The sequence below is a fragment of the Bombus vancouverensis genome, chromosome 16 (genome assembly GCF_051014615.1).
Source record: "Bombus vancouverensis nearcticus chromosome 16, iyBomVanc1_principal, whole genome shotgun sequence".
NCBI classification, from domain to species: domain Eukaryota; kingdom Metazoa; phylum Arthropoda; class Insecta; order Hymenoptera; family Apidae; genus Bombus; species Bombus vancouverensis.
In genome coordinates, this window is record NC_134926.1 from 2,872,415 (window position 1) to 2,944,503 (window position 72,089).

The window sequence follows — 72,089 nt, forward strand, 5'->3', positions numbered from 1 at the left end:
GAAACAAGCAAGATATCTCTCAAATCGCGAAAATTTCGATTTTTTGGACGATAAATGGCCGTAACTTCCTTCCCGTTGGAGATATTTCGACGTTTAAGCGCTCGTTGAACTCCATTTCACAGTGCTAATGCAATGCACAACCATTTAAGCTTCGAAACAAGCAAAATATCTCGCAAATCGCGAAAATTTCGATTTTTTGGACGATAAATGGTCGTAACTTCCTTCCCGTTGCAGATATTTCGACGTTTAAGCGCTCGTTGAACTCCATTTCACAGTGCTAATGCAATGCAAAACCACTTAAGCGTTGAAACAAGCAAAATATCTCGCAAATCGCGAAAATTTCGATTTTTTGAACGATTAATGGCCGTAACTTCCTTCCCGTTGGAGATATTTCGACGTTTAAGCGCTCGTTGAACTCCATTTCACAGTGCTAATGCAATGCACAACCATTTAAGCGTCGAAACAAGCAAAATATCTCGCAAATCGCGAAAATTTCGATTTTTTGGACGATAAATGGCCGTAACTTCCTTCCCGTTGGAGATATTTCGACGTTTAAGCGCTCGTTGAACTCCATTTCACAGTGCTAATGCAATGCACAACCATTTAAGCGTCGAAACAAGCAAAATATCTCGCAAATCGCGAAAACTTCGATTTTTTGGACGATAAATGGCCGTAACTTCCTTCCCGTTGGAGATATTCCGACGTTTAAGCGCTCGTTGAACTCCATTTCACAGTGCTAATGCAATGCAAAACCATTTAAACGTCGAAACAAGCAAGATATCTCTCAAATCGCGAAAATTTCGATTTTTTGGACGATAAATGGCCGTAACTTCCTTCCCGTTGGAGATATTTCGACGTTTAAGCGCTCGTTGAACTCCATTTCACAGTGCTAATGCAATGCAAAACCATTTAAGCGTCGAAACAAGCAAGATATCTCTCAAATCGCGAAAATTTCGATTTTTTGGACGATAAATGGCCGTAACTTCCTTCCCGTTGGAGATATTTCGACGTTTAAGCGCTCCTTGAACTCCATTTCACAGTGCTAATGCAATGCACAACCATTTAAGCGTCGAAACAAGCAAGATATCTCGCAAATCGCGAAAACTTCGATTTTTTGGACGATAAATGGCCGTAACTTCCTTCCCGTTGGAGATATTTCGACGTTTAAGCGCTCGTTGAACTCCATTTCACAGTGCTAATGCAATGCACCGCCATTTAAGCGTCGAAACAAGCAAAATATCTCGCAAATCGCGAAAACTTCGATTTTTTGGACGATAAATGGCCGTAACTTCCTTCCCGTTGGAGATATTTCGACGTTTAAGCGCTCCTTGAACTAAATTTCACAGTGCTAATGCAATGCACAACCATTTAAGCGTCGAAACAAGCAAGATATCTCGCAAATCGCGAAAACTTCGATTTTTTGGACGATAAATGGCCGTAACTTCCTTCCCGTTGCAGATATTTCGACGTTTAAGCGCTCGTTGAACTCCATTTCACAGTGCTAATGCAATGCAAAACCACTTAAGCGTTGAAACAAGCAAAATATCTCGCAAATCGCGAAAATTTCGATTTTTTGAACGATTAATGGCCGTAACTTCCTTCCCGTTGGAGATATTCCGACGTTTAAGCGCTCGTTGAACTCCATTTCACAGTGCTAATGCAATGCAAAACCATTTAAGCGTCGAAACAAGCAAGATATCTCTCAAATCGCGAAAATTTCGATTTTTTGGACGATAAATGGCCGTAACTTCCTTCCCGTTGGAGATATTTCGACGTTTAAGCGCTCGTTGAACTCCATTTCACAGTGCTAATGCAATGCACAACCATTTAAGCTTCGAAACAAGCAAAATATCTCGCAAATCGCGAAAATTTCGATTTTTTGGCGATAAATGGCCGTAACTTCCTTCCCGTTGGAGATATTTCGACGTTTAAGCGCTCGTTGAACTCCATTTCACAGTGCTAATGCAATGCAAAACCATTTAAGCGTCGAAACAAGCAAGATATCTCTCAAATCGCGAAAATTTCGATTTTTTGGACGATAAATGGCCGTAACTTCCTTCCCGTTGGAGATATTTCGACGTTTAAGCGCTCCTTGAACTCCATTTCACAGTGCTAATGCAATGCACAACCATTTAAGCGTCGAAACAAGCAAGATATCTCGCAAATCGCGAAAACTTCGATTTTTTGGACGATAAATGGCCGTAACTTCCTTCCCGTTGGAGATATTTCGACGTTTAAGCGCTCCTTGAACTAAATTTCACAGTGCTAATGCAATGCACAACCATTTAAGCGTCGAAACAAGCAAGATATCTCGCAAATCGCGAAAACTTCGATTTTTTGGACGATAAATGGCCGTAACTTCCTTCCCGTTGCAGATATTTCGACGTTTAAGCGCTCGTTGAACTCCATTTCACAGTGCTAATGCAATGCAAAACCATTTAAGCGTCGAAACAAGCAAAATATCTCGCAAATCGCGAAAATTTCGATTTTTTGGACGATAAATGGCCGTAACTTCCTTCCCGTTGGAGATATTTCGACGTTTAAGCGCTCGTTGAACTCCATTTCACAGTGCTAATCCAATGCACAACCATTTGAGCGTCGAAACAAGCAAAATATCTCGCAAATCGCGAAAATTTCGATTTTTTGGAAGATAAATGGCCGTAACTTCCTTCCTGTTGGAGATATTTCGACGTTTAAGCGCTCGTTGAACTCCATTTCACAGTGCTAATGCAATGCACAACGATTTAAGCGTCGAAACAAGCAAAATATCTCGCAAATCGCGAAAATTTCGATTTTTTGGACGATAAATGGCCGTAACTTCCTTCCCGTTGGAGATATTTCGACGTTTAAGCGCTCGTTGAACTCCATTTCACAGTGCCAATCCAATGCACAACCATTTAAGCGTCGAAACAAGCAAAATATCTCGCAAATCGCGAAAATTTCGATTTTTTGGACGATAAATGGCCGTAACTTCCTTCCCGTTGGAGATATTTCGACGTTTAAGCGCTCGTTGAACTCCATTTCACAGTGCTAATGCAATGCACAACCATTTAAGCGTCGAAACAAGCAAAATATCTCGCAAATCGCGAAAATTTCGATTTTTCGGACGATAAATGGCCGTAACTTCCTTCCCGTTGGAGATATTTCGACGTTTAAGCGCTCGTTGAAATCCATTTCACAGTGCTAATGCAATGCACAACCACTTAAGCTTCGAAACAAGCAAAATATCTAGCAAATCGCGAAAATTTCGATTTTTTGGACGATAAATGGCCGTAACTTCCTTCCCGTTGGAGATATTTCGACGTTTAAGCGCTCGTTGAACTCCATTTAACAGTGCTAATGCAATGCACAACCATTTAAGCGTTGAAACAAGCTAAATATCTCGCAAATCGCGAAAATTTCGATTTTTTGGACGATAAATGGTCGTAACTTCCTTCCCGTTGGAGATATTTCGACGTTTAAGCGCTCGTTGAACTCCATTTCACAGTGCTAATCCAATGCACAACCATTTGAGCGTCGAAACAAGCAAAATATCTCGCAAATCGCGAAAATTTCGATTTTTTGGACGATAAATGGCCGTAACTTCCTTCCCGTTGGAGATATTTCGACGTTTAAGCGCTCGTTGAACTCCATTTCACAGTGCTAATCCAATGCACAACCATTTGAGCGTCGAAACAAGCAAAATATCTCGCAAATCGCGAAAATTTCGATTTTTTGGACGATAAATGGCCGTAACTTCCTTCCTGTTGGAGATATTTCGACGTTTAAGCGCTCGTTGAACTCCATTTCACAGTGCTAATGCAATGCACAACCATTTAAGCGTCGAAACAAGCAAAATATCTCGCAAATCGCGAAAATTTCGATTTTTTGGACGATAAATGGCCGTAACTTCCTTCCCGTTGGAGATATTTCGACGTTTAAGCGCTCGTTGAACTCCATTTAACAGTGCTAATGCAATGCACAACCATTTAAGCGTTGAAACAAGCTAAATATCTCGCAAATCGCGAAAATTTCGATTTTTTGGACGATAAATGGTCGTAACTTCCTTCCCGTTGGAGATATTTCGACGTTTAAGCGCTCGTTGAATTCCATTTCACAGTGCTAATCCAATGCACAACCATTTGAGCGTCGAAAAAAGCAAAATATCCCGCAAATCGCGAAAATTTCGATTTTTTGAACGATAAATGGCCGTAACTTCCTTCCCGTTGGAGATATTTCGACGCTTAAGCGCTCGTTGAACTCCATTTCACAGTGCTAATGCAATGCACAACCAATTAAGCGTCGAAACAAGCAAAATATCTCGCAAATCGCGAAAATTTCGATTTTTTGGACGATAAATGGCCGTAACTTCCTTCCCGTTGGAGATATTCCGACGTTTAAGCGCTCGTTGAACTCCATTTCACAGTGCTAATGCAATGCAAAACCATTTAAGCGTCGAAACAAGCAAGATATCTCTCAAATCGCGAAAATTTCGATTTTTTGGACGATAAATGGCCGTAACTTCCTTCCCGTTGGAGATATTTCGACGTTTAAGCGCTCGTTGAACTCCATTTCACAGTGCTAATGCAATGCACAACCATTTAAGCTTCGAAACAAGCAAAATATCTCGCAAATCGCGAAAATTTCGATTTTTTGGCGATAAATGGCCGTAACTTCCTTCCCGTTGGAGATATTTCGACGTTTAAGCGCTCGTTGAACTCCATTTAACAGTGCTAATGCAATGCACAACCATTTAAGCGTTGAAACAAGCTAAATATCTCGCAAATCGCGAAAATTTCGATTTTTTGGACGATAAATGGCCGTAACTTCCTTCCCGTTGGAGATATTTCGACGTTTAAGCGCTCGTTGAACTCCATTTCACAGTGCTAATCCAATGCACAACCATTTGAGCGTCGAAACAAGCAAAATATCTCGCAAATCGCGAAAATTTCGATTTTTTGGACGATAAATGGCCGTAACTTCCTTCCCGTTGGAGATATTTCGACGTTTAAGCGCTCCTTGAACTCCATTTCACAGTGCTAATGCAATGCACAACCATTTAAGCGTCGAAACAAGCAAGATATCTCGCAAATCGCGAAAACTTCGATTTTTTGGACGATAAATGGCCGTAACTTCCTTCCCGTTGGAGATATTTCGACGTTTAAGCGCTCGTTGAACTCCATTTCACAGTGCTAATGCAATGCACAACCATTTAAGCGTCGAAACAAGCAAAATATCTCGCAAATCGCGAAAATTTCGATTTTTTGGACGATAAATGGCCGTAACTTCCTTCCCGTTGGAGATATTTCGACGTTTAAGCGCTCGTTGAACTCCATTTCACAGTGCTAATGCAATGCACAACCATTTGAGCGTCGAAACAAGCAAAATATCTCGCAAATCGCGAAAATTTCGATTTTTTGGACGATAAATGGCCGTAACTTCCTTCCCGTTGGAGATATTTCGACGTTTAAGCGCCCGCTGAACTCCATTTCACAGTGCTAATCCAATGCACAACCATTTGAGCGTCGAAACAAGCAAAATATCTCGCAAATCGCGAAAATTTCGATTTTTTGGACGATAAATGGCCGTAACTTCCTTCCCGTTGGAGATATTTCGACGTTTAAGCGCTCGTTGAACTCCATTTCACAGTGCTAATGCAATGCACAACCATTTAAGCTTCGAAACAAGCAAAATATCTCGCAAATCGCGAAAATTTCGATTTTTTGGACGATAAATGGTCGTAACTTCCTTCCCGTTGGAGATATTTCGACGTTTAAGCGCTCGTTGAACTCCATTTCACAGTGCTAATGCAATGCACCGCCATTTAAGCGTCGAAACAAGCAAAATATCTCGCAAATCGCGAAAACTTCGATTTTTTGGACGATAAATGGCCGTAACTTCCTTCCCGTTGGAGATATTTCGACGTTTAAGCGCTCCTTGAACTAAATTTCACAGTGCTAATGCAATGCACAACCATTTAAGCGTCGAAACAAGCAAGATATCTCGCAAATCGCGAAAACTTCGATTTTTTGGACGATAAATGGCCGTAACTTCCTTCCAGTTGCAGATATTTCGACGTTTAAGCGCTCGTTGAACTCCATTTCACAGTGCTAATGCAATGCAAAACCATTTAAGCGTCGAAACAAGCAAAATATCTCTCAAATCGCGAAAATTTCGATTTTTTGGACGATAAATGGCCGTAACTTCCTTCCCGTTGGAGATATTCCGACGTTTAAGCGCTCGTTGAACTCCATTTAACAGTGCTAATGCAATGCACAACCATTTGAGCGTCGAAACAAGCAAAATATCTCGCAAATCGCGAAAATTTCGATTTTTTGGACGATAAATGGCCGTAACTTCCTTCCCGTTGGAGATATTTCGACGTTTAAGCGCTCGTTGAACTCCATTTCACAGTGCCAATCCAATGCACAACCATTTAAGCGTCGAAACAAGCAAAATATCTCGCAAATCGCGAAAATTTCGATTTTTTGGACGATAAATGGCCGTAACTTCCTTCCCGTTGGAGATATTTCGACGTTTAAGCGCTCGTTGAACTCCATTTCACAGTGCTAATGCAATGCACAACCATTTAAGCGTCGAAACAAGCAAAATATCTCGCAAATCGCGAAAATTTCGATTTTTCGGACGATAAATGGCCGTAACTTCCTTCCCGTTGGAGATATTTCGACGTTTAAGCGCTCGTTGAACTCCATTTCACAGTGCTAATGCAATGCACAACCACTTAAGCTTCGAAACAAGCAAAATATTTAGCAAATCGCGAAAATTTCGATTTTTTGGACGATAAATGGCCGTAACTTCCTTCCCGTTGGAGATATTTCGACGTTTAAGCGCTCGTTGAACTCCATTTAACAGTGCTAATGCAATGCACAACCATTTAAGCGTTGAAACAAGCTAAATATCTCGCAAATCGCGAAAATTTCGATTTTTTGGACGATAAATGGTCGTAACTTCCTTCCCGTTGGAGATATTTCGACGTTTAAGCGCTCGTTGAACTCCATTTCACAGTGCTAATCCAATGCACAACCATTTGAGCGTCGAAACAAGCAAAATATCTCGCAAATCGCGAAAATTTCGATTTTTTGGACGATAAATGGCCGTAACTTCCTTCCCGTTGGAGATATTTCGACGTTTAAGCGCTCGTTGAACTCCATTTCACAATGCTAATGCAATTTACAACCATTTAAGCGTCGAAAAAAGCAAAATATCTCGCAAATCGCGAAAATTTCGATTTTTTGGACGATAAATGGCCGTAACTTCCTTCCCGTTGGAGATATTTCGACGTTTAAGCGCTCGTTGAACTCCATTTCACAGTGCTAATGCAATGCACAACCATTTAAGCGTCGAAACAAGCAAAATATCTCGCAAATCGCGAAAATTTCGATTTTTTGGACGATAAATGGCCGTAACTTCCTTCCCGTTGGAGATATTTCGACGTTTAAGCGCTCGTTGAACTCCATTTCACAGTGCTAATGCAATGCAAAACCATTTAAGCGTCGAAACAAGCAAGATATCTCTCAAATCGCGAAAATTTCGATTTTTTGGACGATAAATGGCCGTAACTTCCTTCCCGTTGGAGATATTTCGACGTTTAAGCGCTCGTTGAACTCCATTTCACAGTGCTAATGCAATGCACAACCATTTAAGCTTCGAAACAAGCAAAATATCTCGCAAATCGCGAAAATTTCGATTTTTTGGACGATAAATGGTCGTAACTTCCTTCCCGTTGCAGATATTTCGACGTTTAAGCGCTCGTTGAACTCCATTTCACAGTGCTAATGCAATGCAAAACCACTTAAGCGTTGAAACAAGCAAAATATCTCGCAAATCGCGAAAATTTCGATTTTTTGAACGATTAATGGCCGTAACTTCCTTCCCGTTGGAGATATTTCGACGTTTAAGCGCTCGTTGAACTCCATTTCACAGTGCTAATGCAATGCACAACCATTTAAGCGTCGAAACAAGCAAAATATCTCGCAAATCGCGAAAATTTCGATTTTTTGGACGATAAATGGCCGTAACTTCCTTCCCGTTGGAGATATTTCGACGTTTAAGCGCTCGTTGAACTCCATTTCACAGTGCTAATGCAATGCACAACCATTTAAGCGTCGAAACAAGCAAAATATCTCGCAAATCGCGAAAACTTCGATTTTTTGGACGATAAATGGCCGTAACTTCCTTCCCGTTGGAGATATTTCGACGTTTAAGCGCTCCTTGAACTCCATTTCACAGTGCTAATGCAATGCACAACCATTTAAGCGTCGAAACAAGCAAGATATCTCGCAAATCGCGAAAACTTCGATTTTTTGGACGATAAATGGCCGTAACTTCCTTCCCGTTGGAGATATTTCGACGTTTAAGCGCTCGTTGAACTCCATTTCACAGTGCTAATGCAATGCACCGCCATTTAAGCGTCGAAACAAGCAAAATATCTCGCAAATCGCGAAAACTTCGATTTTTTGGACGATAAATGGCCGTAACTTCCTTCCCGTTGGAGATATTTCGACGTTTAAGCGCTCCTTGAACTAAATTTCACAGTGCTAATGCAATGCACAACCATTTAAGCGTCGAAACAAGCAAGATATCTCGCAAATCGCGAAAACTTCGATTTTTTGGACGATAAATGGCCGTAACTTCCTTCCCGTTGCAGATATTTCGACGTTTAAGCGCTCGTTGAACTCCATTTCACAGTGCTAATGCAATGCAAAACCACTTAAGCGTTGAAACAAGCAAAATATCTCGCAAATCGCGAAAATTTCGATTTTTTGAACGATTAATGGCCGTAACTTCCTTCCCGTTGGAGATATTCCGACGTTTAAGCGCTCGTTGAACTCCATTTCACAGTGCTAATGCAATGCAAAACCATTTAAGCGTCGAAACAAGCAAGATATCTCTCAAATCGCGAAAATTTCGATTTTTTGGACGATAAATGGCCGTAACTTCCTTCCCGTTGGAGATATTTCGACGTTTAAGCGCTCGTTGAACTCCATTTCACAGTGCTAATGCAATGCAAAACCATTTAAGCGTCGAAACAAGCAAGATATCTCTCAAATCGCGAAAATTTCGATTTTTTGGACGATAAATGGCCGTAACTTCCTTCCCGTTGGAGATATTTCGACGTTTAAGCGCTCCTTGAACTCCATTTCACAGTGCTAATGCAATGCACAACCATTTAAGCGTCGAAACAAGCAAGATATCTCGCAAATCGCGAAAACTTCGATTTTTTGGACGATAAATGGCCGTAACTTCCTTCCCGTTGCAGATATTTCGACGTTTAAGCGCTCGTTGAACTCCATTTCACAGTGCTAATGCAATGCAAAACCACTTAAGCGTTGAAACAAGCAAAATATCTCTCAAATCGCGAAAATTTCGATTTTTTGGACGATAAATGGCCGTAACTTCCTTCCCGTTGGAGATATTTCGACGCTTAAGCGCTCGTTGAACTCCATTTCACAGTGCTAATGCAATGCACAACCATTTAAGCTTCGAAACAAGCAAAATATCTCGCAAATCGCGAAAATTTCGATTTTTTGGCGATAAATGGCCGTAACTTCCTTCCCGTTGGAGATATTTCGACGTTTAAGCGCTCCTTGAACTAAATTTCACAGTGCTAATGCAATGCACAACCATTTAAGCTCCGAAACAAGCAAGATATCTCGCAAATCGCGAAAACTTCGATTTTTTGGACGATAAATGGCCGTAACTTCCTTCCCGTTGGAGATATTTCGACGTTTAAGCGCTCGTTGAACTCCATTTCACAGTGCTAATCCAATGCACAACCATTTGAGCGTCGAAACAAGCAAAATATCTCGCAAATCGCGAAAATTTCGATTTTTTGGACGATAAATGGCCGTAACTTCCTTCCCGTTGGAGATATTTCGACGTTTAAGCGCTCGTTGAACTCCATTTCACAGTGCTAATGCAATGCACAACCATTTAAGCGTCGAAACAAGCAAAATATCTCGCAAATCGCGAAAACTTCGATTTTTTGGACGATAAATGGCCGTAACTTCCTTCCCGTTGGAGATATTCCGACGTTTAAGCGCTCGTTGAACTCCATTTCACAGTGCTAATGCAATGCACAACCATTTAAGCGTCGAAACAAGCAAAATATCTCGCAAATCGCGAAAACTTCGATTTTTTGGACGATAAATGGCCGTAACTTCCTTCCCGTTGGAGATATTTCGACGTTTAAGCGCTCGTTGAACTCCATTTCACAGTGCTAATCCAATGCACAACCATTTGAGCGTCGAAACAAGCAAAATATCTCGCAAATCGCGAAAATTTCGATTTTTTGGACGATAAATGGCCGTAACTTCCTTCCTGTTGGAGATATTTCGACGTTTAAGCGCTCGTTGAACTCCATTTCACAGTGCTAATGCAATGCACAACCATTTAAGCGTCGAAACAAGCAAAATATCTCGCAAATCGCGAAAATTTCGATTTTTTGGACGATAAATGGCCGTAACTTCCTTCCCGTTGGAGATATTCCGACGTTTAAGCGCTCGTTGAACTCCATTTCACAGTGCTAATGCAATGCACAACCATTTAAGCGTCGAAACAAGCAAGATATCTCGCAAATCGCGATAATTTCGATTTTTTGGACGATAAATGGCCGTAACTTCCTTCCCGTTGGAGATATTTCGACGTTTAAGCGCTCGTTGAACTCCATTTCACAGTGCTAATGCAATGCAAAACCATTTAAGCGTCGAAACAAGCAAAATATCTCGCAAATCGCAAAAATTTCGATTTTTTGGACGATAAATGGCCGTAACTTCCTTCCCGTTGGAGATATTTCGACGTTTAAGCGCTCCTTGAACTCCATTTCACAGTGCTAATGCAATGCACAACCATTTAAGCGTCGAAACAAGCAAGATATCTCTCAAATCGCGAAAATTTCGATTTTTTGGACGATAAATGGCCGTAACTTCCTTCCCGTTGGAGATATTTCGACGTTTAAGCGCTCGTTGAACTCCATTTCACAGTGCTAATGCAATGCACAACCATTTAAGCTTCGAAACAAGCAAAATATCTCGCAAATCGCGAAAATTTCGATTTTTTGGACGATAAATGGCCGTAACTTCCTTCCCGTTGGAGATATTTCGACGTTTAAGCGCTCGTTGAACTCCATTTCACAGTGCTAATGCAATGCACAACCACTTAAGCTTCGAAACAAGCAAAATATCTAGCAAATCGCGAAAATTTCGATTTTTTGGACGATAAATGGCCGTAACTTCCTTCCCGTTGGAGATATTTCGACGTTTAAGCGCTCGTTGAACTCCATTTAACAGTGCTAATGCAATGCACAACAATTTAAGCGTTGAAACAAGCTAAATATCTCGCAAATCGCGAAAATTTCGATTTTTTGGACGATAAATGGTCGTAACTTCCTTCCCGTTGGAGATATTTCGACGTTTAAGCGCTCGTTGAACTCCATTTCACAGTGCTAATCCAATGCACAACCATTTGAGCGTCGAAACAAGCAAAATATCTCGCAAATCGCGAAAATTTCGATTTTTTGGACGATAAATGGCCGTAACTTCCTTCCCGTTGGAGATATTTCGACGTTTAAGCGCTCGTTGAACTCCATTTCACAGTGCTAATCCAATGCACAACCATTTGAGCGTCGAAACAAGCAAAATATCTCGCAAATCGCGAAAATTTCGATTTTTTGGACGATAAATGGCCGTAACTTCCTTCCTGTTGGAGATATTTCGACGTTTAAGCGCTCGTTGAACTCCATTTCACAGTGCTAATGCAATGCACAACCATTTAAGCGTCGAAACAAGCAAAATATCTCGCAAATCGCGAAAATTTCGATTTTTTGGACGATAAATGGCCGTAACTTCCTTCCCGTTGGAGATATTCCGACGTTTAAGCGCTCGTTGAACTCCATTTCACAGTGCTAATGCAATGCACAACCATTTAAGCGTCGAAACAAGCAAGATATCTCGCAAATCGCGATAATTTCGATTTTTTGGACGATAAATGGCCGTAACTTCCTTCCCGTTGGAGATATTTCGACGTTTAAGCGCTCGTTGAACTCCATTTCACAGTGCTAATGCAATGCACAACCATTTAAGCTTCGAAACAAGCAAAATATCTCGCAAATCGCGAAAATTTCGATTTTTTGGACGATAAATGGCCGTAACTTCCTTCCCGTTGGAGATATTCCGACGTTTAAGCGCTCGTTGAACTCCATTTAACAGTGCTAATGCAATGCACAACCATTTGAGCGTCGAAACAAGCAAAATATCTCGCAAATCGCGAAAACTTCGATTTTTTGGACGATAAATGGCCGTAACTTCCTTCCCGTTGGAGATATTTCGACGTTTAAGCGCTCGTTGAACTCCATTTCACAGTGCTAATGCAATGCACCGCCATTTAAGCGTCGAAACAAGCAAAATATCTCGCAAATCGCGAAAACTTCGATTTTTTGTACGATAAATGGCCGTAACTTCCTTCCCGTTGGAGATATTTCGACGTTTAAGCGCTCGTTGAACTCCATTTCACAGTGCTAATGCAATGCGCAACCATTTAAGCGTCGAAACAAGCAAAATATCTCGCAAATCGCGAAAACTTCGATTTTTTGGACGATAAATGGCCGTAACTTCCTTCCCGTTGGAGATATTTCGACGTTTAAGCGCTCCTTGAACTAAATTTCACAGTGCTAATGCAATGCACAACCATTTAAGCTCCGAAACAAGCAAGATATCTCGCAAATCGCGAAAACTTCGATTTTTTGGACGATAAATGGCCGTAACTTCCTTCCCGTTGGAGATATTTCGACGTTTAAGCGCTCGTTGAACTCCATTTCACAGTGCTAATGCAATGCACAACCATTTAAGCTTCGAAACAAGCAAAATATCTCGCAAATCGCGAAAATTTCGATTTTTTGGACGATAAATGGCCGTAACTTCCTTCCCGTTGGAGATATTTCGACGTTTAAGCGCTCGTTGAACTCCATTTCACAGTGCTAATGCAATGCACAACCATTTAAGCTTCGAAACAAGCAAAATATCTCGCAAATCGCGAAAATTTCGATTTTTTGAACGATAAATGGCCGTAACTTCCTTCCCGTTGGAGATATTTCGACGTTTAAGCGCTCGTTGAACTCCATTTCACAGTGCTAATGCAATGCACAACCACTTAAGCTTCGAAACAAGCAAAATATCTAGCAAATCGCGAAAATTTCGATTTTTTGGACGATAAATGGCCGTAACTTCCTTCCCGTTGGAGATATTTCGACGTTTAAGCGCTCGTTGAACTCCATTTCACAGTGCTAATGCAATGCACAACAATTTAAGCTTCGAAACAAGCAAAATATCTCGCAAATCGCGAAAATTTCGATTTTTTGGACGATAAGTGGCCGTAACTTCCTTCCCGTTGGAGATATTTCGACGTTTAAGCGCTCGTTGAACTCCATTTCACAGTGTTAATGCAATGCACAACCATTTAAGCGTCGAAACAAGCAAAATATCTCGCAAATCGCGTAAATTTCGATTTTTTGGACGATAAATGGCCGTAACTTCCTTCCCGTTGGAGATATTTCGACGTTTAAGCGCTCGTTGAACTCCATTTCACAGTGCTAATGCAATGCACAACAATTTAAGCTTCGAAACAAGCAAAATATCTCGCAAATCGCGAAAATTTCGATTTTTTGGACGATAAATGGCCGTAACTTCCTTCCTGTTGGAGATATTTCGACGTTTAAGCGCTCGTTGAACTCCATTTCACAGTGCTAATGCAATGCACAACCATTTAAGCGTCGAAACAAGCAAAATATCTCGCAAATCGCGAAAATTTCGATTTTTTGGACGATAAATGGCCGTAACTTCCTTCCCGTTGGAGATATTCCGACGTTTAAGCGCTCGTTGAACTCCATTTCACAGTGCTAATGCAATGCACAACCATTTAAGCGTCGAAACAAGCAAGATATCTCGCAAATCGCGATAATTTCGATTTTTTGGACGATAAATGGCCGTAACTTCCTTCCCGTTGGAGATATTTCGACGTTTAAGCGCTCGTTGAACTCCATTTCACAGTGCTAATGCAATGCAAAACCATTTAAGCGTCGAAACAAGCAAAATATCTCGCAAATCGCAAAAATTTCGATTTTTTGGACGATAAATGGCCGTAACTTCCTTCCCGTTGGAGATATTTCGACGTTTAAGCGCTCCTTGAACTCCATTTCACAGTGCTAATGCAATGCACAACCATTTAAGCGTCGAAACAAGCAAGATATCTCTCAAATCGCGAAAATTTCGATTTTTTGGACGATAAATGGCCGTAACTTCCTTCCCGTTGGAGATATTTCGACGTTTAAGCGCTCGTTGAACTCCATTTCACAGTGCTAATGCAATGCACCGCCATTTAAGCGTCGAAACAAGCAAAATATCTCGCAAATCGCGAAAACTTCGATTTTTTGGACGATAAATGGCCGTAACTTCCTTCCCGTTGGAGATATTTCGACGTTTAAGCGCTCGTTGAACTCCATTTCACAGTGCTAATGCAATGCACAACCATTTAAGCTTCGAAACAAGCAAAATATCTCGCAAATCGCGAAAATTTCGATTTTTTGGACGATAAATGGCCGTAACTTCCTTCCCGTTGGAGATATTTCGACGTTTAAGCGCTCGTTGAACTCCATTTCACAGTGCTAATGCAATGCACAACCATTTAAGCGTCGAAACAAGCAAAATATCTCGCAAATCGCGAAAATTTCGATTTTTTGGACGATAAATGGCCGTAACTTCCTTCCCGTTGGAGATATTTCGACGTTTAAGCGCTCGTTGAACTCCATTTCACAATGCTAATGCAATTTACAACCATTTAAGCGTCGAAAAAAGCAAAATATCTCGCAAATCGCGAAAATTTCGATTTTTTGGACGATAAATGGCCGTAACTTCCTTCCCGTTGGAGATATTTCGACGTTTAAGCGCTCCTTGAACTCCATTTCACAGTGCTAATGCAATGCACAACCATTTAAGCGTCGAAACAAGCAAGATATCTCGCAAATCGCGAAAACTTCGATTTTTTGGACGATAAATGGCCGTAACTTCCTTCCCGTTGGAGATATTTCGACGTTTAAGCGCTCGTTGAACTCCATTTCACAGTGCTAATGCAATGCAAAACCATTTAAGCGTCGAAACAAGCAAGATATCTCTCAAATCGCGAAAATTTCGATTTTTTGGACGATAAATGGCCGTAACTTCCTTCCCGTTGGAGATATTTCGACGTTTAAGCGCTCGTTGAACTCCATTTCACAGTGCTAATGCAATGCACTACCATTTAAGCATCGAAACAAGCAAAATATCTCGCAAATCGCGAAAATTTCGATTTTTTGGACGATAAATGGCCGTAACTTCCTTCCCGTTGGAGATATTTCGACGTTTAAGCGCTCGTTGAACTCCATTTCACAGTGCTAATGCAATGCACAACCATTTAAGCGTCGAAACAAGCAAAATATCTCGCAAATCGCGAAAATTTCGATTTTTTGGACGATAAGTGGCCGTAACTTCCTTCCCGTTGGAGATATTTCGACGTTTAAGCGCTCGTTGAACTCCATTTCACAGTGCTAATGCAATGCACAACCATTTAAGCGTCGAAACAAGCAAAATATCTCGCAAATCGCGAAAACTTCGATTTTTTGGACGATAAATGGCCGTAACTTCCTTCCCGTTGGAGATATTTCGACAGGTTGCCGTTAGAACCGAAACTCAATTCATTTCCTACGATGGATTTTGTTACCACGATCTTCTTGCCTTTAGAGTTTAATAATCGAGGATGATTCTAACGATCCTCTCTGTGTGGGACTCGTGTGATTTCGCAAGTCTTGCCCAAAGACGGGTAGTATTTTACCAACAGTGGGAGGAGGAATGCGAAGATCGACGGGTGTTTTGATAATCGAAAACACCGTTTGCACAAGCCAACACAGCGAACGATCCTTTGGTTAAATTTCCGAAGGGAAATTGTTCTCCTATTTCTCTCTTACGATCGCATGCGACGGTGGCAAGAATATCGGTTATTAGCAATGCCGGTATCTCTCTTAATTTTCGATTGACCCCGACGATGTATTTAATAGTCCTCTCTGTGCGGGATTTGTGTGATTTCGCAAGCCTTGTCCAAAGACGGGCAATATTCTGCCAACAATGGGAGGAGGAATGCGAAGATCAGTGGGTGGTTCAGTAGCTGAAAACACCGTTCGCACAAGCCGACACAGCGGACAACTCCTTTTTATTTAAAGGTTAAACGATGATTCTATCTTCGAAACCGTTCGCGAAAATAAAACGGGATCGATGATAGGAAGTTCTAATTCGATTCTCGAGGGCAACGAAATTATCAGAGAAGAAGGAAATTCTCAGAATTAATTCTCTTACCTTGAGGAGTCTGGCGCCATTTACCTCAGCTGTTCCGTTGGTCGTCGAAGTTTTTACTGGGTTTATTACTTGAACTCGAATACAATTTACTATCAACGTTTACTTTATTTTTCTATTTCGATACGGACAGAACAATTTACTGACTGGATTAATACCGTAATTACAATGCGCGTTCAAAGATAAAATTTTCTTTTTACTTAGTCGCGGCTCTCCTTTCTTGACGGAAAACTATAGACTCCGAAGCGCAAAATACTATACAAAATTTCTAAAGTTGAGCGCAATAACGAACGTAATAACGAAATAATTAACAAAAGTGAACAAAATAATTATAAACCGTAATAACGAAGATCGCAATAACAATGAACAAAGAATAATGTAATAAGAATATTCACCAGGGTGTTAATGATGATCGATAGTTGGTGAGTATAATAACGATAATGTTAAATGAGTGAGCAACGTAATAAGAATATTCACCGGAATAATAAATGATAATTGAGCGTAACAATGTTCACCAGAATAATAATGTTAATCGCTAAATGATAGTTATCGAGTCTTTTCTGCTCTACGTTGCTTGCTTATTTATAATGCCATCCCCCACGGGGTGGTGGTTCGCTGGGGGTACTTTAATGATTGTTTTTGCGATTTTGATGTTTCCCCTTTCTTGTTGTTTCCCTAGGTTTCGGTGATCGACGTTCGAACAATGTTTGCGGAGGCATTTCCATCGGAAGTTCCTTATTATTATTTTTCTTTTAAACGGCTTTTGTTTTTATGTATGATAAATATATATATATATATATTTTAAATATGATATCTATTTTATGTTTGTTAAATATATGTATTTTAATTCTATATTTCCTCCTTTTTAATTGATTATATATGTCGGAGATGAAAGGAAAGCCGAAGCCCTTCTTTGGAAATTTTGGGAACATCCTCTAGTACCTTAGCCTAGATTTTATTATAGTTGTAATTGCTTAAGATTTGTAATAAGCGAGATTGGGTTCGAGGTGACAATCGGTCGCTGAACGTAGCCACGGTCACGGGATGGATGTTTTATCTAACGGAGGTCTGGAGTGGTTGTATGTGTTTTCCGAGAAATGTGGTTGTGGCGGCATGCGGCCTCGAGAGCGGGCCGAGCCACGTGTGATGTTGCCTCGGAGGTGCCGATGCAATGGGACATACATTGTATTAGTAATCAAAACTCCAGGCAGAAACTGCCTAGCAACGGCGTTTGGAACTTTCTCGATGCTTCCAACGAGTGTGCCTAGCAACGGCGTTTGGAACCTTCTCGATGCTTCCAAACGGGTATAGAAAACAAAATGCAATCGTACAGGGAGAAAAATCTCCACGAGGCTGGCATTCTTGCGATTGCCTTGGAGAGTGATACATCGAGCATTTTCGACGATCGCATTTGCGTCTAAGTTAGTTTCGCTTAGTAAGGAGTTATCCCGGTGACCGTGGATTCGTTTGAACTCAAACATTGCTAATATTTAATTTAATTATTAAATTTATTATTTAATTTAATTATTCGTAGATCGTATTATTCATTAGGCTTAGTGTTTGTTAGACTTATTATTAGTTGTACTTATTATTTGTTAAGCTTAGTGATAGACCTGTATATACGTGTAAATAAAATCTCGGCTTTGTGAAACGATGGCTAGTCCACATGAAGAGTCGTCGCGCGCCCAAAATTCGAATCGTGATCCGACATATATATATATATATATATTTTTACATTTGTAGCTGCGCACATATTTTATTAAAGAAAAGTGTTAACAATATGTTTTCATGATTTATTTCTCGCGCCTGACTTCCATTAATCCTTAATATTCCTGTCGCCGTGACGCGTGTAAATCTAACATGGCTGCTCATAAATGTCATCAGCAAAGTTATAGTAACGGGTCTTTAAATTTTGTTTAATATCGAAGTAATTGTCTGCCGCTCGTTTTCCTTATTCTACCGCAATTAAACATTTACTTATTAATACTGCTTTAAAGTATTGTTCGTGTGAATATACGCATATATATATATTTTATGTTGTGTGTTTGTAATTCTTCGATTGCGTTATTTATTGTTTTGAGTAGTTTATTTTATAGAGTATTCGATAATATAAAACATACGCGCACACATGCATATATATATATATATATATACGTATTCATATGCATATTTTCTTGGCGGTGTAGTATTCATACGAAATGAAGTGTCGATTATTTATTTATCCTTTACCGGAATGTAGGCTAGTTTTAAGTATGTATCTTAGATTATCGGTTTGATAGAATTCGCACACATATATATATATTTCTGACAACGTAACCTTCATTTCTCTAATAATACGATATTGTATGTTTTATGTATTCGTTAAACTATTAGTTTTCGACATCATGTATACTTATATTTTATAATTTGATAATTTTGTATTTATTGCATAGTGTTGGATGCACTGCCTCTAATATTCACTAGGTTATTACACGTTCGGCATATATGTTTTATACTTATATGTAACTCTCCAAATTGATTGATTGAAATATATTTATATATATATATATATTCCTGGCGTTTCAATTATTTCACCCTTTTGTAGTTATTCTTATTTTCTGTTTTATTTAGAATTGTTTGTATTATGTATTTTATTTATTGGTTGGATCTGTTAATCGCCCTCGTTTGTTAATCCTTCCTTTCGTTTCGTGATGCCGCGTGTTCGTTTGTGCATTCAAATCCTTACTCGCGTGTTTTGTATAGAATGGTTTCTTGTTCTTGTTACGTCGCGTGCGGAGCGCGGGACGTGACACCCCCGCCCTTGGAGTTCAAATTTCCATAGGAAATTTGACTGATGGTATCTCTGAGTTTGCTAAAGGCGAACGCAGGTGTCGTTGGTACTTGAATGACTACCGGTGCTATCGATATCCCTTGAGGTTGTACTGTTTGATCATCGATATTTCGTCTTCTTTTGAGGTATAGCAGCGGGTGGGTGACTGGGCCGTATATTGCTCCACATCCGTAAGTTTCACGTAGCTGGTATCCGTGTACGGCTATATCTATTATTGTCTTGATTAATTTAAATATTGTGAGTATTCCAGATATTGCTGCACTGACAGTTCCAAATTCCATAAAACCTGTCCATAAACCTGATACGGCATTTTTCGCTATTGTCGTTAATGTGTTTTTGTCCATCATTCCCAGGATGTTTACTGTTCCAGGGACGATTGTTTTTCCCGTTGCTCTTCTGGCCAATGTGTTCAAGATTGCAGATTTTTCTGCCGGGAACATGACGTGGTCCAGTAGTGCATCGAAGTCTTTTGGGTATATATTCTGCTCGTGGCCAATGACGATGGTGCTGAGTATCGCCACGTTTGGCGCACGTCCGGGTGGAGTTCCTTTACTTGTACTGGAATGCATTTGACTATATGGACCGCTTCTCCTACGATCAAAGCCATGTGTTTTTGGTTGTGGTGTATGCAAATTCATCGGGCGGTAAGTTTGCCAAGCTTAAAGTGTTCTCTATTAGTTTCTTCTGTGTGGTGTATCATGGTATAATGTTGTCGTTTGTCGTTTCGCTTTCGAGTTTATCAGAAATAAGAATAACCTTTTATCATCATTAATATATGTATATGTCGGAGATGAAAGAACACCGGAGCCTTTGGAATTTTGGATAATCCGGCAACATTGTAACCTAGAGTCTACTATAGCTGTAATTGAACAATTGTAGTTATTCAACCCGATTGTAATTGTTCGAGAGTCGTGATAATAAGCTTGGGCTCGAGGCGACAGTCAGTCGCCGAACGTAGCCGCGGTCACGGGATGAACGCTTTGTCTAACAAAGGTATGGAGTAATTCTATAGCTCTCCTTAAAAGAAATATTCGTGGCGACACGCGACAGTAAACATTCCAACGGTTTCTGTCCCGTGGCTCGCCACACGCAGACCCTATTCTTCGAGTAAGATGATTGCCAGATGTCGATGCGTCTCCGCAGTACATGTTCGGCTAGCTCGAGGGCCCGTTATAAATCTTAAGGTTTAGTTAACTAAAGTCCTTCAAACAGACAAACAGTCTTTGTCCCAACTACGGGACGATAGGGGAGACATATTTTTCAACGAGCGGCGTCTCCCACTAGCAACTTTCCCTCGAGGGCGGCTAGCATCTTTTTCTAACCACCGATATGGAGATTGACCAATTAGCAGCAACGTCAATTTCCCTTACTTTCTGAACGAAGGCTTTTCTCGACGAATCCGATGATCTCGTATCCTTAGACACACCCCATTATAGTTTTCCTCTGTGGCATCATCGGGACGGGAAAGGCATTCTCGCTCGCGATCTCATTGATGAAAGGAGTAACTCTTTACGACCAGTGAATATTACGCGTCCGACTTAGATTTTGTGAGTACGTTCATCTATCATCCCGTCGACCGCGGATTCGTTATTGAACCTAGGATCATTGTCATTAGTTTCTCGAGTACCTAACTACCACGGTTACTTGTCCGGTTCTATAATAATCGTATTTGCACTAGTCAATGTCTTCTCTATTGCATAACGACAACGTGTAACCCAAAGGAAGATTTGTTTCACGCCCCTAACCCTAATTCTAATGTAAACCCGACATATATATATATAGAAAGAAAATTTTTATATTTATATGTATTATTATTATTTTTTTTTTATTGTTAAAACCTTGTTTTATTTTAGGTTTTATGTACGTGTTATCGGTAAAAATAAATATCATGAATGCTACTTGAGTTATAATTATATAGATATATGCATACGTACTGGTAAGTAGTATGAATGAGATTTGTTTTATTGTTATAAATATATAAATATATATTATCGATAGGAATAAGTATTACAAGTGTACCTTGTCTTCGAGTATATATATATGTGCGTGCAATGGTAAATACGACGACTCAATTTTATGAGTCACTTGCATTATCAATGAAAGTGAATGTCATAAATATCGCCTATTTTACAACATACGTGTATATATATATTGGTGAACATAAGTGAAAATTATATGCATAGTTATGAATGTTGTTTGTTTACAGGTGGATAGCATCAGTACTTGGTTTCGTGGGTGGCGTACCAATACTTTACAGTTCCTCTGTGCGGATTGCTATTCGTGTTCTTCCGTCCGTCGTTCAGAGAATGGTTGATGAGTTCGCCATCAGTTCTGTACACACATATAAAAATAGTATATATATATATATATATATATATATATATATATATATATATATATATATATATATATATACATTTATATAATTTTCTTTTGGATCTGTTCCCTTGTATGAATACCGTATCTTTGTATATAGTATAATATATATAATATGTTATAATTATGTTAGTTGTTATTTATTCCTTAACTCTCTCCCTTTTTCTTGTGTTTTTTTTTCTTTTTTTTTTATTAGTACCTAACATTGCTATTATGATGCCGTATTATATTGCATTAGCTGTTATTTGTATCTGCGCGCGACAAATTTTTCAACATGGTCGCTCGCGTGTCTCTTTGGTATGGCGTTGGTTTAATGTCAACAGTGACGTGTTGTTGAAATAACTAATTAATTGTTAATCACTATAATTTTATTTGGTAGTGTTCTGTAATATTGTTTTGTGTATTGCGTTACCAGTTATTTCGTGTGGCATAACTTTATTCCTTTGCACTGAGTTCAATCATGTCTTGTCGCCAATATTCAGTTAGTCCATCTTGGTTAATTTCTAACCCATTTATGTGTTTATTGACCTTTCCTTATTTTCCCTATTAATTTATTATTGCATGTACTTGCTATTTGTTATTATTTTATGTAATGGAACAGTTCCTTATTAGTGATTAAAATTTATTTGTTAGATTAACATTGTCTGTAATTCTTTAGATTCTACTTATTTGATGCTGCGTCACTTACCTGAATCATTCCCACAACGTCGTCCAATTCTTCGATATGCCTTGGATACTTACTACGGTTGCCTTCAATCGTCTTATATCTGTGGCTATAAAGGTACTGTTTAATTCATTTAATTTAATATGTGTATAGTGCATTGTGTGTGCGACCGCTATTGTGCATTACAAAATCCACTTCTACATGTTAGATATAATAATATAACAATACTACGTAGATTAATACATAATAAAATATCCTTTTACTCCGGTTATATTTATTACTAACTCTCAATTAATCTATGTTAATTATTTTCTAACCACTTTCTATATTTATCAGCTATTTTATTTCTTCTTGTTAATCTGCGAAATCCATGCATGTACACTTCCTTGTATGGTGATTGATTGTTCACGAGGTAAGTTGCATTTTCACTGTTTTCGTTATTCGTTGAACTAACACGTTTTACATTCAAACAGTAATTGGAGCACTCGTAATAAACTTCTTTTCTTTTTCCAAGTTTCCGCTATCTGTGTCATTCGACGAACAGTGCCACGCCTCCACAGCACCGTTATAACATTTAGCGATGCTGGTCTTTGCATTACGGCAATTGGAGTTAATTCGTTCGTTTATTTTCAGCTGGTGCATGGTGTTCCGCAAGCTGGGAGCCATAACCTATTTTGCACGTAGACCTTCTTGTATAATGATTACTTGTTTACAAGGTAACTTTCTCTTTCCCTCTTTTAATTATTTACTGAATCGACACGTTGTATATTCAAACAATAATTGGAGTACACATAATAATTTTCCTTTTTTCTTTTTAGGTTTTCGCTATCTGTATTGTTCGACGAACGGTGTCACACCTCCTTTTGATTTATCCATAATATAGTTATAACATTTAGTAACCTTGTATTTTGCACTGAGACAATTGAAACTAATTTATTCACTTATTTCAGGTAGCTGTCATACATTGCGTTCCACGAACAACAATCCATAACTTATACCTGCACGTACACTTTCTTGTGTGCTGATCACTTGTTCACAAGGTAACTTTCACTTTCGCTAGTTAATTGTTCATTGAGTTAACACGTTTTATATTTAAGCAATAATTGAAACACGTATAATAATTTTCCTTTTTCCTTTTAGGTGTTCGATATCTGCATTATTCGACGAACAGCACTATAACATATACTACCGCACTACGTTGTCCAATGAAATCGCTTTATTCATTGCTTATTTCGATTATGCGCCAGTTTCAACTTGTTTAAATGCACCGTTCGCGGAATCCCTTTTACTTCAATCTTGACGTTTTGGTTCTGCAAGATTTCTAGCACTTTGTGTGGTCCAGTATATTGATCGGAGAATTTTCCTTTACTGGGTTCTTTTAGTAGATATATCGAATCTCCTATTTTAAAATCTTGAGGGTTGATTCGTCGATCGTAATATTCTTTTGGTCTTAGTTTGAATTTTATCAAATTTTCTCTTGCCATTCGTTGTACAGTGTTAATTTTATTGAACAGATCTTCGAGATATTCTGCGCATGTTGGTTCCATGTTCTCTTCGATTGTTACTTCACCGACAGGTTCTCTGGCTAGATGTCCAAAACTAATTTGTGCGGGGAGAATTTCGTTCCTTTCCTTCATTTTAGTTTTTATTTTGCGCCAAGACGCAAGTTTACTGACATCGATCCAATTATCCAATTGCTTGCTAATAGCATTCAAAATACAAATTTTTGAAAGTGCCGCAGCCATATTAACCCAAAAATATTTTGTATATAGTATAGTTTGATACCATTTATATTTTCTTGGGGCAATTATAAGATCGACACTACCTACTATGTTACCTACGTCAAATATTAGATGTAGTAACCAATAAAGTATTTTTAATCCAATTATAATCCAATGGCTAGCGTATTTATTCAAGTTTTTATATATATCTTCGACTGGTGATTCCTTATTTTCTCCCTTTTGATTTCTTTGAGCTCGTTGAACTTGCGTTTCTTCAGCTCGAAAATGTTTAGAATCCTTTTCCTTAGTTACCCTTTTTTCTTCTTCATTTACTTTATTCACAACACCTTTATTTTTCTCTACCTTTCCAGGATGAATAGTTTCACTGGAAGTGCTTATTTTAATTAAATTATTATTTATTTGTATGGAACGTTTAAGAATATTTTCGGTAGATTTAGAATTATTCTTTGAATTTTTATTACAAACCTTTTTGCTTATAGATTCTGTTTTGGATTTAGGGATAGCTATATTTTTATTTTCTATAGTGTGATCTACCTTGCAATTTAATGATTTGGCTTTGAGTTCGATAAAGTTTCCTTCTGATGGTTTTATAGAAGTTTTTGAGTGAGATACACTCGCTATCTCTTTTCCTATAATGGTTGAAACATTCACGAATTTCGTGGAGTCTTGCTTTTGTATCTTTGCCAAGTCGAACGTGGAGAGGCAATTCGCACTTCCCGGCGGGTCCAATATCTCTGTGATATTAGGCAGTGGATAAGCGTTGCCTGTCGTCTAGTCGTTCAATTTCCTAGTTTCTGCTTCGTCTGAAGGTTCTTTGGCACTAATATTATTTATCTTGTTTGCTAATTCAGAAAATTTCTCACCCATGATCCTATCTATGGCACCGTGCGTCCTCTTATTATTTAACGTGACATTATCCCTCATCACAGCAACGGAGTGGTGTTTGCTTTGAAAAGTTGGTTGGTTGAAATGATCAACATCTCTCTTTTGATTTAGATCTCTATCGAGGTATTTATTTGTGCGTTTTTCTTCCCAAGTTATTGCTCTTGTTTCTCTCCTGACATTTTCTTTTATTCCCGGGTTGTTTAGGTGTTTCCGCGACGACGGTACAAATCTCCAGTCCTGGCGGTTGTTTCGGTTATAATTATTCGAAGGTGTCGGATGTTGATATCGAAATCTATCGTTCGCTTGTTTTAATTCTCGCGTTGCTTTCACGGCTTGGCGGTACGCATCGTCCAAGGATTGGTATCCTGCTATTTTTACTCGTAAATACACCTCGTTTGGGAGTCCCTTAACGAAAGCTTCCCTCGTGTCTCGATCTATCCTATCTTGAAATACGGTGCCGTACTCGTACCTTTCCCCGTTCATTATTGCCAGTCTGAGATCTTTGACGCGCTCTATGTAGTCCAAAATATCTTCTCCCGGTCGTTGAAATATTGTAGCTAATTGCCCTTTATATTCGTTAACCGTTTTTCCCGGATCGAACATATCTTTTAATTTATTCCCGAAATCGTTTAAACTTATTATTTCTGTGTCTTCTATGGCGAGAAACGCGTGCCCGCGAAGCTTATTTGTTAATAATTTTACTAACTGAGATTCTTGATGCCTAGGAACCATGTTTCGCGCGCGCTCGCATGCTCTTAAAAATCGAAGTACCGAGGGTCGATGTCCGTCGAACACTGGTACTGTCTCTATTGCATCTTTTAACTTAATTGATTGGGGATTAACTTCTATCGGTATTGTCGCTTGTGAAATTATCGGCGATGATACGGGTGTCTTGATTTCCTTTTTTATTTTCAGTGAACGCACATCGTCTTGTAATTTATTCATTGTTGTACTCATGTCGCGAAAATTCGCATCCCATGCTTTAAGTTTTTCCGATAACATCAAGATCATGTCTTTGTCCAACGATTTTAATTTAGTCGCCATTGTTTCTCAAGTATATATTTTATTGACAAACGTGACAACCTTAGTCCTCTGTGGAGCGTATCGAACCGTTTAAACCAACTTTAATCCTCCGTGAAGCGTATCCCACCGCTCTTACCAAAATATTTACTATATATATATATTAAATGTTACGTATTAGTTTATCGACATCGATCAAATTTTAAATTTAGAGTTTACTGAAAATTTTTTTTTGTTGTTGAGTTTGAATTTAGTCTGAAGGAAATTAATTTGAAATGATATTATTATGTATGTAATACTAGTTTAGATTTCTAATTAATTACGGTAGTTGCTGCCACCAGAAATAGTCTAAGGACTATTTCAAAATATTTTATTTCTATTAATTTCCGTTTAATAGGTAGCGTTAACTGATGCTTAATGCAACTGGTAAACGAATTTCACTTTTCGGCTAACCTGCGATGTGCAGGAATACTGGCACGGGAGAGGATTTAAGCTGGGATTAATAATTATTTGTCCTCGTTGAACGGATTTTATTTGAATGTGGAATCGCCTAGATTATTACCTTTATATATATATTTTATTAACCGGATATATGTATTTTTAGCGTTACTGGATCGGATAGGAATGTGAGATTTTTCGTCGTTTATATATATATATATATATATATATATAAATTTATTTTTACGTTCGACTTCTTCTTCTCTTTTAGTTTCACTGTAACAGGTTGCCGTTAGAACCGAAACTCAATTCATTTCCTACGATGGATTTTGTTACCACGATCTTCTTGCCTTTAGAGTTTAATAATCGAGGATGATTCTAACGATCCTCTCTGTGTGGGACTCGTGTGATTTCGCAAGTCTTGCCCAAAGACGGGTAGTATTTTACCAACAGTGGGAGGAGGAATGCGAAGATCGACGGGTGTTTTGATAATCGAAAACACCGTTTGCACAAGCCAACACAGCGAACGATCCTTTGGTTAAATTTCCGAAGGGAAATTGTTCTCCTATTTCTCTCTTACGATCGCATGCGACGGTGGCAAGAATATCGGTTATTAGCAATGCCGGTATCTCTCTTAATTTTCGATTGACCCCGACGATGTATTTAATAGTCCTCTCTGTGCGGGATTTGTGTGATTTCGCAAGCCTTGTCCAAAGACGGGCAATATTCTGCCAACAATGGGAGGAGGAATGCGAAGATCAGTGGGTGGTTCAGTAGCTGAAAACACCGTTCGCACAAGCCGACACAGCGGACAACTCCTTTTTATTTAAAGGTTAAACGATGATTCTATCTTCGAAACCGTTCGCGAAAATAAAACGGGATCGATGATAGGAAGTTCTAATTCGATTCTCGAGGGCAACGAAATTATCAGAGAAGAAGGAAATTCTCAGAATTAATTCTCTTACCTTGAGGAGTCTGGCGCCATTTACCTCAGCTGTTCCGTTGGTCGTCGAAGTTTTTACTGGGTTTATTACTTGAACTCGAATACAATTTACTATCAACGTTTACTTTATTTTTCTATTTCGATACGGACAGAACAATTTACTGACTGGATTAATACCGTAATTACAATGCGCGTTCAAAGATAAAATTTTCTTTTTACTTAGTCGCGGCTCTCCTTTCTTGACGGAAAACTATAGACTCCGAAGCGCAAAATACTATACAAAATTTCTAAAGTTGAGCGCAATAACGAACGTAATAACGAAATAATTAACAAAAGTGAACAAAATAATTATAAACCGTAATAACGAAGATCGCAATAACAATGAACAAAGAATAATGTAATAAGAATATTCACCAGGGTGTTAATGATGATCGATAGTTGGTGAGTATAATAACGATAATGTTAAATGAGTGAGCAACGTAATAAGAATATTCACCGGAATAATAAATGATAATTGAGCGTAACAATGTTCACCAGAATAATAATGTTAATCGCTAAATGATAGTTATCGAGTCTTTTCTGCTCTACGTTGCTTGCTTATTTATAATGCCATCCCCCACGGGGTGGTGGTTCGCTGGGGGTACTTTAATGATTGTTTTTGCGATTTTGATGTTTCCCCTTTCTTGTTGTTTCCCTAGGTTTCGGTGATCGACGTTCGAACAATGTTTGCGGAGGCATTTCCATCGGAAGTTCCTTATTATTATTTTTCTTTTAAACGGCTTTTGTTTTTATGTATGATAAATATATATATATATATATTTTAAATATGATATCTATTTTATGTTTGTTAAATATATGTATTTTAATTCTATATTTCCTCCTTTTTAATTGATTATATATGTCGGAGATGAAAGGAAAGCCGAAGCCCTTCTTTGGAAATTTTGGGAACATCCTCTAGTACCTTAGCCTAGATTTTATTATAGTTGTAATTGCTTAAGATTTGTAATAAGCGAGATTGGGTTCGAGGTGACAATCGGTCGCTGAACGTAGCCACGGTCACGGGATGGATGTTTTATCTAACGGAGGTCTGGAGTGGTTGTATGTGTTTTCCGAGAAATGTGGTTGTGGCGGCATGCGGCCTCGAGAGCGGGCCGAGCCACGTGTGATGTTGCCTCGGAGGTGCCGATGCAATGGGACATACATTGTATTAGTAATCAAAACTCCAGGCAGAAACTGCCTAGCAACGGCGTTTGGAACTTTCTCGATGCTTCCAACGAGTGTGCCTAGCAACGGCGTTTGGAACCTTCTCGATGCTTCCAAACGGGTATAGAAAACAAAATGCAATCGTACAGGGAGAAAAATCTCCACGAGGCTGGCATTCTTGCGATTGCCTTGGAGAGTGATACATCGAGCATTTTCGACGATCGCATTTGCGTCTAAGTTAGTTTCGCTTAGTAAGGAGTTATCCCGGTGACCGTGGATTCGTTTGAACTCAAATATTGCTAATAGTATTATTTAATTTAATTATTCGTAGATCGTATTATTCATTAGGCTTAGTGTTTGTTAGACTTATTATTAGTTGTACTTATTATTTGTTAAGCTTAGTGATAGACCTGTATATACGTGTAAATAAAATCTCGGCTTTGTGAAACGATGGCTAGTCCACATGAAGAGTCGTCGCGCGCCCAAAATTCGAATCGTGATCCGACATATATATATATATATATATTTTTACATTTGTAGCTGCGCACATATTTTATTAAAGAAAAGTGTTAACAATATGTTTTCATGATTTATTTCTCGCGCCTGACTTCCATTAATCCTTAATATTCCTGTCGCCGTGACGCGTGTAAATCTAACATGGCTGCTCATAAATGTCATCAGCAAAGTTATAGTAACGGGTCTTTAAATTTTGTTTAATATCGAAGTAATTGTCTGCCGCTCGTTTTCCTTATTCTACCGCAATTAAACATTTACTTATTAATACTGCTTTAAAGTATTGTTCGTGTGAATATACGCATATATATATATTTTATGTTGTGTGTTTGTAATTCTTCGATTGCGTTATTTATTGTTTTGAGTAGTTTATTTTATAGAGTATTCGATAATATAAAACATACGCGCACACATGCATATATATATATATATACGTATTCATATGCATATTTTCTTGGCGGTGTAGTATTCATACGAAATGAAGTGTCGATTATTTATTTATCCTTTACCGGAATGTAGGCTAGTTTTAAGTATGTATCTTAGATTATCGGTTTGATAGAATTCGCACACATATATATATATTTCTGACAACGTAACCTTCATTTCTCTAATAATACGATATTGTATGTTTTATGTATTCGTTAAACTATTAGTTTTCGACATCATGTATACTTATATTTTATAATTTGATAATTTTGTATTTATTGCATAGTGTTGGACGCACTGCCTCTAATATTCACTAGGTTATTACACGTTCGGCATATATGTTTTATACTTATATGTAACTCTCCAAATTGATTGATTGAAATATATTTATATATATATATATATTCCTGGCGTTTCAATTATTTCACCCTTTTGTAGTTATTCTTATTTTCTGTTTTATTTAGAATTGTTTGTATTATGTATTTTATTTATTGGTTGGATCTGTTAATCGCCTTCGTTTGTTAATCCTTCCTTTCGTTTCGTGATGCCGCGTGTTCGTTTGTGCATTCAAATCCTTACTCGCGTGTTTTGTATAGAATGGTTTCTTGTTCTTGTTACGTCGCGTGCGGAGCGCGGGACGTGACACCCCCGCCCTTGGAGTTCAAATTTCCATAGGAAATTTGACTGATGGTATCTCTGAGTTTGCTAAAGGCGAACGCAGGTGTCGTTGGTACTTGAATGACTACCGGTGCTATCGATATCCCTTGAGGTTGTGCTGTTTGATCATCGATATTTCGTCTTCTTTTGAGGTATAGCAGCGGGTGGGTGACTGGGCCGTATATTGCTCCACATCCGTAAGTTTCACGTAGCTGGTATCCGTGTACGGCTATATCTATTATTGTCTTGATTAATTTAAATATTGTGAGTATTCCAGATATTGCTGCACTGACAGTTCCAAATTCCATAAAACCTGTCCATAAACCTGATACGGCATTTTTCGCTATTGTCGTTAATGTGTTTTTGTCCATCATTCCCAGGATGTTTACTGTTCCAGGGACGATTGTTTTTCCCGTTGCTCTTCTGGCCAATGTGTTCAAGATTGCAGATTTTTCTGCCGGGAACATGACGTGGTCCAGTAGTGCATCGAAGTCTTTTGGGTATATATTCTGCTCGTGGCCAATGACGATGGTGCTGAGTATCGCCACGTTTGGCGCACGTCCGGGTGGAGTTCCTTTACTTGTACTGGAATGCATTTGACTATATGGACCGCTTCTCCTACGATCAAAGCCATGTGTTTTTGGTTGTGGTGTATGCAAATTCATCGGGCGGTAAGTTTGCCAAGCTTAAAGTGTTCTCTATTAGTTTCTTCTGTGTGGTGTATCATGGTATAATGTTGTCGTTTGTCGTTTCGCTTTCGAGTTTATCAGAAATAAGAATAACCTTTTATCATCATTAATATATGTATATGTCGGAGATGAAAGAACACCGGAGCCTTTGGAATTTTGGATAATCCGGCAACATTGTAACCTAGAGTCTACTATAGCTGTAATTGAACAATTGTAGTTATTCAACCCGATTGTAATTGTTCGAGAGTCGTGATAATAAGCTTGGGCTCGAGGCGACAGTCAGTCGCCGAACGTAGCCGCGGTCACGGGATGAACGCTTTGTCTAACAAAGGTATGGAGTAATTCTATAGCTCTCCTTAAAAGAAATATTCGTGGCGACACGCGACAGTAAACATTCCAACGGTTTCTGTCCCGTGGCTCGCCACACGCAGACCCTATTCTTCGAGTAAGATGATTGCCAGATGTCGATGCGTCTCCGCAGTACATGTTCGGCTAGCTCGAGGGCCCGTTATAAATCTTAAGGTTTAGTTAACTAAAGTCCTTCAAACAGACAAACAGTCTTTGTCCCAACTACGGGACGATAGGGGAGACATATTTTTCAACGAGCGGCGTCTCCCACTAGCAACTTTCCCTCGAGGGCGGCTAGCATCTTTTTCTAACCACCGATATGGAGATTGACCAATTAGCAGCAACGTCAATTTCCCTTACTTTCTGAACGAAGGCTTTTCTCGACGAATCCGATGATCTCGTATCCTTAGACACACCCCATTATAGTTTTCCTCTGTGGCATCATCGGGACGGGAAAGGCATTCTCGCTCGCGATCTCATTGATGAAAGGAGTAACTCTTTACGACCAGTGAATATTACGCGTCCGACTTAGATTTTGTGAGTACGTTCATCTATCATCCCGTCGACCGCGGATTCGTTATTGAACCTAGGATCATTGTCATTAGTTTCTCGAGTACCTAACTACCACGGTTACTTGTCCGGTTCTATAATAATCGTATTTGCACTAGTCAATGTCTTCTCTATTGCATAACGACAACGTGTAACCCAAAGGAAGATTTGTTTCACGCCCCTAACCCTAATTCTAATGTAAACCCGACATATATATATATAGAAAGAAAATTTTTATATTTATATGTATTATTATTATTTTTTTTTTATTGTTAAAACCTTGTTTTATTTTAGGTTTTATGTACGTGTTATCGGTAAAAATAAATATCATGAATGCTACTTGAGTTATAATTATATAGATATATGCATACGTACTGGTAAGTAGTATGAATGAGATTTGTTTTATTGTTATAAATATATAAATATATATTATCGATAGGAATAAGTATTACAAGTGTACCTTGTCTTCGAGTATATATATATGTGCGTGCAATGGTAAATACGACGACTCAATTTTATGAGTCACTTGCATTATCAATGAAAGTGAATGTCATAAATATCGCCTATTTTACAACATACGTGTATATATATATTGGTGAACATAAGTGAAAATTATATGCATAGTTATGAATGTTGTTTGTTTACAGGTGGATAGCATCAGTACTTGGTTTCGTGGGTGGCGTACCAATACTTTACAGTTCCTCTGTGCGGATTGCTATTCGTGTTCTTCCGTCCGTCGTTCAGAGAATGGTTGATGAGTTCGCCATCAGTTCTGTACACACATATAAAAATAGTTAATATATATATATATATATATATATATATATATATATATCATTTATATAATTTTCTTTTGGATCTGTTCCCTTGTATGAATACCGTATCTTTGTATATAGTATAATATATATAATATGTTATAATTATGTTAGTTGTTATTTATTCCTTAACTCTCTCCCTTTTTCTTGTGTTTTTTTTTCTTTTTTTTTATTAGTACCTAACATTGCTATTATGATGCCGTATTATATTGCATTAGCTGTTATTTGTATCTGCGCGCGACAAATTTTTCAACATGGTCGCTCGCGTGTCTCTTTGGTATGGCGTTGGTTTAATGTCAACAGTGACGTGTTGTTGAAATAACTAATTAATTGTTAATCACTATAATTTTATTTGGTAGTGTTCTGTAATATTGTTTTGTGTATTGCGTTACCAGTTATTTCGTGTGGCATAACTTTATTCCTTTGCACTGAGTTCAATCATGTCTTGTCGCCAATATTCAGTTAGTCCATCTTGGTTAATTTCTAACCCATTTATGTGTTTATTGACCTTTCCTTATTTTCCCTATTAATTTATTATTGCATGTACTTGCTATTTGTTATTATTTTATGTAATGGAACAGTTCCTTATTAGTGATTAAAATTTATTTGTTAGATTAACATTGTCTGTAATTCTTTAGATTCTACTTATTTGATGCTGCGTCACTTACCTGGATCATTCCCACAACGTCGTCCAATTCTTCGATATGCCTTGGATACTTACTACGGTTGCCTTCAATCGTCTTATATCTGTGGCTATAAAGGTACTGTTTAATTCATTTAATTTAATATGTGTATAGTGCATTGTGTGTGCGACCGCTATTGTGCATTACAAAATCCACTTCTACATGTTAGATATAATAATATAACAATACTACGTAGATTAATACATAATAAAATATCCTTTTACTCCGGTTATATTTATTACTAACTCTCAATTAATCTATGTTAATTATTTTCTAACCACTTTCTATATTTATCAGCTATTTTATTTCTTCTTGTTAATCTGCGAAATCCATGTATGTACACTTCCTTGTATGGTGATTGATTGTTCACGAGGTAAGTTGCATTTTCACTGTTTTCGTTATTCGTTGAACTAACACGTTTTACATTCAAACAGTAATTGGAGCACTCGTAATAAACTTCTTTTCTTTTTCCAAGTTTCCGCTATCTATGTCATTCGACGAACAGTGCCACGCCTCCACAGCACCGTTATAACATTTAGCGATGCTGGTCTTTGCATTACGGCAATTGGAGTTAATTCGTTCGTTTATTTTCAGCTGGTGCATGGTGTTCCGCAAGCTGGGAGCCATAACCTATTTTGCACGTAGACCTTCTTGTATAATGATTACTTGTTTACAAGGTAACTTTCTCTTTCCCTCTTTTAATTATTTACTGAATCCGACACGTTGTATATTCAAACAATAATTGGAGTACACATAATAATTTTCCTTTTTTCTTTTTAGGTTTTCGCTATCTGTATTGTTCGACGAACGGTGTCACACCTCCTTTTGATTTATCCATAATATAGTTATAACATTTAGTAACCTTGTATTTTGCACTGAGACAATTGAAACTAATTTATTCACTTATTTCAGGTAGCTGTCATACATTGCGTTCCACGAACAACAATCCATAACTTATACCTGCACGTACACTTTCTTGTGTGCTGATCACTTGTTCACAAGGTAACTTTCACTTTCGCTAGTTAATTGTTCATTGAGTTAACACGTTTTATATTTAAGCAATAATTGAAACACGTATAATAATTTTCCTTTTTCCTTTTAGGTGTTCGATATCTGCATTATTCGACGAACAGCACTATAACATATACTACCGCACTACGTTGTCCAATGAAATCGCTTTATTCATTGCTTATTTCGATTATGCGCCAGTTTCAACTTGTTTAAATGCACCGTTCGCGGAATCCCTTTTACTTCAATCTTGACGTTTTGGTTCTGCAAGATTTCTAGCACTTTGTGTGGTCCAGTATATTGATCGGAGAATTTTCCTTTACTGGGTTCTTTTAGTAGATATATCGAATCTCCTATTTTAAAATCTTGAGGGTTGATTCGTCGATCGTAATATTCTTTTGGTCTTAGTTTGAATTTTATCAAATTTTCTCTTGCCATTCGTTGTACAGTGTTAATTTTATTGAACAGATCTTCGAGATATTCTGCGCATGTTGGTTCCATGTTCTCTTCGATTGTTACTTCACCGACAGGTTCTCTGGCTAGATGTCCAAAACTAATTTGTGCGGGGAGAATTTCGTTCCTTTCCTTCATTTTAGTTTTTATTTTGCGCCAAGACGCAAGTTTACTGACATCGATCCAATTATCCAATTGCTTGCTAATAGCATTCAAAATACAAATTTTTGAAAGTGCCGCAGCCATATTAACCCAAAAATATTTTGTATATAGTATAGTTTGATACCATTTATATTTTCTTGGGGCAATTATAAGATCGACACTACCTACTATGTTACCTACGTCAAATATTAGATGTAGTAACCAATAAAGTATTTTTAATCCAATTATAATCCAATGGCTAGCGTATTTATTCAAGTTTTTATATATATCTTCGACTGGTGATTCCTTATTTTCTCCCTTTTGATTTCTTTGAGCTCGTTGAACTTGCGTTTCTTCAGCTCGAAAATGTTTAGAATCCTTTTCCTTAGTTACCCTTTTTTCTTCTTCATTTACTTTATTCACAACACCTTTATTTTTCTCTACCTTTCCAGGATGAATAGTTTCACTGGAAGTGCTTATTTTAATTAAATTATTATTTATTTGTATGGAACGTTTAAGAATATTTTCGGTAGATTTAGAATTATTCTTTGAATTTTTATTACAAACCTTTTTGCTTATAGATTCTGTTTTGGATTTAGGGATAGCTATATTTTTATTTTCTATAGTGTGATCTACCTTGCAATTTAATGATTTGGCTTTGAGTTCGATAAAGTTTCCTTCTGATGGTTTTATAGAAGTTTTTGAGTGAGATACACTCGCTATCTCTTTTCCTATAATGGTTGAAACATTCACGAATTTCGTGGAGTCTTGCTTTTGTATCTTTGCCAAGTCGAACGTGGAGAGGCAATTCGCACTTCCCGGCGGGTCCAATATCTCTGTGATATTAGGCAGTGGATAAGCGTTGCCTGTCGTCTAGTCGTTCAATTTCCTAGTTTCTGCTTCGTCTGAAGGTTCTTTGGCACTAATATTATTTATCTTGTTTGCTAATTCAGAAAATTTCTCACCCATGATCCTATCTATGGCACCGTGCGTCCTCTTATTATTTAACGTGACATTATCCCTCATCACAGCAACGGAGTGGTGTTTGCTTTGAAAAGTTGGTTGGTTGAAATGATCAACATCTCTCTTTTGATTTAGATCTCTATCGAGGTATTTATTTGTGCGTTTTTCTTCCCAAGTTATTGCTCTTGTTTCTCTCCTGACATTTTCTTTTATTCCCGGGTTGTTTAGGTGTTTCCGCGACGACGGTACAAATCTCCAGTCCTGGCGGTTGTTTCGGTTATAATTATTCGAAGGTGTCGGATGTTGATATCGAAATCTATCGTTCGCTTGTTTTAATTCTCGCGTTGCTTTCACGGCTTGGCGGTACGCATCGTCCAAGGATTGGTATCCTGCTATTTTTACTCGTAAATACACCTCGTTTGGGAGTCCCTTAACGAAAGCTTCCCTCGTGTCTCGATCTATCCTATCTTGAAATACGGTGCCGTACTCGTACCTTTCCCCGTTCATTATTGCCAGTCTGAGATCTTTGACGCGCTCTATGTAGTCCAAAATATCTTCTCCCGGTCGTTGAAATATTGTAGCTAATTGCCCTTTATATTCGTTAACCGTTTTTCCCGGATCGAACATATCTTTTAATTTATTCCCGAAATCGTTTAAACTTATTATTTCTGTGTCTTCTATGGCGAGAAACGCGTGCCCGCGAAGCTTATTTGTTAATAATTTTACTAACTGAGATTCTTGATGCCTAGGAACCATGTTTCGCGCGCGCTCGCATGCTCTTAAAAATCGAAGTACCGAGGGTCGATGTCCGTCGAACACTGGTACTGTCTCTATTGCATCTTTTAACTTAATTGATTGGGGATTAACTTCTATCGGTATTGTCGCTTGTGAAATTATCGGCGATGATACGGGTGTCTTGATTTCCTTTTTTATTTTCAGTGAACGCACATCGTCTTGTAATTTATTCATTGTTGTACTCATGTCGCGAAAATTCGCATCCCATGCTTTAAGTTTTTCCGATAACATCAAGATCATGTCTTTGTCCAACGATTTTAATTTAGTCGCCATTGTTTCTCAAGTATATATTTTATTGACAAACGTGACAACCTTAGTCCTCTGTGGAGCGTATCGAACCGTTTAAACCAACTTTAATCCTCCGTGAAGCGTATCCCACCGCTCTTACCAAAATATTTACTATATATATATATTAAATGTTACGTATTAGTTTATCGACATCGATCAAATTTTAAATTTAGAGTTTACTGAAAATTTTTTTTTGTTGTTGAGTTTGAATTTAGTCTGAAGGAAATTAATTTGAAATGATATTATTATGTATGTAATACTAGTTTAGATTTCTAATTAATTACGGTAGTTGCTGCCACCAGAAATAGTCTAAGGACTATTTCAAAATATTTTATTTCTATTAATTTCCGTTTAATAGGTAGCGTTAACTGATGCTTAATGCAACTGGTAAACGAATTTCACTTTTCGGCTAACCTGCGATGTGCAGGAATACTGGCACGGGAGAGGATTTAAGCTGGGATTAATAATTATTTGTCCTCGTTGAACGGATTTTATTTGAATGTGGAATCGCCTAGATTATTACCTTTATATATATATTTTATTAACCGGATATATGTATTTTTAGCGTTACTGGATCGGATAGGAATGTGAGATTTTTCGTCGTTTATATATATATATATATATATATATATAAATTTATTTTTACGTTCGACTTCTTCTTCTCTTTTAGTTTCACTGTAACAGGTTGCCGTTAGAACCGAAACTCAATTCATTTCCTACGATGGATTTTGTTACCACGATCTTCTTGCCTTTAGAGTTTAATAATCGAGGATGATTCTAACGATCCTCTCTGTGTGGGACTCGTGTGATTTCGCAAGTCTTGCCCAAAGACGGGTAGTATTTTACCAACAGTGGGAGGAGGAATGCGAAGATCGACGGGTGTTTTGATAATCGAAAACACCGTTTGCACAAGCCAACACAGCGAACGATCCTTTGGTTAAATTTCCGAAGGGAAATTGTTCTCCTATTTCTCTCTTACGATCGCATGCGACGGTGGCAAGAATATCGGTTATTAGCAATGCCGGTATCTCTCTTAATTTTCGATTGACCCCGACGATGTATTTAATAGTCCTCTCTGTGCGGGATTTGTGTGATTTCGCAAGCCTTGTCCAAAGACGGGCAATATTCTGCCAACAATGGGAGGAGGAATGCGAAGATCAGTGGGTGGTTCAGTAGCTGAAAACACCGTTCGCACAAGCCGACACAGCGGACAACTCCTTTTTATTTAAAGGTTAAACGATGATTCTATCTTCGAAACCGTTCGCGAAAATAAAACGGGATCGATGATAGGAAGTTCTAATTCGATTCTCGAGGGCAACGAAATTATCAGAGAAGAAGGAAATTCTCAGAATTAATTCTCTTACCTTGAGGAGTCTGGCGCCATTTACCTCAGCTGTTCCGTTGGTCGTCGAAGTTTTTACTGGGTTTATTACTTGAACTCGAATACAATTTACTATCAACGTTTACTTTATTTTTCTATTTCGATACGGACAGAACAATTTACTGACTGGATTAATACCGTAATTACAATGCGCGTTCAAAGATAAAATTTTCTTTTTACTTAGTCGCGGCTCTCCTTTCTTGACGGAAAACTATAGACTCCGAAGCGCAAAATACTATACAAAATTTCTAAAGTTGAGCGCAATAACGAACGTAATAACGAAATAATTAACAAAAGTGAACAAAATAATTATAAACCGTAATAACGAAGATCGCAATAACAATGAACAAAGAATAATGTAATAAGAATATTCACCAGGGTGTTAATGATGATCGATAGTTGGTGAGTATAATAACGATAATGTTAAATGAGTGAGCAACGTAATAAGAATATTCACCGGAATAATAAATGATAATTGAGCGTAACAATGTTCACCAGAATAATAATGTTAATCGCTAAATGATAGTTATCGAGTCTTTTCTGCTCTACGTTGCTTGCTTATTTATAATGCCATCCCCCACGGGGTGGTGGTTCGCTGGGGGTACTTTAATGATTGTTTTTGCGATTTTGATGTTTCCCCTTTCTTGTTGTTTCCCTAGGTTTCGGTGATCGACGTTCGAACAATGTTTGCGGAGGCATTTCCATCGGAAGTTCCTTATTATTATTTTTCTTTTAAACGGCTTTTGTTTTTATGTATGATAAATATATATATATATATATTTTAAATATGATATCTATTTTATGTTTGTTAAATATATGTATTTTAATTCTATATTTCCTCCTTTTTAATTGATTATATATGTCGGAGATGAAAGGAAAGCCGAAGCCCTTCTTTGGAAATTTTGGGAACATCCTCTAGTACCTTAGCCTAGATTTTATTATAGTTGTAATTGCTTAAGATTTGTAATAAGCGAGATTGGGTTCGAGGTGACAATCGGTCGCTGAACGTAGCCACGGTCACGGGATGGATGTTTTATCTAACGGAGGTCTGGAGTGGTTGTATGTGTTTTCCGAGAAATGTGGTTGTGGCGGCATGCGGCCTCGAGAGCGGGCCGAGCCACGTGTGATGTTGCCTCGGAGGTGCCGATGCAATGGGACATACATTGTATTAGTAATCAAAACTCCAGGCAGAAACTGCCTAGCAACGGCGTTTGGAACTTTCTCGATGCTTCCAACGAGTGTGCCTAGCAACGGCGTTTGGAACCTTCTCGATGCTTCCAAACGGGTATAGAAAACAAAATGCAATCGTACAGGGAGAAAAATCTCCACGAGGCTGGCATTCTTGCGATTGCCTTGGAGAGTGATACATCGAGCATTTTCGACGATCGCATTTGCGTCTAAGTTAGTTTCGCTTAGTAAGGAGTTATCCCGGTGACCGTGGATTCGTTTGAACTCAAATATTGCTAATAGTATTATTTAATTTAATTATTCGTAGATCGTATTATTCATTAGGCTTAGTGTTTGTTAGACTTATTATTAGTTGTACTTATTATTTGTTAAGCTTAGTGATAGACCTGTATATACGTGTAAATAAAATCTCGGCTTTGTGAAACGATGGCTAGTCCACATGAAGAGTCGTCGCGCGCCCAAAATTCGAATCGTGATCCGACATATATATATATATATATATTTTTACATTTGTAGCTGCGCACATATTTTATTAAAGAAAAGTGTTAACAATATGTTTTCATGATTTATTTCTCGCGCCTGACTTCCATTAATCCTTAATATTCCTGTCGCCGTGACGCGTGTAAATCTAACATGGCTGCTCATAAATGTCATCAGCAAAGTTATAGTAACGGGTCTTTAAATTTTGTTTAATATCGAAGTAATTGTCTGCCGCTCGTTTTCCTTATTCTACCGCAATTAAACATTTACTTATTAATACTGCTTTAAAGTATTGTTCGTGTGAATATACGCATATATATATATTTTATGTTGTGTGTTTGTAATTCTTCGATTGCGTTATTTATTGTTTTGAGTAGTTTATTTTATAGAGTATTCGATAATATAAAACATACGCGCACACATGCATATATATATATATATACGTATTCATATGCATATTTTCTTGGCGGTGTAGTATTCATACGAAATGAAGTGTCGATTATTTATTTATCCTTTACCGGAATGTAGGCTAGTTTTAAGTATGTATCTTAGATTATCGGTTTGATAGAATTCGCACACATATATATATATTTCTGACAACGTAACCTTCATTTCTCTAATAATACGATATTGTATGTTTTATGTATTCGTTAAACTATTAGTTTTCGACATCATGTATACTTATATTTTATAATTTGATAATTTTGTATTTATTGCATAGTGTTGGATGCACTGCCTCTAATATTCACTAGGTTATTACACGTTCGGCATATATGTTTTATACTTATATGTAACTCTCCAAATTGATTGATTGAAATATATTTATATATATATATATATTCCTGGCGTTTCAATTATTTCACCCTTTTGTAGTTATTCTTATTTTCTGTTTTATTTAGAATTGTTTGTATTATGTATTTTATTTATTGGTTGGATCTGTTAATCGCCCTCGTTTGTTAATCCTTCCTTTCGTTTCGTGATGCCGCGTGTTCGTTTGTGCATTCAAATCCTTACTCGCGTGTTTTGTATAGAATGGTTTCTTGTTCTTGTTACGTCGCGTGCGGAGCGCGGGACGTGACACCCCCGCCCTTGGAGTTCAAATTTCCATAGGAAATTTGACTGATGGTATCTCTGAGTTTGCTAAAGGCGAACGCAGGTGTCGTTGGTACTTGAATGACTACCGGTGCTATCGATATCCCTTGAGGTTGTACTGTTTGATCATCGATATTTCGTCTTCTTTTGAGGTATAGCAGCGGGTGGGTGACTGGGCCGTATATTGCTCCACATCCGTAAGTTTCACGTAGCTGGTATCCGTGTACGGCTATATCTATTATTGTCTTGATTAATTTAAATATTGTGAGTATTCCAGATATTGCTGCACTGACAGTTCCAAATTCCATAAAACCTGTCCATAAACCTGATACGGCATTTTTCGCTATTGTCGTTAATGTGTTTTTGTCCATCATTCCCAGGATGTTTACTGTTCCAGGGACGATTGTTTTTCCCGTTGCTCTTCTGGCCAATGTGTTCAAGATTGCAGATTTTTCTGCCGGGAACATGACGTGGTCCAGTAGTGCATCGAAGTCTTTTGGGTATATATTCTGCTCGTGGCCAATGACGATGGTGCTGAGTATCGCCACGTTTGGCGCACGTCCGGGTGGAGTTCCTTTACTTGTACTGGAATGCATTTGACTATATGGACCGCTTCTCCTACGATCAAAGCCATGTGTTTTTGGTTGTGGTGTATGCAAATTCATCGGGCGGTAAGTTTGCCAAGCTTAAAGTGTTCTCTATTAGTTTCTTCTGTGTGGTGTATCATGGTATAATGTTGTCGTTTGTCGTTTCGCTTTCGAGTTTATCAGAAATAAGAATAACCTTTTATCATCATTAATATATGTATATGTCGGAGATGAAAGAACACCGGAGCCTTTGGAATTTTGGATAATCCGGCAACATTGTAACCTAGAGTCTACTATAGCTGTAATTGAACAATTGTAGTTATTCAACCCGATTGTAATTGTTCGAGAGTCGTGATAATAAGCTTGGGCTCGAGGCGACAGTCAGTCGCCGAACGTAGCCGCGGTCACGGGATGAACGCTTTGTCTAACAAAGGTATGGAGTAATTCTATAGCTCTCCTTAAAAGAAATATTCGTGGCGACACGCGACAGTAAACATTCCAACGGTTTCTGTCCCGTGGCTCGCCACACGCAGACCCTATTCTTCGAGTAAGATGATTGCCAGATGTCGATGCGTCTCCGCAGTACATGTTCGGCTAGCTCGAGGGCCCGTTATAAATCTTAAGGTTTAGTTAACTAAAGTCCTTCAAACAGACAAACAGTCTTTGTCCCAACTACGGGACGATAGGGGAGACATATTTTTCAACGAGCGGCGTCTCCCACTAGCAACTTTCCCTCGAGGGCGGCTAGCATCTTTTTCTAACCACCGATATGGAGATTGACCAATTAGCAGCAACGTCAATTTCCCTTACTTTCTGAACGAAGGCTTTTCTCGACGAATCCGATGATCTCGTATCCTTAGACACACCCCATTATAGTTTTCCTCTGTGGCATCATCGGGACGGGAAAGGCATTCTCGCTCGCGATCTCATTGATGAAAGGAGTAACTCTTTACGACCAGTGAATATTACGCGTCCGACTTAGATTTTGTGAGTACGTTCATCTATCATCCCGTCGACCGCGGATTCGTTATTGAACCTAGGATCATTGTCATTAGTTTCTCGAGTACCTAACTACCACGGTTACTTGTCCGGTTCTATAATAATCGTATTTGCACTAGTCAATGTCTTCTCTATTGCATAACGACAACGTGTAACCCAAAGGAAGATTTGTTTCACGCCCCTAACCCTAATTCTAATGTAAACCCGACATATATATATATAGAAAGAAAATTTTTATATTTATATGTATTATTATTATTTTTTTTTTATTGTTAAAACCTTGTTTTATTTTAGGTTTTATGTACGTGTTATCGGTAAAAATAAATATCATGAATGCTACTTGAGTTATAATTATATAGATATATGCATACGTACTGGTAAGTAGTATGAATGAGATTTGTTTTATTGTTATAAATATATAAATATATATTATCGATAGGAATAAGTATTACAAGTGTACCTTGTCTTCGAGTATATATATATGTGCGTGCAATGGTAAATACGACGACTCAATTTTATGAGTCACTTGCATTATCAATGAAAGTGAATGTCATAAATATCGCCTATTTTACAACATACGTGTATATATATATTGGTGAACATAAGTGAAAATTATATGCATAGTTATGAATGTTGTTTGTTTACAGGTGGATAGCATCAGTACTTGGTTTCGTGGGTGGCGTACCAATACTTTACAGTTCCTCTGTGCGGATTGCTATTCGTGTTCTTCCGTCCGTCGTTCAGAGAATGGTTGATGAGTTCGCCATCAGTTCTGTACACACATATAAAAATAGTATATATATATATATATATATATATATATATATATATATATATCATTTATATAATTTTCTTTTGGATCTGTTCCCTTGTATGAATACCGTATCTTTGTATATAGTATAATATATATAATATGTTATAATTATGTTAGTTGTTATTTATTCCTTAACTCTCTCCCTTTTTCTTGTGTTTTTTTTTCTTTTTTTTTTATTAGTACCTAACATTGCTATTATGATGCCGTATTATATTGCATTAGCTGTTATTTGTATCTGCGCGCGACAAATTTTTCAACATGGTCGCTCGCGTGTCTCTTTGGTATGGCGTTGGTTTAATGTCAACAGTGACGTGTTGTTGAAATAACTAATTAATTGTTAATCACTATAATTTTATTTGGTAGTGTTCTGTAATATTGTTTTGTGTATTGCGTTACCAGTTATTTCGTGTGGCATAACTTTATTCCTTTGCACTGAGTTCAATCATGTCTTGTCGCCAATATTCAGTTAGTCCATCTTGGTTAATTTCTAACCCATTTATGTGTTTATTGACCTTTCCTTATTTTCCCTATTAATTTATTATTGCATGTACTTGCTATTTGTTATTATTTTATGTAATGGAACAGTTCCTTATTAGTGATTAAAATTTATTTGTTAGATTAACATTGTCTGTAATTCTTTAGATTCTACTTATTTGATGCTGCGTCACTTACCTGAATCATTCCCACAACGTCGTCCAATTCTTCGATATGCCTTGGATACTTACTACGGTTGCCTTCAATCGTCTTATATCTGTGGCTATAAAGGTACTGTTTAATTCATTTAATTTAATATGTGTATAGTGCATTGTGTGTGCGACCGCTATTGTGCATTACAAAATCCACTTCTACATGTTAGATATAATAATATAACAATACTACGTAGATTAATACATAATAAAATATCCTTTTACTCCGGTTATATTTATTACTAACTCTCAATTAATCTATGTTAATTATTTTCTAACCACTTTCTATATTTATCAGCTATTTTATTTCTTCTTGTTAATCTGCGAAATCCATGCATGTACACTTCCTTGTATGGTGATTGATTGTTCACGAGGTAAGTTGCATTTTCACTGTTTTCGTTATTCGTTGAACTAACACGTTTTACATTCAAACAGTAATTGGAGCACTCGTAATAAACTTCTTTTCTTTTTCCAAGTTTCCGCTATCTGTGTCATTCGACGAACAGTGCCACGCCTCCACAGCACCGTTATAACATTTAGCGATGCTGGTCTTTGCATTACGGCAATTGGAGTTAATTCGTTCGTTTATTTTCAGCTGGTGCATGGTGTTCCGCAAGCTGGGAGCCATAACCTATTTTGCACGTAGACCTTCTTGTATAATGATTACTTGTTTACAAGGTAACTTTCTCTTTCCCTCTTTTAATTATTTACTGAATCGACACGTTGTATATTCAAACAATAATTGGAGTACACATAATAATTTTCCTTTTTTCTTTTTAGGTTTTCGCTATCTGTATTGTTCGACGAACGGTGTCACACCTCCTTTTGATTTATCCATAATATAGTTATAACATTTAGTAACCTTGTATTTTGCACTGAGACAATTGAAACTAATTTATTCACTTATTTCAGGTAGCTGTCATACATTGCGTTCCACGAACAACAATCCATAACTTATACCTGCACGTACACTTTCTTGTGTGCTGATCACTTGTTCACAAGGTAACTTTCACTTTCGCTAGTTAATTGTTCATTGAGTTAACACGTTTTATATTTAAGCAATAATTGAAACACGTATAATAATTTTCCTTTTTCCTTTTAGGTGTTCGATATCTGCATTATTCGACGAACAGCACTATAACATATACTACCGCACTACGTTGTCCAATGAAATCGCTTTATTCATTGCTTATTTCGATTATGCGCCAGTTTCAACTTGTTTAAATGCACCGTTCGCGGAATCCCTTTTACTTCAATCTTGACGTTTTGGTTCTGCAAGATTTCTAGCACTTTGTGTGGTCCAGTATATTGATCGGAGAATTTTCCTTTACTGGGTTCTTTTAGTAGATATATCGAATCTCCTATTTTAAAATCTTGAGGGTTGATTCGTCGATCGTAATATTCTTTTGGTCTTAGTTTGAATTTTATCAAATTTTCTCTTGCCATTCGTTGTACAGTGTTAATTTTATTGAACAGATCTTCGAGATATTCTGCGCATGTTGGTTCCATGTTCTCTTCGATTGTTACTTCACCGACAGGTTCTCTGGCTAGATGTCCAAAACTAATTTGTGCGGGGAGAATTTCGTTCCTTTCCTTCATTTTAGTTTTTATTTTGCGCCAAGACGCAAGTTTACTGACATCGATCCAATTATCCAATTGCTTGCTAATAGCATTCAAAATACAAATTTTTGAAAGTGCCGCAGCCATATTAACCCAAAAATATTTTGTATATAGTATAGTTTGATACCATTTATATTTTCTTGGGGCAATTATAAGATCGACACTACCTACTATGTTACCTACGTCAAATATTAGATGTAGTAACCAATAAAGTATTTTTAATCCAATTATAATCCAATGGCTAGCGTATTTATTCAAGTTTTTATATATATCTTCGACTGGTGATTCCTTATTTTCTCCCTTTTGATTTCTTTGAGCTCGTTGAACTTGCGTTTCTTCAGCTCGAAAATGTTTAGAATCCTTTTCCTTAGTTACCCTTTTTTCTTCTTCATTTACTTTATTCACAACACCTTTATTTTTCTCTACCTTTCCAGGATGAATAGTTTCACTGGAAGTGCTTATTTTAATTAAATTATTATTTATTTGTATGGAACGTTTAAGAATATTTTCGGTAGATTTAGAATTATTCTTTGAATTTTTATTACAAACCTTTTTGCTTATAGATTCTGTTTTGGATTTAGGGATAGCTATATTTTTATTTTCTATAGTGTGATCTACCTTGCAATTTAATGATTTGGCTTTGAGTTCGATAAAGTTTCCTTCTGATGGTTTTATAGAAGTTTTTGAGTGAGATACACTCGCTATCTCTTTTCCTATAATGGTTGAAACATTCACGAATTTCGTGGAGTCTTGCTTTTGTATCTTTGCCAAGTCGAACGTGGAGAGGCAATTCGCACTTCCCGGCGGGTCCAATATCTCTGTGATATTAGGCAGTGGATAAGCGTTGCCTGTCGTCTAGTCGTTCAATTTCCTAGTTTCTGCTTCGTCTGAAGGTTCTTTGGCACTAATATTATTTATCTTGTTTGCTAATTCAGAAAATTTCTCACCCATGATCCTATCTATGGCACCGTGCGTCCTCTTATTATTTAACGTGACATTATCCCTCATCACAGCAACGGAGTGGTGTTTGCTTTGAAAAGTTGGTTGGTTGAAATGATCAACATCTCTCTTTTGATTTAGATCTCTATCGAGGTATTTATTTGTGCGTTTTTCTTCCCAAGTTATTGCTCTTGTTTCTCTCCTGACATTTTCTTTTATTCCCGGGTTGTTTAGGTGTTTCCGCGACGACGGTACAAATCTCCAGTCCTGGCGGTTGTTTCGGTTATAATTATTCGAAGGTGTCGGATGTTGATATCGAAATCTATCGTTCGCTTGTTTTAATTCTCGCGTTGCTTTCACGGCTTGGCGGTACGCATCGTCCAAGGATTGGTATCCTGCTATTTTTACTCGTAAATACACCTCGTTTGGGAGTCCCTTAACGAAAGCTTCCCTCGTGTCTCGATCTATCCTATCTTGAAATACGGTGCCGTACTCGTACCTTTCCCCGTTCATTATTGCCAGTCTGAGATCTTTGACGCGCTCTATGTAGTCCAAAATATCTTCTCCCGGTCGTTGAAATATTGTAGCTAATTGCCCTTTATATTCGTTAACCGTTTTTCCCGGATCGAACATATCTTTTAATTTATTCCCGAAATCGTTTAAACTTATTATTTCTGTGTCTTCTATGGCGAGAAACGCGTGCCCGCGAAGCTTATTTGTTAATAATTTTACTAACTGAGATTCTTGATGCCTAGGAACCATGTTTCGCGCGCGCTCGCATGCTCTTAAAAATCGAAGTACCGAGGGTCGATGTCCGTCGAACACTGGTACTGTCTCTATTGCATCTTTTAACTTAATTGATTGGGGATTAACTTCTATCGGTATTGTCGCTTGTGAAATTATCGGCGATGATACGGGTGTCTTGATTTCCTTTTTTATTTTCAGTGAACGCACATCGTCTTGTAATTTATTCATTGTTGTACTCATGTCGCGAAAATTCGCATCCCATGCTTTAAGTTTTTCCGATAACATCAAGATCATGTCTTTGTCCAACGATTTTAATTTAGTCGCCATTGTTTCTCAAGTATATATTTTATTGACAAACGTGACAACCTTAGTCCTCTGTGGAGCGTATCGAACCGTTTAAACCAACTTTAATCCTCCGTGAAGCGTATCCCACCGCTCTTACCAAAATATTTACTATATATATATATTAAATGTTACGTATTAGTTTATCGACATCGATCAAATTTTAAATTTAGAGTTTACTGAAAATTTTTTTTTGTTGTTGAGTTTGAATTTAGTCTGAAGGAAATTAATTTGAAATGATATTATTATGTATGTAATACTAGTTTAGATTTCTAATTAATTACGGTAGTTGCTGCCACCAGAAATAGTCTAAGGACTATTTCAAAATATTTTATTTCTATTAATTTCCGTTTAATAGGTAGCGTTAACTGATGCTTAATGCAACTGGTAAACGAATTTCACTTTTCGGCTAACCTGCGATGTGCAGGAATACTGGCACGGGAGAGGATTTAAGCTGGGATTAATAATTATTTGTCCTCGTTGAACGGATTTTATTTGAATGTGGAATCGCCTAGATTATTACCTTTATATATATATTTTATTAACCGGATATATGTATTTTTAGCGTTACTGGATCGGATAGGAATGTGAGATTTTTCGTCGTTATATATATATATATATATATATATATAAATTTATTTTTACGTTCGACTTCTTCTTCTCTTTTAGTTTCACTGTAACAGGTTGCCGTTAGAACCGAAACTCAATTCATTTCCTACGATGGATTTTGTTACCACGATCTTCTTGCCTTTAGAGTTTAATAATCGAGGATGATTCTAACGATCCTCTCTGTGTGGGACTCGTGTGATTTCGCAAGTCTTGCCCAAAGACGGGTAGTATTTTACCAACAGTGGGAGGAGGAATGCGAAGATCGACGGGTGTTTTGATAATCGAAAACACCGTTTGCACAAGCCAACACAGCGAACGATCCTTTGGTTAAATTTCCGAAGGGAAATTGTTCTCCTATTTCTCTCTTACGATCGCATGCGACGGTGGCAAGAATATCGGTTATTAGCAATGCCGGTATCTCTCTTAATTTTCGATTGACCCCGACGATGTATTTAATAGTCCTCTCTGTGCGGGATTTGTGTGATTTCGCAAGCCTTGTCCAAAGACGGGCAATATTCTGCCAACAATGGGAGGAGGAATGCGAAGATCAGTGGGTGGTTCAGTAGCTGAAAACACCGTTCGCACAAGCCGACACAGCGGACAACTCCTTTTTATTTAAAGGTTAAACGATGATTCTATCTTCGAAACCGTTCGCGAAAATAAAACGGGATCGATGATAGGAAGTTCTAATTCGATTCTCGAGGGCAACGAAATTATCAGAGAAGAAGGAAATTCTCAGAATTAATTCTCTTACCTTGAGGAGTCTGGCGCCATTTACCTCAGCTGTTCCGTTGGTCGTCGAAGTTTTTACTGGGTTTATTACTTGAACTCGAATACAATTTACTATCAACGTTTACTTTATTTTTCTATTTCGATACGGACAGAACAATTTACTGACTGGATTAATACCGTAATTACAATGCGCGTTCAAAGATAAAATTTTCTTTTTACTTAGTCGCGGCTCTCCTTTCTTGACGGAAAACTATAGACTCCGAAGCGCAAAATACTATACAAAATTTCTAAAGTTGAGCGCAATAACGAACGTAATAACGAAATAATTAACAAAAGTGAACAAAATAATTATAAACCGTAATAACGAAGATCGCAATAACAATGAACAAAGAATAATGTAATAAGAATATTCACCAGGGTGTTAATGATGATCGATAGTTGGTGAGTATAATAACGATAATGTTAAATGAGTGAGCAACGTAATAAGAATATTCACCGGAATAATAAATGATAATTGAGCGTAACAATGTTCACCAGAATAATAATGTTAATCGCTAAATGATAGTTATCGAGTCTTTTCTGCTCTACGTTGCTTGCTTATTTATAATGCCATCCCCCACGGGGTGGTGGTTCGCTGGGGGTACTTTAATGATTGTTTTTGCGATTTTGATGTTTCCCCTTTCTTGTTGTTTCCCTAGGTTTCGGTGATCGACGTTCGAACAATGTTTGCGGAGGCATTTCCATCGGAAGTTCCTTATTATTATTTTTCTTTTAAACGGCTTTTGTTTTTATGTATGATAAATATATATATATATATATTTTAAATATGATATCTATTTTATGTTTGTTAAATATATGTATTTTAATTCTATATTTCCTCCTTTTTAATTGATTATATATGTCGGAGATGAAAGGAAAGCCGAAGCCCTTCTTTGGAAATTTTGGGAACATCCTCTAGTACCTTAGCCTAGATTTTATTATAGTTGTAATTGCTTAAGATTTGTAATAAGCGAGATTGGGTTCGAGGTGACAATCGGTCGCTGAACGTAGCCACGGTCACGGGATGGATGTTTTATCTAACGGAGGTCTGGAGTGGTTGTATGTGTTTTCCGAGAAATGTGGTTGTGGCGGCATGCGGCCTCGAGAGCGGGCCGAGCCACGTGTGATGTTGCCTCGGAGGTGCCGATGCAATGGGACATACATTGTATTAGTAATCAAAACTCCAGGCAGAAACTGCCTAGCAACGGCGTTTGGAACTTTCTCGATGCTTCCAACGAGTGTGCCTAGCAACGGCGTTTGGAACCTTCTCGATGCTTCCAAACGGGTATAGAAAACAAAATGCAATCGTACAGGGAGAAAAATCTCCACGAGGCTGGCATTCTTGCGATTGCCTTGGAGAGTGATACATCGAGCATTTTCGACGATCGCATTTGCGTCTAAGTTAGTTTCGCTTAGTAAGGAGTTATCCCGGTGACCGTGGATTCGTTTGAACTCAAATATTGCTAATAGTATTATTTAATTTAATTATTCGTAGATCGTATTATTCATTAGGCTTAGTGTTTGTTAGACTTATTATTAGTTGTACTTATTATTTGTTAAGCTTAGTGATAGACCTGTATATACGTGTAAATAAAATCTCGGCTTTGTGAAACGATGGCTAGTCCACATGAAGAGTCGTCGCGCGCCCAAAATTCGAATCGTGATCCGACATATATATATATATATATATTTTTACATTTGTAGCTGCGCACATATTTTATTAAAGAAAAGTGTTAACAATATGTTTTCATGATTTATTTCTCGCGCCTGACTTCCATTAATCCTTAATATTCCTGTCGCCGTGACGCGTGTAAATCTAACATGGCTGCTCATAAATGTCATCAGCAAAGTTATAGTAACGGGTCTTTAAATTTTGTTTAATATCGAAGTAATTGTCTGCCGCTCGTTTTCCTTATTCTACCGCAATTAAACATTTACTTATTAATACTGCTTTAAAGTATTGTTCGTGTGAATATACGCATATATATATATTTTATGTTGTGTGTTTGTAATTCTTCGATTGCGTTATTTATTGTTTTGAGTAGTTTATTTTATAGAGTATTCGATAATATAAAACATACGCGCACACATGCATATATATATATATATATACGTATTCATATGCATATTTTCTTGGCGGTGTAGTATTCATACGAAATGAAGTGTCGATTATTTATTTATCCTTTACCGGAATGTAGGCTAGTTTTAAGTATGTATCTTAGATTATCGGTTTGATAGAATTCGCACACATATATATATATTTCTGACAACGTAACCTTCATTTCTCTAATAATACGATATTGTATGTTTTATGTATTCGTTAAACTATTAGTTTTCGACATCATGTATACTTATATTTTATAATTTGATAATTTTGTATTTATTGCATAGTGTTGGATGCACTGCCTCTAATATTCACTAGGTTATTACACGTTCGGCATATATGTTTTATACTTATATGTAACTCTCCAAATTGATTGATTGAAATATATTTATATATATATATATATTCCTGGCGTTTCAATTATTTCACCCTTTTGTAGTTATTCTTATTTTCTGTTTTATTTAGAATTGTTTGTATTATGTATTTTATTTATTGGTTGGATCTGTTAATCGCCCTCGTTTGTTAATCCTTCCTTTCGTTTCGTGATGCCGCGTGTTCGTTTGTGCATTCAAATCCTTACTCGCGTGTTTTGTATAGAATGGTTTCTTGTTCTTGTTACGTCGCGTGCGGAGCGCGGGACGTGACACCCCCGCCCTTGGAGTTCAAATTTCCATAGGAAATTTGACTGATGGTATCTCTGAGTTTGCTAAAGGCGAACGCAGGTGTCGTTGGTACTTGAATGACTACCGGTGCTATCGATATCCCTTGAGGTTGTACTGTTTGATCATCGATATTTCGTCTTCTTTTGAGGTATAGCAGCGGGTGGGTGACTGGGCCGTATATTGCTCCACATCCGTAAGTTTCACGTAGCTGGTATCCGTGTACGGCTATATCTATTATTGTCTTGATTAATTTAAATATTGTGAGTATTCCAGATATTGCTGCACTGACAGTTCCAAATTCCATAAAACCTGTCCATAAACCTGATACGGCATTTTTCGCTATTGTCGTTAATGTGTTTTTGTCCATCATTCCCAGGATGTTTACTGTTCCAGGGACGATTGTTTTTCCCGTTGCTCTTCTGGCCAATGTGTTCAAGATTGCAGATTTTTCTGCCGGGAACATGACGTGGTCCAGTAGTGCATCGAAGTCTTTTGGGTATATATTCTGCTCGTGGCCAATGACGATGGTGCTGAGTATCGCCACGTTTGGCGCACGTCCGGGTGGAGTTCCTTTACTTGTACTGGAATGCATTTGACTATATGGACCGCTTCTCCTACGATCAAAGCCATGTGTTTTTGGTTGTGGTGTATGCAAATTCATCGGGCGGTAAGTTTGCCAAGCTTAAAGTGTTCTCTATTAGTTTCTTCTGTGTGGTGTATCATGGTATAATGTTGTCGTTTGTCGTTTCGCTTTCGAGTTTATCAGAAATAAGAATAACCTTTTATCATCATTAATATATGTATATGTCGGAGATGAAAGAACACCGGAGCCTTTGGAATTTTGGATAATCCGGCAACATTGTAACCTAGAGTCTACTATAGCTGTAATTGAACAATTGTAGTTATTCAACCCGATTGTAATTGTTCGAGAGTCGTGATAATAAGCTTGGGCTCGAGGCGACAGTCAGTCGCCGAACGTAGCCGCGGTCACGGGATGAACGCTTTGTCTAACAAAGGTATGGAGTAATTCTATAGCTCTCCTTAAAAGAAATATTCGTGGCGACACGCGACAGTAAACATTCCAACGGTTTCTGTCCCGTGGCTCGCCACACGCAGACCCTATTCTTCGAGTAAGATGATTGCCAGATGTCGATGCGTCTCCGCAGTACATGTTCGGCTAGCTCGAGGGCCCGTTATAAATCTTAAGGTTTAGTTAACTAAAGTCCTTCAAACAGACAAACAGTCTTTGTCCCAACTACGGGACGATAGGGGAGACATATTTTTCAACGAGCGGCGTCTCCCACTAGCAACTTTCCCTCGAGGGCGGCTAGCATCTTTTTCTAACCACCGATATGGAGATTGACCAATTAGCAGCAACGTCAATTTCCCTTACTTTCTGAACGAAGGCTTTTCTCGACGAATCCGATGATCTCGTATCCTTAGACACACCCCATTATAGTTTTCCTCTGTGGCATCATCGGGACGGGAAAGGCATTCTCGCTCGCGATCTCATTGATGAAAGGAGTAACTCTTTACGACCAGTGAATATTACGCGTCCGACTTAGATTTTGTGAGTACGTTCATCTATCATCCCGTCGACCGCGGATTCGTTATTGAACCTAGGATCATTGTCATTAGTTTCTCGAGTACCTAACTACCACGGTTACTTGTCCGGTTCTATAATAATCGTATTTGCACTAGTCAATGTCTTCTCTATTGCATAACGACAACGTGTAACCCAAAGGAAGATTTGTTTCACGCCCCTAACCCTAATTCTAATGTAAACCCGACATCAGAAGTGGGATCAGTGCCGGTTATAACAGTGCAAGAGCTTACGACCATCGTGCGCGAGTTAATTCCGTCGCTAGTGCAAAAAATCGAGTGTGGAATCTAACAATTTTTCGACTCCGCTGCATGGTGCGCAGCTACCAATCTGATTATGGAGGAAAATCCTTTACAAAGCAGTGCCCTGAATATAATTTCAATACCGAGTGTCGAATAGACTTCTACGTAGTGGACGCGCTAACTGGTAGATCAAGCCATCCGGGTGAGTCGTTTCCATTTTACCCCGATTTCGGAGCCGAGTGTTCGCTAATTAAAGAATCCGTAGTCATGAGAATTTCTGGCAAAAGAACGATTGATATAGTAGTAATGCGAGGAATAAGAGATATTGGTACTAAACGTATCGTTCAAATCTTGCCCGTTGCAGGTGTTAGTGGTTAGAGATAAATTTTTCATGTCCTGGCTGATAGTTATTTAAAAATACGATATCGCGATTGCTCGTCAAATTTTAAGCCAAGATCTTGACGTAATATTACACAAACTAGCCTCGCTATGTGTAAAACAAAAATAATTCATGCCCGTAATAAAACCGCTGAAAACGAGATCGATGTCAATGAAGTTGACAATGAGGTACGTGGTAGTGATAAAAGTCGATTAATCTTTCTTTTCGAAAATTCAGAGATTCATCCGTTACGGGTTCCCTACGTACTCGTACAAAAAATACAGGACAGTTAGAAGTACAATTAATTGATCCTAACATCGCCGTACAAGAAGTCCTAATAGACTTCGCGAGCGCAGAGTAGTACGTGATAGAACAAGCGACTTAATTACAGCCAAAAATCATAAAGCCTAGTAATTCACCGTTCGCGAGCCCCGTGTTACTCGTGAAGACGAACAATGGTTCAGATAGATGATAGACAGATTTTCGAGAACTAAATAAATATACGTTCGCGGATCGGTATCCTTTACTCCTCATTGCGGATCGAGTCGCGAGATTGCAAAAGCGAGATATTTTATTATTCTGGACATGGCCGGTGGGTTTCTCCAAACCCCTATTCATCCTAATTGTAGGAAGTATACAGCTTTGATTACCCTCGATGAACAATTTGGATAATAAGTTGTTGTTTTCTTCGAATTCTTTTGTGCCTTTGTTCGATCCATTCGATGTCCTTTATTTGCATAACATAAGTGCGTGCGCGTTTAATGTTTCTTCCGGAAGTCATTTTCGGGACGGCGATACTATGCTGACTCCGTCGAAAATGGGGATTCTTATATCTTCGGACAACCCTAATAATTTTGCAACTCATACTTGTCTAAATATTCTAATATTTATGTTCTTCCTTGCTACAATTTTGTAAACCATCAAAGCGTTTACTACGGAAACCCTCAGGAGTAGTCGCGTGCCAAGTCTTCTGTAGCATTTGACCCTTTTTAATTGTGGTGACATAAGAAATCATTTGGTCGGAGTGATCTGTACTACACTTTCCTTCATTGTATTCAGCAGCGGCTGCTGATTTCGATGTTGCGAACAAACGAAACGAGAGATCGTTCTTGAGATTCCTTTGAAAACACGTATAACAGCCAACGTGCCATTCGTACGTTGTCGTCTATTTGGATGATGTCCTAATTATTGCCGACTCGACAGATCAAGCTCTAAAAGTATTGCACACCGTACTAGATACCCTTGTAAAAGCCAGATTCTCCTTTAACTTTTCAAAATGTTCTTTTCTAAAGGCATCGGTATTCTATTTGGAATATGTAATTTACGACGGAGAAGTTCATCCCAATCCGGGTAAAATGCACGCCTTGAGTTCTTTACCTGCGTCAACGACCGTCACACAGCTCAGGCAGTTCATAGGTTTAGCCCTTTATTTCCGAAAATTCGTCCCTAAATTTTCACGGGTAATGAAACCCTTGTATGCGCTTACTTCCGATAATAAAAACATGACTTGGACAGATAGGCATGGAAAAATAAGGCAAAAGGTAATTTCCGCCCTGACCGACGCGCCGGTGTTAATGGTATTTGACCCGAACTACCCGATAGAACTTCGTATCGACGCTAGTTCGGATGGATATGAGGTTTTTTTAATGCACAAGATTGAAGGTAAAAATAGAGTAATAGAATATTACAGTATAAGAAGTAGCCCTGCGGAATCTAGGTATCACTCTTACGAACTAGAAACGTTAGCAGTTGTGAACGCCGTCAAGCATTTCCGTCATTATCTCCACGGACGAGAATTTCTTGTCGTCTCCGATTGTAATCCTTTGAAGGCATCCAGTAGTAAGGTAAATTTAAATGACAGGGTTTACAGGTGGTGGGCTTACTTACAAGCTTTTACTTTTGACATTCTGTACCGGGAGGGTAAACGAATGGCCGACGTAAATTTTGTCTCGCGAAATCCCGTAGACTTGGATCACCTTACCATCAACGTAGTTATAGGGAAGGAAATCAATCTGACCGAAATCTCCGAAGACTAGCTATTAGTGGAATAACGTCGCGACTCCCAAATTTCTGGGATCGTCAATAAATTACAGAACGAAGAGCTCGCGGAAGACGTCGCGAATACGTATGAATTACGGTCCGATACCCTTCATCGTAAAATACAGAGAAAAGGCAGAACTCTCTGCTTGTCCATTGTCCCCAGAGGTTTTAGATGATCTGTTATTAACCATGTGCAACAGTCAATTATGCACTTAGGTTGGGATAAAACGCTTGAGAAACTGTGCGAGTGTTACTGGTTCGAAGGAATGGCGGAGTATGTTCGCCAATTCGTAGAGAACTGTCACGCTTGTCAAGTTTCGAAGGCTAGTTCAGGTAAAATACGAGCTGAATTACATCCTATACCTAAGACCAGCATACCTTGGCATACAGTTCACGTGGACATAACGGGCAAACTAAGCGGTAAAAGTGGTTCGAGAGAGTATGTCATTGTTTTGGTCGACGTCTTCACTAAATTCGCATATCTGCATCATACTCGCAAAGTAGATTTCCTTAGTACCGGTAAAGCACTTAAGTACTATATTTTTATTCGGCAGTCCTTGCCGGATAATAGCGGACCAAGAGAGGTGTCCTAACGGGTAAAGAATTCCAAGATTTCTGGCAAGGTGAACACTAAAACTCCACTTAATCTCAACCGGTGCGAGTAGGGCCAACGGTCAGGTAGAGCGTATAACGGTACGTTGAAAATTATGTTCACGATCATAGAAACGACCGGGCGATCGTGGCTAGACGCGGTTGGCAAAATACAGCCGGCTTCGAATTGCACCACCAATCGCGTGACTAAATCGAGCCCATTGGAACTATTAATTGGTGGAACAGCAAAGACCTTACGACTCGTTGATACCCGATAATATCGAAAAAAGAGAAGTAGGTATCCCTGATGTAAGACAGCGGGCAATAGAGGATATAGAAATTGGTGCTAGATACGATAAAGGTGGAGTTGACAAAACTAAAGCTAAGGTAGTTAGGTTTAACCTTGGTGATTTTGTATTATGCAAAAACGAGGAAAGAAACCAGATGAAGTTAGATCCGAAATTCAGGGGTCCATTCGAGATAGCAGAGATTTTGGAAGGAGATAGATATACCCTAAAAACCTTAGACGGCAAACGATCATATAAGGACAGACACGATAGACAGAAAAATGCCAGAAGGTTGCGTCCCTGCTGAGTTAGACGTCTGCGGTGATGACAACGGCGGTGATAATAACGATGCAAGTACACTGACCTCAGAGGATCATTAACACTGCGTTGTGGTCATAGTAATACACCGAGTGGTTTTATATGCTTTTTGTTGTAAACCGTTGAGTGGGTTTACGTGCTTTTTGTTGTAAACCGTTGAGTGGGTTTACGTGCTCTTTGTTGTAAACCGTTGAGTGGGTTTACGTGCTTTTTGTTGTAAACCGTTGAGTGGGTTTACGTGCTTTTTGTTGTAACCCGTTGAGTGGGTTGATGTGCTTTTTCTTGTAACCTGTTGAGTGGGTTGATGTGCTTTTGGTTGTAACCCATTGAGTGGATTTATGTGCTTTCTGGGTGTAATGCACCCAACGTGGCAATATGATCCAACAAACTGAGGTTCACCAGTGTACGAAATCGAAAATGATCTGTTGTGTCATTACGGTCTGACTGGCGACTCACAGAACGCACCTAACACTTTGAATACAAATTATAACATTACAAATTCCTATTCTCTTTTATTTTTCTGTTGTCAAACCTCCGAACGAAGCTTTGTTATTGCACTGGACCCTTGACTTACTTGGACATTTAGTTAAATCGTAAATAATGTCAGTTGTATCGAATCTAATGTAAGAAAACACGATATTTTAGTTACACACGAGGACGTGTGATAGTCAGGATGGCCGTGTCGGAGATGAAAGAACACCGGAGCCTTTGGAATTTTGGATAATCCGGCAACATTGTAACCTAGAGTCTACTATAGCTGTAATTGAATAATTGTAGTTATTCAACCCGATTGTGATTGTTCGAGAGTCGTGATGGTGAGCTTGGGCTCGAGGCGACAGTCAGTCGCCGAACGTAGCCGCGGTCACGGGATGAACGTTTTGCCTAACAAGGTATGGAGTAATTCTATAGCTCTCCTTAAAAGAAATATTCGGGGCGACACGAGACAATAAACATTCCAACGGTTTCTGTCCCGTGGCTCGCCACGTGCAGACCCTATTCTTCGAGTAAGATGATTGCCAGATGTCGATGCGTCTCCGCAGGACATGTTCGGCTAGCTCGAGAGCCCGTTATAAATCTTAAGGTTTAGTTAACTAAAGTCCTTCAAACAGACAAACAGTCTTTGTCCCAACTACGGGAAGATAGGGGAGACATATTTTTCAACTAGTGGCGTCTCCCACTAGCAACTTTCCCTCGAGGGCGGCTAACATCCTTTTCTAACCACCGATATGGAGATTGACCAATTAGCAGCAACGCCAATTTCCCTTACTTTCTGAACGAAGGCTTTTCTCGACGAATCCGATGATCTCGTGTCCTTAGACACACCCCATTATAGTTTTCCTCTGTGGCATCATCGGGACAGGAAAGGCATTCTCGCTCGCGATCTCATCGATGAAAGGAGTAACCCTTTACGACCAGTGAATATTACGCGTCCGACTTAGATTTTGTGAGCACGTTCATCTATCATCCCGTCGACCGCGGATTCGTTATTGAACCTAGGATCATTGTCATTAGTTTCTCGAGCACCTAACTACCGCGGTTACTTGTCCGGTTCTATAATAATCGTATTTGCACTAGTCAATGTCTTCTCTATTGCATAACGACAACGTGTAACCCAAAGGAAGATTTGTTTCACGCCCCTAACCCTAATTCTAATGTGCGCTCCGACATCAGAAGTGGGATCAGTGCCGGTTATAACAGTGCAAGAGCTTACGACCATCGTGCGCGAGTTAATTCCGTCGCTAGTGCAAAAAATCGAGTGTGGAATCTAACAATTTTTCGACTCCGCTGCATGGTGCGCAGCTACCAATCTGATTATGGAGGAAAATCCTTTACAAAGCAGTTTCCTGAATATAATTTCAATACCGAGTGTCGAATCGACTTCCACGTAGTGGAGGCGCCAACTGGTAGATCAAGCCATCCGGGTGAGTCGTTTCCATTTTACCCCGATTTCGGAGCCGAGTGTTCGCTAATTAAAGAATCCGTAGTCTTGAGAATTTCTGGCAAAAGAACGATTGATATAGTAGTAATGCGAGGAATAAGAGATATTGGTACTAAACGTATCGTTCAAATCTTGCCCGTTGCAGGTGTTAGTGGTTAGAGATAAATTTTTCATGTCCTGGCTGATAGTTATTTAAAAATACGATATCGCGATTGCTCGTCAAATTTTAAGCCAAGATCTTGACGTAATATTACACAAACTAGCCTCGCTATGTGTAAAACAAAAATAATTCATGCCCGTAATAAAACCGCTGAAAACGAGATCGATGTCAATGAAGTTGACAATGAGGTACGTGGTAGTGATAAAAGTCGATTAATCTTTCTTTTCGAAAATTCAGAGATTCATCCGTTACGGGTTCCCTACGTACTCGTACAAAAAATACAGGACAGTTAGAAGTACAATTAATTGATCCTAACATCGCCGTACAAGAAGTCCTAATAGACTTCGCGAGCGCAGAGTAGTACGTGATAGAACAAGCGACTTAATTACAGCCAAAAATCATAAAGCCTAGTAATTCACCGTTCGCGAGCCCCGTGTTACTCGTGAAGACGAACAATGGTTCAGATAGATGATAGACAGATTTTCGAGAACTAAATAAATATACGGTCGCGGATCGGTATCCTTTACTCCTCATTGCGGATCGAGTCGCGAGATTGCAAAAGCGAGATATTTTATTATTCTGGACATGGCCGGTGGGTTTCTCCAAACCCCTATTCATCCTAATTGTAGGAAGTATACAGCTTTGATTACCCTCGATGAACAATTTGGATAATAAGTTGTTGTTTTCTTCGAATTCTTTTGTGCCTTTGTTCGATCCATTCGATGTCCTTTATTTGCATAACATAAGTGCGTGCGCGTTTAATGTTTCTTCCGGAAGTCATTTTCGGGACGGCGATACTATGCTGACTCCGTCGAAAATGGGGATTCTTATATCTTCGGACAACCCTAATAATTTTGCAACTCATACTTGTCTAAATATTCTAATATTTATGTTCTTCCTTGCTACAATTTTGTAAACCATCAAAGCGTTTACTACGGAAACCCTCAGGAGTAGTCGCGTGCCAAGTCTTCTGTAGCATTTGACCCTTTTTAATTGTGGTGACATAAGAAATCATTTGGTCGGAGTGATCTGTACTACACTTTCCTTCATTGTATTCAGCAGCGACTGCTGATTTCGATGTTGCGAACAAACGAAACGAGAGATCGTTCTTGAGATTCCTTTGAAAACACGTATAACAGCCAACGTGCCATTCGTACGTTGTCGTTTATTTGGATGATGTCCTAATTATTGCCGACTCGACAGATCAAGCTCTAAAAGTATTGCACACCGTACTAGATACCCTTGTAAAAGCCAGATTCTCCTTTAACTTTTCAAAATGTTCTTTTCTAAAGGCATCGGTACTCTATTTGGAATATGTAATTTACGACGGAGAAGTTCATCCCTGTTGAGGTTATTCGGTGTGTAAACAGAGAAAACACGTGGATAAATTGTAAGGTAGAAAATATATTTAAATAGAAGTGTAATAAGTAAAAATATAATTTGAGCTGGTCCAGATCCGCACGCTAGCTGTGTTACCTAATAACTGAAAAACCCCGAAGCCAACGTCGCCTGTCTACTGTTTATGGCCTGACTTCGTCGCAGTCTTTTGTCTACGCGCTGTCGATGGCTTCAGTGCTTGAGAAAACTAAAAAGGCCAGATGTAGAGTTTTCTTAGAAGTGGTAATCACTTCAACAATCCCAATCCGGGTAAAATGCACGCCTTGAGTTCTTTACCTGCGTCAACGACCGTCACACAGCTCAGGCAGTTCATAGGTTTAGCCCTTTATTTCCGAAAATTCGTCCCTAAATTTTCACGGGTAATGAAACCCTTGTATGCGCTTACTTCCGATAATAAAAACATGGCTTGGACAGATAGGCATGGAAAAATAAGGCAAAAGGTAATTTCCGCCCTGACCGACGCGCCGGTGTTAATGGTATTTGACCCGAACTACCCGATAGAACTTCGTATCGACGCTAGTTCGGATGGATATGAGGTTTTTTTAATGCACAAGATTGAAGGTAAAAATAGAGTAATAGAATATTACAGTATAAGAAGTAGCCCTGCGGAATCTAGGTATCACTCTTACGAACTAGAAACGTTAGCAGTTGTGAACGCCGTCAAGCATTTCCGTCATTATCTCCACGGACGAGAATTTCTTGTCGTCTCCGATTGTAATCCTTTGAAGGCATCCAGTAGTAAGGTAAATTTAAATGACAGGGTTTACAGGTGGTGGGCTTACTTACAAGCTTTTACTTTTGACATTCTGTACCGGGAGGGTAAACGAATGGCCGACGTAAATTTTGTCTCGCGAAATCCCGTAGACTTGGATCACCTTACGATCAACGTAGTTATAGGGAAGGAAATCAATCTGACCGAAATCTCCGAAGACTAGCTATTAGTGGAATAACGTCGCGACTCCCAAATTTCTGGGATCGTCAATAAATTACAGAACGAAGAGCTCGCGGAAGACGTCGCGAATACGTATGAATTGCGGCCCGGTACCCTTCATCGTAAAATACAGAGAAAAGGCAGAACTCTCTGCTTGTCCATTGTCCCCAGAGGTTTTAGATGATCTGTTATTAACCATGTGCAACAGTCAATTATGCACTTAGGTTGGGATAAAACGCTTGAGAAACTGTGCGAGTGTTACTGGTTCGAAGGAATGGCGGAGTATGTTCGCCAATTCGTAGAGAACTGTCACGCTTGTCAAGTTTCGAAGGCCAGTTCAGGTAAAATACGAGCTGAATTACATCCTATACCTAAGACCAGCATACCTTGGCATACAGTTCACGTGGACATAACGGGCAAACTAAGCGGTAAAAGTGGTTCGAGAGAGTATGTCATTGTTTTGGTCGACGTCTTCACTAAATTCGCATATCTGCATCATACTCGCAAAGTAGATTTCCTTAGTACCGGTAAAGCTCTTAAGTACTATATTTTTATTCGGCAGTCCTTGCCGGATAATAGCGGACCAAGAGAGGTGTCCTAACGGGTAAAGAATTCCAAGATTTCTGGCAAGGTGAACACTAAAACTCCACTTAATCTCAACCGGTGCGAGTAGGGCCAACGGTCAGGTAGAGCGTATTACGGTACGTTGAAAATTATGTTCACGATCATAGAAACGACCGGGCGATCGTGGCTAGACGCGGTTGGCAAAATACAGCCGGCTTCGAATTGCACCACCAATCGCGTGACTAAATCGAGCCCATTGGAACTATTAATTGGTGGAACAGCAAAGACCTTACGACTCGTTGATACCCGATAATATCGAAAAAAGAGAAGTAGGTATCCCTGATGTAAGACAGCGGGCAATAGAGGATATAGAAATTGGTGCTAGATACGATAAAGGTGGAGTTGACAAAACTAAAGCTAAGGTAGTTAGGTTTAACCTTGGTGATTTTGTATTATGCAAAAACGAGGAAAGAAACCAGACGAAGTTAGATCCGAAATTCAGGGGTCCATTCGAGATAGCAGAGATTTTGGAAGGAGATAGATATACCCTAAAAACCTTAGACGGCAAACGATCATATAAGGACAGACACGACAGACAGAAAAATGCCAGAAGGTTGCGTCCCTGCTGAGTTAGACGTCTGCGGTGATGACAAACTAAAAAAACTCTATTGGCTCACGGGCCGACGCTCCAAACTAAACATACAGAATAAAATTACCCTCTACAAGACCGTAATAAAACCCGTCTGGACCTACGGAATTCAACTATGGGGAACAGCAAGTAACTTCAACATCGAAATACTACAACGCTTCCAATCGAAAACGCCAAGATCCTTAATAGACGCACCTTGGTATGTTACCAACGAAACCATCCATCGCGACCTCAAGATACCCACAGTCAAAGAGGAAATAGCAAAATACAGCGACAGATATAGCAAAAGAGTCAACAAACTCCGAAACCCCCTAATCACTGGACTACTTGATACGACGGACCAGATTCGCAGGCTGAAGAGGCACTACCCGCTAGACCTAAACGCTAGATTCATTTAGTTATCCAAATTAAGCATATGCACTTACTTATAATACTTATAAATTATACCTATCTATAACAAGTATTAACTTATTGTAAATAAACAGCCATGTCACTGCGCCACGCCAGAAAAATTACTGAAAATTCTCAACGCAAGAATTGATTGTAATTTCAACAAATAAATAAAAAAAAAAAGAAAAAACCTTCAGTAGTCTTAAGAGCCGATCATAAATCTTAGAGGAATTTTTAAGGTCTTTCAGACCGAACCAAACATCTGCACTAAGTCACTGTCTAAAGGTTATTGTTTATTACGGAAAAATAGGAGAAGTTCGTCTTTCTCATGTACGATGTTTCATTCAAATCAGCTTTTCTCGCATCATTAGACCCACCCATCGCAAGTATCCTCCGCTGCATCATCGTTACAGAAAGTCAGTCTTTATACATTTTTTGAACATTCAACATCTAAGCGTGCGTCGCGTAGAATACCTTGTTACTCTAGCTATCAATCGAATTAATTGTACATTTCTAGTTAAGAAGTTGTTGGAATAAACATTAATTGTCTTCGTTAATTCAGTGTAAAATCAATTTAACCACCCCTATTATCGCAAACGAAATCAGGGGATCGATCATTTCGTGGCGTCGATTATCCAATCGTAACGGGAATTTACGACTCCCGTTGACGTGCTTCCTCGCGATCGCGTCTCCTCGCGAATGGTCGAAACACAGGTCTGTCAGATAAAAATATTAAATTACGAAAAAAATTTGTTGATACGTACAAAGAATGGACGACGAAAGATCTGGAGGTGGAATTTTCCAGGATTCTGAAGTGTATTACTTTAACACGTTGAATGCCACGCTAGTTTTACAGAGATTGCCCGTGGCACTATGAGTTTTTTAATATGGATATATATATTGAAATATTACCTACAAGAGATAATTTACGGTGCATAATCATATTTTTAATGAATTTATCTCACAGAGGTCACTGGTGATCCCCGTGGCGCTGAAGTGCGATTTCGCGCGATGAACTTATTTTTTTCGATTATCAATTATCTCGTGTTGTTGTTATTAAATATAAGTTTGGGGTTGATAATTAATAGATTCACACAGATTGAGATTCACCTTCTATATCTCACCAGCTCGTACAAAACGTCTGAACACACCGGATACACTTAGATAATTAACACGTGGTCGATTCCTAACACAAAAGAGCGTCATTACAAGTCGTACCAACTTAGCTTGTAGGAACTAGCGATCATACCAACTTACCGTTTCTCAACAATACGTTAACTAATCCTTCGAGTATAGGTTTAAACAATTTTTCTGTAGTTTTTTTCGATTTCTTAATCTCTTATTTCATGTGTATGTATGTGAATATTGTTATATGCAGCAGATTAGTAATTTAGGTGGAAAATGTGTGTAGGTAAATGATCTTACTCTATTATGTACATCTATTATGTACCATATCTAATTTATTAAGTGTAATTATCAGTCGAGTTCTGTATCTTTCTCTGTGTATTATATACATTATAACCTAAAATGTTTCTACGTGCCTGTGATTTCATATCGACCAATCACCCGTTAACCAGTCTTAAGCAAATTTTTTTAATCTATAAATTCAATCTCTTGGCAATTGAAATAAATTAAAAGACGTTCAATCTCTTTTCTTACCAAGTTATCTTGCCAAATGATGGATTCTTATTATTGAATTTCACTGGATAAATTTTCTTCCCTTTACTTATTTTTATGTGCACTACAGACTCATTTTTAGAATTTTCTTTTTTGACTCGATCTTTTATGAAACCCTAGAAGAAAAAGACCTTTTTTAAAATTTGTTGTTTTTAACCTACAGTGTGGTTTACTGTGCCTTGTGTATTAGAGATAGGGGTTAGGTTAGTCTTTGTTGACACGGTAGGTGTTATCGCTATAGTATTGATTGGGCATATAGTTTTCCGACCGGATATTCAAAACGATACTTACTAAATCGATTCTTATATTGATGATAACTTTTGAATCAATGAATTCGCAAATTCAAAAGTTCAAGTGAAGTAAACTTTTCATGTCCTTCTTTTTTCTTTTTACGCAACAATTTTTCTATCGCGAGCCTATAAATAGGTAGAAAATAGGCATAGAAATCAGTAATCAGCAAATTTTGTAATGGTGGTTTCATGATGTTTTTTATAACTAAATCTTCTTTATCGTTATCCATAATACCTTTTTTTTTTTTTTTTTTTTTTGGTGGAGAAATCCTCATGGACACTCCGCTGCTGCAGTAGGCACGTAGCAGCAGAGTAGTGTCGGACTCCTACCGACTAAAACTCCACGATGACCACCCTACGCGTGCGACGGGGGTGCTCCAGGTACCTCAATGAATTAACTTCTGTTGCACCCTCTTCTCGCGTCCTCTTGTTCGAGCCAGTCCTAGTATCTCCCGTCTATTGAGTTGGCGTTAGGAGGGTCCTTGCCCCTAGCGCTGCGCTCCTTCAGGCGTGGTCCGTTGGGACGGCGGTGGGGCGGTTCTAGGTCGCCTGACTGCCATCCTTCTCTGTCTGTTTGTCACCCTGACTGTCATCCGTCTTATCCTGCAGGGGTGAGAGTTTTTCTTCCTCTCCCTTTCCGCTCGCTCCTTCGCGAGCATAACTCGCTCGCAGAAGTGGCGGACGGCCTCGTATTCCTGTGGCCCTCTCAGCATCGCCTCTATAATCGCTGGGGGGGGGGGGTCAATGTTCCTCCTGTGACATGCCGCAGGGAGTGTCGGGGCAGCTCCCACGACGGACAGAGCTCCAGGGTGTGCTGCGCCGTGTCGCTGTCCTCTCCGCAGTGGTGGCAGATGTCTGTCGTCTCCCGTCCAATTCTCTTCAGGAACTCACCGAACACGCCGTGTCCGGTGAGTATCTGGGTCATTCTGAATGTGAGCGGGAGGCCGTGGCGGCTTCTCCATGCCTCCCAGTTTGGGAGGACCGCCTCCGCGCCCCGATGTTCACCTCCCTCGTTGATCAGCTGGGATCGCCACCGGTCCCACGTGTCCTCCTCAGCGGTTCCTATGTCGTTCGGAGCCGCCTGCTCGGTCGGATCTTCTTCCGGATGCCATACTCTCCGGTGGGTGTATCTCTTTTTGAGCGCTAGCGCCCGGAGCTCCCACTGGGGGGACGCGGCTAGGGCGGTCGCCGACGCGTGAGACACCGTCCGGTATCCCCTAATGATTCTGATGGCGGTTACCCTGTGTAGCCTCCTCAGGAGCAGGATGCTGCGGCGGCTTGCCATCACTCGGGACAGAATGACGTCCTCGTAAAGTCGGCGCACCGCGTCTCCCGCCCCGCCGATGTTCGGTAGCAGGCCGCACAAGGCATTGTTAAATAATCTAGAGAAAATAATATTATCTAGATATAGAATGATGAATAAATATATAGAATATAATGTATTCTGTCTTATTACCAGGAAATTCGAAATTATTTGACTATTTCTGTATTTTGTTGAGCAAATCTTGAAGAATGAATTGAGTTGTGGTTATGTTTCTGCCACTGCATAAAATTGTGGTATATAATCGGCATAAATGCAGAATTTAACAGGACATGGAATGATAGAAGAGGATTTGTTGGAGCAATAAGAAAGAGTACTTAAAAGAGTATGTTGTGAGATTTCATATTGTATTCCAAATTTTTGGGGTAATGCTACATTTATTGTGACATAGATTGATTGATTGCAAACAAGATTGATGAAATTTAACATTTTTCAATCGACTTAACTAACTGTTCGAATTTTCATGATTCTATCCTTCCACACCATATCGAAACCTTTTTCAATATCAAATCCTATTTCTATTAAGTGTTGTTTAGTAATAAAGACATCACAAACAAATATTTCTATGTTTGATAGGTGATTTGTCGTACATCTGGTTTTTCTAAAACCATACTGACGAACCGTACTGAAAAAACCATACTGAAGTCAGAAAATTTACGTGTTTTAAGAATCATTAGAGTCGATTGTTAATTATTTTTTCTTACAATAAAGATAAAGTAGAGGTAAGAGCTTCCATTTATCGAGAAAGGGTGGTCATGGGTCATTATCGGCCGTATGATCATATATATGTCGGGTTCACATTATGATTAGGGTTAGGAGCGTGAAACGAATATTCATTTGGGTTAGACATTGTTGCTATGCAATAGAGAAGATACTTACTAACACAAATATGATTATTACAGAATTTGACAAGTAACCGTGGTAATTAGATACTCGAGATGCTAATGATCCTAGGTTCAATAACGAATCCGCGGTCAACGGGATAACAGAATGCGCTTTCTTCCAAAGCCCAAGTCGTACTTGACTTGCTTGGCTACGGTGGAAGTATAACTAAACTAACTCTTTGTCAACACCAGAGGGCTACTACGACGACAATGAGTCTGTCTATCCCGCTAGCGGTCGATTATACGGGCACACGATACAAATACCGCACCTAGCGAGACTCCGTCTACGTCTAAGGCAGGGACTACCGGGCATAGCCATAGTCCACCGGTAGTCCCGGGACGAAACGCTCCTCATTCCCTTTTCACCTAGCTCCAACTACACCTCCTACAAATCATTTCAATCATTTTTTCCAGAGTAAAATACGCTTACCGCACATACGCGCGCGGGCTCACGTATACAATGTCCGCTTTCAGAGACAAAAACATATTTTTTGACCCGGCAGTTCGAAAGACTTGTGCCAGTAGTTATAATAATGCTTTGTATTTTCTGTCTCCATCGTGTTTTCAATACTCGTTGTAAATGCAGTTAATTTGGAAAATTCATTAGCCAAATGCAATGATCCGATCGATCGAGGATTACCCGGAGGAATTTTCGCAATATTTACCTAATAGCTTCGGAGCCTCGCTTCGTCAAGGTACCTCATAATCTATCTTCTTTCCACTAGAAGAGCGCGAGCATACTCATTGTCTTTCTTATATTCTGTGAAAACAGATCAACATGCATATTCTCTGGACTTCACCTTGAGCCATGCCGCATTGTCAATGGAGTCGAGTGTAACGTCAATTTACATCAGAGACCAGGCCACACACCGCGGACAGGACGGCACCCAGATGTCTGCACATCCTTGGCGCCGTACCCTCGATAGTCTTAAGTACCCACCAGAGGTCTTGGAATTTTCATAGTTAAGGTCCTTCGGACCAAGCGAGTATTTCTTGTCTTAGATTTCTTTTACGTTTATTGCCTACCACGTGTTAGAATAGAAAGTTGGTTTTTTTCACATCTGGTATGTTCCGTTAGCAACTTTCTCGCGAGGACGGCTGAAACCCTTCCTGATCCACCAACCGTCTTATTATCCAATCGGGGACGGCGTCTACTGCCTTCACTTTCTTAACCAAAATCGTCATCAACAAATCCGGTAGTCCCGTGTCCTTAGACACACCCACCCCTAGCCTTCCTCAGAGACAGTATCGTCAGTAAGACTCACTTATTCTGTATCCTTAGAATAGTCAACATATCTTTATCGGTCTCTACCCTTATAACAGTGGCGTACTTAACGTATCAGTGTAACTAAGTCTTACATAACGTGGTTGGAGTGAATTGTGATTTATGTTAATTCAGTGTGTATTACATTGTGATTGCTGAATTCATAATAAAGTTTAATTAAAACAAAATTAATAGTTGTGTTACGACTCAGCTATTTTATTTCATCAACCAACCCTTAAGTTTACGTGACACGAGCAAGGTCAGATCATTTCGTTCTTCGAATAGTTTAGAATTGCTTAAGTTACCGAACCATCCACTCTCTCATCGTTCTGACAGAATTTCAGAATCGCTTTAACCTTTGCATCGGCAAGATCAAAATCGTTGATCGTCGAACTCTTGTATTACATTTGCAAATGGCTTCCCTCAAAAGCAACCGTTCCATTGTTCTTTGACTTATCAGTTACGATTTTTCGAAACTTCGCAACATTTGTTTCAATCGCATGTTTCGTTAGCGTTTTTGCGAATAGTCCAATGGTTCGAGACTTTCACTTTTTGAATCAGTTATCCAATATTTATCGTGTAATAAATGTAATGCATGGAGTAATGATCATGAACGCGCGCATACACAAACACAAACACCAAAAATAGCACTGTTACACGAGTGCATTAAAACAACTAAAGCTAGATAAATGATTCCTTTCTTATAATGAGTGTTCATACATATAATTTTGATTAAACGCGTTTAGAAACAAAATTGCAACGTAGGCGTAAGTGTAGAGGTAGCAGCAAGTGTAAAAAAATTTAATTTTTTCTCCGTTTTGTATCCAGTCATACTAAACCTTTTTCCAAATATTATTATATAAATTTTTGGACTATCGTCCTGAATGGCCTCAGTAGCCGATCGGGATGAAATATTAAATCTTAAATTTGGGAAACGACGCGTTCTTTATCTACAGACTCCTGTATACTATGTGAAAGTTTACGGTTGTGAGTGTTAAAGTACGTTCGTAAGTTACTGTAGATCAAGAAACGAATGATCGAAAAGCGTTTTCTAAGTTCATTCGCGAGATAATAATAAACGACCGGTTATAGATGCGTATATATACACAGGCATACAAAAATATTCGTGGAATATACCCGTGGAAAACTAGCTGGATTTAACAAAACAGGGATTGTCATGACTAAGTTGTGTAAATTTTCTTTTGATTTCAAGTATATACAAATTGGTTGTTATTTGTACTTTAGTGGATTCCAGACAAACAAGAGTATTCAAGGAATCAGTAGATTTTTTGTTCAATGGAAATGTCCATCGCGTTATTCAAGACAACATATTCGGTTACAAAAATGGATGCGTTATTATTAATATTTTTATTAATACGCACGCTTATAACAAAGATTGTAACAAATGGCTCGGATACATTCAGAACTCGTAAATTTACTCCTATCCTTATGCCATCAACAGAATAAAAACGATCATCACTCGTTCCCGTTTAGGGACTTGTGTCTGCTGTATAGTTTGTGCACAAGAAACTGGATTGGACGATTCCACGGTTTTAGGTTAGATACATTAAAGTCAAGTGTCCCTATGACAAGAAAGACTTGTAGTTAGAAAAAATAGGCCGGGGTATATGTGCGAGGTGGTTGGGTGCTATTTATACCCCCAGTGGTATTCCATTATCCTGAAGGAATTCAGGCTTTCCAATAATTGCGCCTTGTTTGTATGTTTAAATTTACACGTAGTTATTCCCATAATAATAGTTCAATCAAATTAGTCTCGAATCCAATAAAAAATGATACCTGAAATTTTATTATGGGATCAAATAAAAATCATGTTCAGGAACAAATTCTATATCTTTACTCCAGATTTTTTGCAACATAAGTATATATTTAATATGTATCTTTTTTAACATATATTTTTTGAAATATAAGTTATAAGTATTAAAAGTATCTATCAAATGAGATAGATACGTAAAAATTGGTTAGTTTCCTGAGGCATAAGAAAAAGTAGAAGGTGCTCAAAATGGCACTTTTTAACTTGTTAATTATTTTTGTAAAATTGTATGTACAAAATGTATTATAAATGTATATATTGTGGCAGCACTCGACAGCACAAATACCACCACTCGACACTGATTTGTGTCGGACGACGACAGCGCACGTTACGAACGTTCGGGGCCCGGGTTCAAATCCCGGCGCCCGTGTCCGATTCTTCTTCCACAATTCTTAAATGAGAAGAAAATATAGTAGTACTCCATCAGCGACATCTACAGTCAGTAGCTACAATTATCACGGAAAACAACACTTACATCTCAATATAATTGCGATAATGTAACTTTTGTCATTCTTAAAAAATATGCCAAATTCCATCCTGCTTATTAGTTTTTATAAAAAGCCATTTAGGAATTAAAAAGGCGTCTTCGTAAAAATTTATGTGAGAAAATGGTATAGTGCTCCGTCAATCTATGTTTACGCAATCATTATTCGTCACTAACTGACTTCGTTATAACGGTTCTTTTTAAAATACGCTGTCAACACTCCATGACAACGTTGACAACACACACCTGATATCTCCCAAGCAATCCGTTCACGATACTATACTATACTACACTCCTACATTAATTTCTATAATTTTTGTCGCTCAACTACTAGCGGGGTCTTCTTCTATTTTTTAAAAGTTGTGTTATGATTACAAGTTGAAACTAATCGACTTATAATTTCAAACTATTCAGAAATGTTAGCAAAGTCTATATATCATCTTTTCGCATAAATAAATGAAATAACATCTAAAATTGTGATCACTTACCATGTAGGTCATGTGTGTATTACCATGTAGGTCATTGTAAAATTAGTATTTTTCTACGAATTAGAAAAGAAAAAGGAAATGTTGCATAAGGCCAAATAGGAACCGAGATATCTTTTTTATCCGAAAGCCGCAACACCCTTAATTTAATATGAAGCGTTATAAAAGATAGAGTATACGGAAATACAGCTAAAGTAATAATAAAAGAAATTTCAATCACATTGATCCAAAAATGTTTCAGCAATAGATTAGATATCAAATGCGGAGTATGTGCACAGGCAAGTATCTGTCGTAAACAGCGCGTGCAACGTGGTACGACTGTTTATAACTAATTGATTAAAAAGATCTTGTTCATGTAGGCGTTTTGTTACGGTAAAGCGACTACTAGTAGCGATTTCGTTCTCACGTAATTGACGAGCGATTTGAGTAAGTAGTCATTCTTGCATCTGCTATTAGTGATAGATATCCAGATGATATAAGGTACAACGCATATAGTGTTTAACAGGTTTATAGTTAGTTTATTGTTAGGTAACACAAGT

General features: G+C 38.5%; 1 protein-coding gene across 5 annotated transcripts; it reads left to right on the forward strand.

Moving 5' to 3' along the window:
• Positions 1–21,818: 21,818 nt before the first annotated feature.
• LOC143303727 (uncharacterized) lies at positions 21,819–45,882 on the forward strand. Of its 5 annotated transcripts, none has more exons than XR_013060321.1 (7): positions 21,819–22,060; positions 22,238–22,360; positions 33,110–33,232; positions 43,986–44,108; positions 44,625–44,707; positions 44,942–45,031; positions 45,132–45,882. XR_013060321.1 is itself a non-coding variant. In XM_076625380.1 (6 exons), the coding sequence occupies exons 2-5, from the start codon at positions 22,252–22,254 to the stop codon at positions 44,980–44,982; spliced, it is 396 nt and encodes a 131-aa protein (XP_076481495.1). In that variant the 5' UTR covers positions 21,823–22,060; positions 22,238–22,251; the 3' UTR covers positions 44,983–45,031; positions 45,132–45,882. The 5 variants fall into 5 exon arrangements, 2 of the variants coding, with proteins under 2 accessions (XP_076481495.1, XP_076481496.1); XR_013060320.1 differs by having other exon boundaries at positions 21,824–22,060; positions 44,810–45,031; XM_076625380.1 differs by lacking the exon at positions 44,625–44,707 and having other exon boundaries at positions 21,823–22,060.
• Positions 45,883–72,089: the final 26,207 nt, after the last annotated feature.

Excerpts from the sequence above, each read along its gene's own strand:
- LOC143303727 (XM_076625380.1), top strand. The coding sequence starts at position 22,252 with ATGCTGCGTCACTTACCTGAATCATTCCCACAACGTCGTCCAATTCTT. Across the intron at positions 22,361-33,109 it reads TTATATCTGTGGCTATAAAG|ATTCTACTTATTTGATGCTG; the intron begins GTACTGTTTAAT and ends GTAATTCTTTAG. Across the intron at positions 33,233-43,985 it reads TTATATCTGTGGCTATAAAG|ATTCTACTTATTTGATGCTG; the intron begins GTACTGTTTAAT and ends GTAATTCTTTAG.